This window comes from Ranitomeya variabilis, chromosome 5 (assembly GCF_051348905.1).
Source record: "Ranitomeya variabilis isolate aRanVar5 chromosome 5, aRanVar5.hap1, whole genome shotgun sequence".
Taxonomy (NCBI): domain Eukaryota; kingdom Metazoa; phylum Chordata; class Amphibia; order Anura; family Dendrobatidae; genus Ranitomeya; species Ranitomeya variabilis.
In genome coordinates this window covers 507,664,352-507,736,440 of record NC_135236.1, presented here as the reverse complement: position 1 = coordinate 507,736,440, position 72,089 = coordinate 507,664,352, and the positions used below count along the sequence as shown (strand labels likewise).

Here is a 72,089-nt window from a genome sequence, read left to right as displayed (position 1 = left end):
AACAATCGGAACTTCTCTGCGACAAAACTGCCCCAGCTCCGATTTCAGAAGCGTCGACCTCAACCTGAAAAGGAAGAGCAACATCAGGCTGACGCAACACAGGGGCGGAAGAAAAGCGGCGCTTAAGCTCCCGAAAGGCCTCCACAGCAGCAGGGGACCAATCAGCAACATCAGCACCATTCTTAGTCAAATCAGTCAATGGTTTAACAACATCAGAAAAACCAGCAATAAATCGACGATAAAAGTTAGCAAAGCCCAAAAATTTCTGAAGACTCTTAAGAGAAGAGGGTTGCGTCCAATCACAAATAGCTTGAACCTTGACAGGATCCATCTCGATGGAGGAGGGGGAAAAAATATATCCCAAAAAGGAAATCTTTTGAACCCCAAAAACGCACTTAGAACCCTTCACACACAAGGAATTAGACCGCAAAACCTGAAAAACCCTCCTGACCTGCTGGACATGAGAGTCCCAGTCATCCGAAAAAATCAAAATATCATCCAGATACACAATCATAAATTTATCCAAATAATCACGGAAAATGTCATGCATAAAGGACTGAAAGACTGAAGGGGCATTTGAAAGACCAAAAGGCATCACCAAATACTCAAAGTGGCCCTCGGGCGTATTAAATGCGGTCTTCCACTCATCCCCCTGCTTAATTCGCACCAAATTATACGCCCCACGGAGATCTATCTTAGAGAACCACTTGGCCCCCTTTATGCGAGCAAACAAATCAGTCAGCAGTGGCAACGGATATTGATATTTAACCGTGATTTTATTCAAAAGCCGATAATCAATACACGGTCTCAAAGAGCCATCTTTCTTAGCCACAAAGAAAAAACCGGCTCCTAAGGGAGATGACGAAGGACGAATATGTCCCTTTTCCAGGGACTCCTTTATATATTCTCGCATAGCAGCATGCTCAGGCACAGACAGATTAAATAAACGACCCTTAGGGTATTTACTACCCGGAATCAAATCTATGGCACAATCGCACTCCCGGTGCGGAGGTAATGAACCAAGCTTAGGTTCTTCAAAAACGTCACGATATTCAGTCAAGAATTCAGGAATCTCAGAGGGAATAGATGATGAAATGGAAACCACAGGTACGTCCCCATGCGTCCCCTTACATCCCCAGCTTAACACAGACATAGCTTTCCAGTCAAGGACTGGGTTATGAGATTGCAGCCATGGCAATCCAAGCACCAACACATCATGTAGGTTATACAGCACAAGAAAGCGAATAATCTCCTGATGATCCGGATTAATCCGCATAGTTACTTGTGTCCAGTATTGTGGTTTATTACTAGCCAATGGGGTGGAGTCAATCCCCTTCAGGGGTATAGGAGTTTCAAGAGGCTCCAAATCATACCCACAGCGTTTGGCAAAGGACCAATCCATAAGACTCAAAGCGGCGCCAGAGTCGACATAGGCATCCGCGGTAATAGATGATAAAGAACAAATCAGGGTCACAGATAGAATAAACTTAGACTGTAAAGTGCCAATTGAAACAGACTTATCAAGCTTCTTAGTACGCTTAGAGCATGCTGATATAACATGAGTTGAATCACCGCAATAGAAGCACAACCCATTTTTTCGTCTTAAATTCTGCCGTTCACTTCTGGACAGAATTCTATCACATTGCATATTCTCTGGCGTCTTCTCAGTAGACACCGCCAAATGGTGCACAGGTTTGCGCTCCCGCAGACGCCTATCGATCTGGATAGCCATTGTCATGGACTCATCCAGACCCGCAGGCACAGGGAACCCCACCATAACATCCTTAATGGCATCAGAGAGACCCTCTCTGAAATTCGCCGCCAGGGCGCACTCATTCCACTGAGTAAGCACAGCCCATTTACGGAATTTCTGGCAGTATATTTCAGCTTCGTCTTGCCCCTGAGATAGGGACATCAAGGCCTTTTCCGCCTGAAGCTCTAACTGAGGTTCCTCATAAAGCAACCCCAAGGCCAGAAAAAACGCATCCACATTGAGCAACGCAGGATCCCCTGGAGCCAATGCAAAAGCCCAATCCTGAGGGTCGCCCCGGAGCAAGGAAATCACAATCCTGACCTGCTGAGCAGGATCTCCAGCAGAGCGAGATTTCAGGGACAAAAACAACTTGCAATTATTTTTGAAATTTTGAAAGCAAGATCTATTCCCCGAGAAAAATTCAGGCAAAGGAATTCTAGGTTCAGATATAGGAACATGAACAACAAAATCTTGTAAATTTTGAACTTTCGTGGTGAGATTATTCAAACCTGCCGCTAAACTCTGAATATCCATTTTAAACAGGTGAACACAGAGCCATTCCAGGATTAGAAGGAGAGAGAGAGAGAGAAAGGCTGCAATATAGGCAGACTTGCAAGAGATTCAATTACAGGCACACTCAGAACTGAAGGGAAGGGAAAAAAAAAAAAAATCTTCAGCAGACTTCTCTTTTCTCTCCTTTCTCTGTCAATTAATTTAACCCTTTGTGGCCGGTCAAACTGTTATGGTTCTCAATGGCAAGAGAACATAGCCCAGCAAACATGAGTACTAGCTCTTGGAAGGATGGAAACTAAACTGACCATGAACTAAACCTGCCGCACAACTAACAGTAGCCGGGTAGCGTAGCCTACGTTTTTATCCCTAGACGCCCAGCGCCGGCCGGAGGACTAACTAATCCTGGCAGAGGAAAATATAGTCCTGGCTCACCTCTAGAGAAATTTCCCCGATAGGCTGACAGAGGCCCCCACATATATTGGCGGTGATTTAAGATGAAATGGCAAACATAGTATGAAAATAGGTTTAGCAAAATTGAGGTCCGCTTACTAGATAGCAGGAAGACAGAAAGGGCACTTTCATGGTCAGCTGAAAACCCTATCAAAATACCATCCTGAAATTACTTTAAGACTCTAGTATTAACTCATAACATCAGAGTGGCAATTTCAGATCACAAGAGCTTTCCAGACACAGAAACGAAACTACAGCTGTGAACTGGAACAAAATGCAAAAACAAACGAGGACAAAAGTCCAACTTAGCTGGGAGTTGTCTAGTAGCAGGAACATGCACAGAAAGGCTTCTGATTACAATGTTGACCGGCATGGAAGTGACAGAGGAGCAAGGTTAAATAGCGACTCCCACATCCTGATGGAAACAGGTGAACAGAGGGGATGATGAACACCAGTTTAATTCCACCAGTGGCCACCGGGGGAGCCCAAAATCCAATTTCACAACAGGAATGTATGCCTGAATTGACACAATTTGTAGGCAACAAATAGATAAGGCGTCTGACGGTGATACCGGACTGTTCAATACGTGGCCTGTATTTTTTTATTTTTTACACCAAACTAGTGTATAGACCTAGGGTAGCAGACAGCCCAAAAAGTGGAATATAGGCATGAAAAGCAACTATTTGTTTAGCACAGAAAGACCAGGAGTCTGACGGAGACAACAGACTGTTCAATACGTGGCCTATATTTTTTTATATTTTTTTCCCCACAATACTGTACAGACCTAGAGAAGCAGACACCCTGAAAAGTGGAATGTAGACCTGAATTGCCACAATTTGTAGGCCAGAAATAGACCAGGAATCTGACAGAGATAACAAACTGTTCAAAATATCGCCTGTATTTTTAATGTTTTACCCCCAAATAGTGTGTACACCTAGGGTAGCAGACAGCCCAAAAATTAGAATGTAGGCCTGAAAAACAACTATTTGGAGAGTACAGATAGACCAGGAGACTGACAGAGATAACAGAATGTTCAATATGTTGCCTGTATTTTTTTATTTTACACCCCAAAATAGTGTACAATACTAGGGTAATAGACAGCAAAGACAGTGGAATGTAGGCCTGAATTGGCACAATTTGTAGGCAACAAATAGATCAGGCATCTGACGGTGATAACGGACTGTTCAATACGTGGCCTGTATTTTTTTATTTTTTACACCAAACTAGTGTATAGACCTAGGGTATCAGACAGCCCAAAAAGTGGAATGTAGGCCTGAAAAGCAACTATTTGTATAGCACAGATAGACCAGGCATCTGACGGAGATAAAAGACTGTTCAAAACGTTGCCTGTATTTTTTTATTTTTTACCCCAAAATAGTGTATAGACCTTGGGTAACAGACAGCCCGGAAAGTGGAATGTAGGCCTAAAAAGCAACTATTTGTATAGCACAGATAGACCAGGAGTCTGACGGAGATAACAGACTGTTCAATAGCAAATCCAATAGAAAATAGATACTCCAGCTCCGATAAAATTGAAGTCTTTATTTATCCAAAATGGTTAAAACATAGTCCTTACATTTGGTGGACCAAACAGGTGTATAGATCACGGCTACGCGTTTCGGCCTAGATCGGTCTTAATCATGCCTGTATCACATCACAAATGAGAGCTATATATATATATCTCATGTTAAGAAAGGGAAAAAAAAAAAAAAAGGAATCCGCCCTCTTAACATCACATGATTTTTAAACAGAAGGTCCTACAAACATATATTTAAATACACTGTGCAATTTAAAATAATAACAATAAACAATTAGCAATAGTGATACAATATTTCGTTTCTTTTGTTTAAACCTTTGGGAAAGCGAGTATTTAAATTATAAATCCAAAACGCCTCCCTCGTAAGTAGGCGTCTTTTAATATCTCCTCCTCGATTAGGCGGATAGATTTTTTCAATGCCATGCACTTTAAATGATGAAATATCCCCATTGTGTATGGTAGAAAAATGTTTCGCAGCCATTGATATATTTCTATTCATAGTATTACACATATTAACATCTCTAAGATGCTCCGCTATGCGCGTTTTTAATTTACGTGACGTGCAACCTACATAGGAAATCTGACACGCAGTACAGTCTATTTTGTATACTACATTTTTTGTATGGCAGTTAATAAAGCTATTAATATTATAACTCTTATTTTTGTCAGAATTCCAGAATTCACTTCCCAATTGTGCATGAGCGCATGTACTGCACGCTGCGGTACTGCATCTATAGAAACCCTTACAATTTAACCAGGTATTAGACTTAGATCTAGTGTTGGACTGCGGTGAGTTTGGGGCAATTACATCACCTATCGTTTGTGCCCTCCTTGCAACTATATTTACACCATCCTGTAATAGATGGAACAATGTGTCATCTTCATAAAGGATAGGTAATCTTTTATTTATAATTTTTTTAATCAGATTAAATTGAGGGGAGAATTGTAAACAAAGGTGTAAACCCTGTGACACCCTGTGACACCTATGTCATCACGCTGCCCACACTCTGCATCCTGCTTCATTGGCTGAGAAATGATGCTGAAAGCGTCATAAGAAACGCGACTTTGGCGCAAAGATCGCCGACCTCATGGCCGATCCCACAGTGGGATCGGGTCGGGTTTCACGAAACACGACTTTGCCGTAAGTCGGCTATTTTTCAATTTGTCTGATACGTTTCGCTCAACTCTAGAATTAATGCAAAGTGACATGACAGAAATGACAATGTGCATTTTTACCACCTAAATGCCGCTAACTTCTGAACAGGTTACAACAGCCGTCAGACTCTAAGGCCACTATTTGGTCATGAATTGCCATCGCAAACATCAGGACCACACAATCATGATCTGAGGGCACCAATTGGGATAAAGATGAAGCCCCCACACTCTGTTAACCATTTATATGATGTAGTCACTATTGATAGCATCATCTAAGCGGTTAAACAGATTTGAACGGTGCAAACACTGATCGTGGCTGAAGCAGCAAGTTGTCAGCTATAGTGTACAGCCGACAGCTGCTGGATTATCACCTCTATGTTTAGGCTATTCTCTTATATCTCAGGTCAGTTAAAAGACGTATTGGCTGTCATGAAGTACAAGTCAATCAATAGTATCCACATTGAAATGTTTTTATTTTTGTAGAATTGATACTATTAACAATTTGTCTTACCAAAGCAGCAATTTACAGCTACAAGGAGAAAAGAATTTGTAGCCGTCATGTAAGGAAATTACCAATATGATTTATTATGAGGAAATGCTTGAAGATTTAAAATCCCTCTAAGTGCTTTTATATTTGTACTATAGAATAATGTTCATTGATATTAAACATGACCTTTTGATTGCTGGAGTATGATATGCTTTCTAGTGCCATAGTGAAATGTGTACTATTCTCACATTGCCTATAAATTTTGAACAACAATCCAAAATGGTATTTTATTTCATTTGTACAGTATGTAATGAAGACAATAAGAGGATAATGTTATGTATTGTTTGTAGATGTTCTTAAATACTTACATTTACCTTATCATAGAAGATATCATAAAATAGTTATTACACAACCATGCCAAGATTCTAAATTTTAAAAATAATAATAATTGCAAACCATAAGTAGAATGTAAGTCTGCAACTCTGTACGTAACCCCTTTCTCATGTACAGCACCATGGAATTTATGATGCTATATAAATAAATAATAAATAATAATAATAACTATACTTAAATTGCATATTTACCAAAAGAAATAAAGTATTGCAAGAATGAGGGGATAGAAAACACATTCAAAAATATTAGCACCCCATTCTGGACCATCATCATCTAGCCACAGCATGTATTTGTTACATATGGACCCTGGTTTACCCAGGCTAGTGGATTTGCTTAAAAAATTGTTACTTCAGTTGTATTCATGGTACTTTTGGCCAGAGTGGGCGGAGTTGGAAAGGAGCAGGGATGAGACGGCGTAGTAGCGTCCACCCAACCATCAAAAGTGCTGGTGTTCTTTACATGTCTGGCAAGGTACACGCCACTGATAAATTGCCCCAAATTCATTAAGTAGCGTGGTTCTCTTAATGAATTAATTGAATTTTATTCCAGCATGTCCCTCATAAAGACTGTTGAGCAAAATGAAATGCCATGTTTTAGGAATCAGGGCCTTGGTTTCAGGATTTTTGCTTAGCAGAAAAATTAGGGCAGAGGGGTAACATAATGGCCTCCTTGTTTGAAGTTTGTGAAGAATTTAAAAAAATGCTGTTATTAAGATTCTGTTATTATAGTTTATCATAGATATCACTAGGGTTGAGCGACCTTTACTTTTATAGGATCGGGTCGGGTTTCACGAAACCCGACTTTTTCAAAAGTCGGGTCGAGTGAAATCGGCCGAACCTATAAAAAAGTCGGGGTCGGGGTCAGCCGAAACTCGAAACCCAATGCAGTGCATTGGGTTTCCAATGGTTCCCAGGGTCTGAAGGAGCGGAAACTCTCCTTCAGGCCCTGGGATCCATATTTAAGTGTAAAATAAAGAATTAAAATAAAAAATATCGCTATACTTACCCTCTGACGGGCCCTGGTACTAACCGGGAACCTTCCTTCCTTAGAATCAGCCTTCCAGGACCTTGCGGTGATGTCGCGGTGACGTCGCGGCTTGTGATTGGTCGCGCGGCCGCCCATGTGACCGCTCGCGCGACCAATCACAAGCCGCGACGTCACCGTGACGTCACCGAAGGTCCTGGAAGGGCTGATTCTTAGGAAGGAAGGCTGCCGGAAAGAAGCAGGGCGTGTCCGAGGGTGAGTATATACCTAATATGAATATACTCACCCTCGGCTTCGTTCCGGCAGCCTTCCTTCCTAAGAATCAGCCCTTCCAGGACCTTCGGTGACTTCGCGGTGACGTCGCGGCTTGTGATTGGTCGCGCGAGCGGTCACATGGGCGGGCGGGCGACCAATCACAAGCCGCGACGTCACCGCGACGTCACCGCAAGGTCCTGGAAGGCTGATTCTAAGGAAGGAAGGTTCCCGGTTAGTACCAGGGCCCATCAGAGGGTAAGTATAGCGATATTTTTTATTTTAATTCTTTATTTTACACTTAAATCTGAATTCCGATGCCAATTCCCGATATCTTAAACATATCGGGAATCGGTATCGGAATTCCGATTCCAGATTCAGAAGATCGCCGACTTCATGGCCGACCCCACACAGGGGTCGGGTCGGGTTTCATGAAACCCGACTTTGCCAAAAGTCGGCGACTTCTGAAAATTGCCGACCCGTTTCGCTCAACCCTAGATATCACCTCCTATCCTTACATTGTAAAATCATAAAATGCTTCTTGACCAGTCCTCATCCTTTATGGTTGTTTTGATGTTACCCTGATTGACTGCAACAGACTATATGACGTGCTAGTTGCAAGGCATTATATTGATAAAAGGAAGTTTGCGTGGCTGCATCTGATGTTATAGGACTCCCTCTTCATCTTCACTAAATGGCAACAGGCTTTTTTTAATTTTGCATTCACTGCAAATCAAATTAAAAAGTGTTGAAATTTGTGGGGACCTGCAAATTTTAGATAAATCGACTCTAAGTCGATCCTCCGTTGATCAATCTGTTCATGTAGAATGCTAAGTACTGTATTTTTCAGACTATAACATGCACTGGACCATAAGACGCACCCCAAATTTTCAGAAGGAAAATTGGGAAAAAAATAATGTGTCAAATGGGGGTCCATCTTACAGTCCGAATTTAGCTTACCAAGGAAGGGATTGGCACAGGTGGAGGAGTGGTCACAGGGGTCATTCGGTGGTCTAGGTTGGTACGATGGCTCCTGGGAAAACTCATCCCAAGCAGGTGCGGCGGCAATGCTCTGTGTTGCGGCGGTGCTCTGTGTGATGGTGGTGCTCTGTGGAGTGGCAATGTTCTGAGGCGTGGCTGATCTCTGTGGGGTTGCTGAGCTCTGTGGGGTTACCGGGCTCTGTGGGGTGGTGGGGCCCTGTGGGTTGGCAGGGCGGCAGCACTCTGTGGTGTGGTGGTGGTGGCGGGGCTCTGTGGTGGTGATGGTGCTCTGCTGGCATTTCTTCAAAGCCCAGAAGCCCCCACAGCTCCGTTGCTGCAGTGCAGTGTGGTAGTCTCCGGGGGCGGCGCATGCTGAGATTCAGATGTCGGCAACACTGTGTCACAGATATTTGCTAGTTTTTCCTGATCACCCAGATAGCTCTCAAAAAGGGAGTATCTTCTAATTAATTACTCACCTGGACCCATTGAAGTGTGGAAACATGAAACAGCCGTTGTCCACTTCATCTTCTCTTCACACCCCTCCGAATGCCTATGCACCTGACCATCTGATATGAAAGTCACACAATAAAGGACTGAAACTTAACATGCCTTGGTGAGTGCTGCATACATTTTCTTTGTTTGATATATTTAATCACTATGTTTCTGTCCTTGCTTTTTGCTGTTAAGTGGCTAGTGTGAACATGCGGTTACATTACGCACTGCATGCACACCAATTTATGTCACAGTTCATACCTTTGGTTTTTTTTGTCTGTTTGCATCATGTGCATATAAAGGTGTGGCCTGCCATTCTCTTGAACTGAGCATTATTCATGTGGTCTCCCTCTGCTGTGTTTCCACTACTTGGGTTCAGTCTGTCTCAGCATTTATCTACATGCATATCACTTGATGGTAATTATGGTTGCCATGATGAGACGATATGGCTTATGCCTTTTTTCAACAAAAAACATGTTAACTAAATACCATATATTATATTCATGCACTATGCTATTTATTTATTTACTGCAGGGTAATTAATCATTATTTTTCTGTCCTTGTTTTTTTACCACAGGATTATGTATAACCAAACAAGAGAAGCTTAGTACAGTAAAAGAAGGGAGGTCTTCAAGAACTTAGCACAAAATCAGTTCCATGTCAAGGGCCCCTATCCACAGCTGTAGATCATGCACCATCAGCAGAGGCCCATCTGCAAAACTCCGAAGAAAACTCCTCTGCTTCTCGATCCCCCTGCTGCTGTAGCATACATAGCTTAAACTCAGCAAAGGAGACACTGTAAGGGTCATCATAGATGAGGCCTAGTGCCGCAATAGACCTCTATTGACCAGAAGGGAAAAGGTCCAGAAATGAGGATCCACTTATAGTAGGGAAATCACAATTCCTATGTGCTGTTCCTCATTCCCGGAGGGACAAGAGCGCAGCCTGAAATAAAGTAAACTTGTCCCTGCTCACAGATAACCAGTCCGGCAGGGCCATAATGGGTTCAGGCTCGGTCTGGTTGACAGCCAAGTCCACCATACCTGATGTTTGATGCTGCTGTTACACCATTAATGACCACAGATATGTCTCTTCTAGACATGTAGTCTGCATTTGCTTTGCAAGCACCGCAATTGCATCCATGTTGGGATCTTTCAAAAAATGGGGTCAGGTAAGTAAGGCACAGGATAGAGAAACCGATTGCTGGCATGCCAGAAGTGAGTTTAAATAGTGAAGGGGGAGCTTACCAATAAACAGCAGCTGAGACCAAAGCCAAATAAATTTTCGAAGACAAAAATAAAGAGCTCTTAACCCCTTCTGTACCAAAGGAAATAATAAACCTGTACCACTCATGTGAATAGTCACGTAGACTCCAAGAGGAATTGTGATCAGCTATTTTTCTGATCCCAGGTGCACCACAGGTTCCAGCAGGGTGTGGAACACTTGTGACACCAATAGAAGAGGGAAGAACTTATGCAGATATTTGACACTAAGTCATTTAGTCCCATGTGAAAGTCAACTCAGGGTTAAATGGTTAAATAGTAGAAAGAATGAGGGATCTTACCCGTGTCTCTCTTGCAATTTTTGCAAACTCCATTTCTTTGTAGATTGTAGGATCTTACGAGCAGAGACGTCACTATTTTTGATTTAGTGATTGGATTATCGTTCACTTTGTAACTTATAATTGTTTTATATGAACTGCTGACTTGTAAAGCACTGCGAATATGTTTGTGCTATATAAATAAAGATTATTAGTAGTAGTAAATTGGAGATGGTGAAGTTCAAGTGTTTAGCTTTGCCATGTGTAGGAGGAAACAATCTTTTACGTGACAACAACTGGGCGAACGAGGGCTGGCTGCTGTGCTGATAGAGGATGAAGTAGGTGCAGGAGGGTATGTTATGATGGATTGAGAAAGTTGTGATATGCTCAGTGTCTGAGATCAGTCAAAAACAGCAGTCATGTCCCCTTGTTTAACAGTTGACGGGCTGTCACTCACCACAATGTAGCAGGTATACAAGTGGAAGTTTTGCAGACAGAGACCTGTGCGAAAACACTTGCCATATTGATGGAGGAAAAAGAAGCAGCAGATGTGGTTGATGGGGCAGCAGGTGGTTAGCGAGGCCCGCTAGTTCGCATTTTAGGGCAGTGAGATTCCTAAACTAACACATATTGATTGCGCATGTGCAGGTTCATGCATGTAATAGTCAATTTATTGGATGTCTTGCCTCTACTCAGTCCTTTTTTCCAAAACTGTCAGCTAACCTGAGTTGGAACATTCTTTGCGGTCTCAAAAAAGGGCCAGGCTGGACAAACTTTGCCCCATTGCGAACTGTAGACCTGCTTGCTCTGCTTGCCACTGAGTTATCAACAATAAAAACAACATGCTACGTGATAGTGAATGGTACGTGGTAGTAATGGTATACATGGTAGTGGGTGAATCTAATAGGAAAGTAAAAATCTCTGCTACCAAGAAGCCGGACCTGTGTAAAAATGTGTGGACAGTTGGAAAATTACCAAACATGGGAGAAGAAAGCACAAAGACCGACCATACAGTCACATATAACAGTTTATTGTTATATAATTCTGGTAAGAGCAAATTCAGGTGGAAAATAAATTCAGGTAAAAAATAATAATACAGACCGCAGTGCAAAAAAGTTCAAAATTATACAAAAGGGACTTACACCCATGGGAAAATAGAAATAGAACTGGGTGGAAGATAACACAACAGTGTATATGGTATATGGGTCTATAGAATGTGTGGTTTAAGATTATTGTCTTTGCTTTTATGTATACACCTTTTTCACATGTAAAGCGCCATGGAATAAATTGCGCTATAACAATAAATAATAATAATGGGTCGAGTAGATCATACAGTATTAGAATTTTCCAAACAACTGCACAATTACACTATTTCTACTCTTGGGAAATTGATGACACTTTAGTGGTTGTGGCAATAATTTTGGGAAATGTTTGTACTTCAATATGGGTCTACTTCATATGTGTTGCCTGAATTTGCCAGGGCCCCCAGCACAGCAGGCCTACACCGGTGCCTCAACCACCTCTTAATTTAAACTTAGTTTCAAAGCTCTAAATGTTGGCCCAAACCCTGTCTCATGCTTTATCCATGCTTGACTGCTGCCCCATTATAAAATTTTTACTGTGAGTCAATTGATGCCACTAAACTCCAAGTTCTCCTTCATGTGTGTTGTTTGTAACAGTAGGGATCTCAGGCCAGTAGGCCTGCACTTACTTTTAGTCAACTACATGTGTCGCTATCTTTATATTTTTCTACCATTAGTGCTCTACGCAACTGATATTTTTGGTACCTCAGTGTGACTGGGAAAATAAATTGAGCTGTTGCATGAGGTATCTGGGCTCCCACCAAAGAAGGATTACATCACACCCTTAGCTTCTGTGCCATTGTAAAATGTTCTACTTTGGCTCAATTGCCAACTACCTGTGTTACTTTCCCTACATTTTTCTACCAATAGTAGTCTATGAAACTGATGTTTGTGCCACCTGACTGTGGCTGTGAAAAAATAATTGAGTTGTTGCATGAGGTATCAGGGCTCCCAGAAACAAGTTCTTTCAGCACTCGCTTACCCACCACATCCTAATTGAAACTTTTATTCAAAGCTCTAAATGCTGTCCTATGCATGGCTCATGGCTGATTGATGCTGTGTAAAGATGGGCATACCCGAGCGGTAAAGTTCTGTGTCTATACCAAACACCTACAGTTCGGGCATGGACACCAAACATGGAGTTCACCAGGAAGTTAGTGTTACCATTCGGGTTCAGCCTCCTGAACACAGGGTGTTTCTTTTGCTGTCATGTGTATGAGAGCGTGGAGGCAAAAATTGCTTCTGATAGTCGTTAAAATCATTACCGCCAGTTAGACAGCTGCGGTTCCCACACTGTCTAACGACAGCGTGAGCCTGCAGCTGTGATTGGAGGTAAAAGTTTACCTCCGGTCATTAGCGTCAGCCGATGCATGCGCTCTAAATAAATAATTAAATTAAATAAAGTGTGTGTTCCCCTATATTTTTAATAACCAGCCAGGCAAAACTGACAGCTGGGGGCTGCAACCCTCAGAGTATGTGCACACATTCAGCAATTGGCAGAACTTAGGACATAGCATGTCTGCTGCATCCAAATCGCTGCCAGCTATTAAACACAGGTGAATATGTGTGTGTTCATTGAACTGTGTGGATTCATCATGTCTAAAACATTATATGGGTGAAATTTATCTTGTGGAGGCTTGTGTCTCCGCAAAATAACTAAACAAGCCACACATCCATCACCGTGAGTTTTCCATGGGTGTCTGTGCATGCATAGCGGGCATGAGATTTCTTGAAATCCCATCCACTATGCTGTAACAGCTGCATGCTGCAGGTTGGACATTGCCCAAGCACGCAGCGTCCAACCCGGAGCGTTTACTTATCGTGTGCACATAACCAACCTTGCTAACCCTGACAGCTGAGGTTATCAGGAATAGAGGAGTCCCCATGCTGTTTTCTTAAATTTAAATAAGTAATTAAAAAAATGCTTAGGTCACCCACATTTTTGACAGCCAGCCAAACTAAAGCAGATAGCTGAGGGCTGGTATTCTCAGGCAAGTAAGAGGCCATGGACATTAATCCTCAGCATAAAAATAGCAGCCAGCAGCGGCCCCAAAAATGACCATTTATTAGATTTGTCAATTCTGGTGCTTTGCCCGGCTCTTTCAATTTGCCCTGTGGCAGTGGCAAGTGAGGTTCATATTTGTGGGGTTGATGTCTCCTTTGTATTTTCCGGTGATTTCAAGCCCATGGCTTAGTAATGGAGAGGCATATATAAGACACCTATTCATTACTAATCCTATTGTGTTTATAGTAAATAAACACACATCAAGTATAAAGTCTTTTATTTGAAATAAAAACAAAACACACTGTAAAACATGGGCTGTCAAATGACAGCGTGGGAACAGTGGCTGTCTGACAGGTGGTAATAATTTTACCGCCAATCAGAAGCAATGGCAAACACTGGATGTTCGGGGCCGTATTCAAGTGAATGGGGTCCAGGTACTGTTATGGCACTCGAACCTGAACTTTTTTTTTAAACTGTTCAATCAAACCTGCCAGACAGAAACTTCCAGGGGTCCACCAATCTTTACTGTTGTGCCATTCTAAAATTTGTACTGTGGGTCAAATGATCAGTCAACTACAGCCAGCAGCCAGAACACCACAAGAAAATGGCAGATAGTCACAAACTAAACAGATTCTAAGAATACCTCATGCATGGCCCATGTCTCACAGCTGCTGTGCCATTAATACATTTCTACTGTGGGTCAACTGATGCCACTGATCCTGGTGTCTGCCCCTAATTTGAGTTCTAGCTTTTTGGCCCCCCTGAAGGTGTTGTTTATGCGTCTGGTTTTGCATCACATTGGATGGCAGTCTTGGTACTCCTGGCTATCACATAGAGGGCTGTGCGGTCTTCCAAAGAAATGCCTCCCCACACCAATATTGACCCAGTGTCAAACAAGTCATGCTGGAGGATGTTGCAGGCAGCAGAACTTTCTCCATGGCGTCACCAGACTTGGTCACATCTGTCACATGTACTCAGTGTGAACCTGCTCTTATTCGTGAGAAATATAGGATGCCATTGTCGAATTTGCCAATCTTAGTGTTCTCTGGCAGTTTGCGCAGACACATGAATGTTAGTGATCTGTCTGAGGTCATTTTGCAGGGCTCTGACACTGCTCATCCTAATCCTCCTTGCATAAAGGAGGAGGTAGCTGTCCTGCTGCTGGGTTGTTGCCCACCTGCAGCCCTCTCCATGTCTGCTGGTGTACTGACCTATCTACTGTTCTCTGTTTCATGCTCTGGACACTGTGCTGACAGACACAGCTACCCTTCTTGCCACAGCTCGCATTGTTGTGCCATTCTGATTGAGCTGCACAACCTGAGCAACTTCTGTGGGTGACACAGCTTCATGTTACTCTACAGTTCTTCTATAGGGGAGAGCAAAGACAAAGTGCAAAATGACCAAAATGACAGCCAAAAAGTATTACCCCCAATCCAAATCTTGCACATGGTGCCATCAGTGTCTAGTTATATCACTGCCGAAGGATATTAGCAATGAAAACTAGCTAAATGATGAAATGCAATGTGTTATGATAATATGAGAAACTGCTTTCTGAACCTGTTCCATAATTAAATCTGCATTTATGATTTCTAAGTGTAAGAGATTCCATAAGCATTACATAGGTGCGAGAAGAAGAATCATTACAGCTATCTCTTCTGAATCCCCCCTCCACATACAAAGGAATGCTCAATCTCCTTTGGTAGAGAGATATCTTGGGGGAGAAAAAACGTTTTGGTCATTAGAAATCTAACGGGTTGGATCCTTCTAACCATTGAAATCATCTGTTGACAGGAAAGTTCAGAGGCTCCCATACAAATTAGACTGTTGAGCGTTCAACCAACTTTAGTCTATTAGTGTGAGGGCCTTATCTACTGTTTTTGGTGGGCTTGCAGAAGGTTGCTTATTTTACTAAAAACATAAACTTTTACTTTTTTTGCAAAATTAAATGTAAATCATGTAGAAATGCATACCTCAATAAAAAGAAGGAGACAGACATTATGTAATGCATACTAAATTTATTAAGATCACAATCAATTATTTTGTCAAAGGTAATTTCATTTGGTTTTTTATTGAACTTTCATTTTTCAGGTGAAATCTGGAATCTAAGAAAAAATAGTTTGGGAATTATTAGGAGTGTTAATATGAATATTATAATTAATTTAACAAACAAAAATTAAATGTGTATTCTATTTATTTACTAAATGTACATTTACAGAAATGTTAATGACATTACTATTACACTTAAATTAAATAAGCACTCCCATCAACATTTGTATCTTCTTAATATATAGTAATCATTATATTATACAGCACTGTTGTAATGCCAGTGTGTTTGTGCCTTGTTTCCCCAGCATTACTCTGCATGTCTGTACTCTTACCCTTTGCTCCTTTCCCCTAATCGGCTGGGATTCTGATGTCTGTTACCTGTATGGATGCTGCTCAGTTCTGTGCTCTGCCGCATAGCCGTACATGTGTTGTAGAGTCTTTGCTCCGCTGCATGACTTTCTGCATGTGTGGTCCCTGGCTGCTGCTGTAGAAGTAATCCGCAGGTTGCAAGGTCCTCTGCAGCTGGTGCATGACTTTCCACATGTGTCCAGGCTTGCAGCCACTGCCAGGTGCCCTAGGCCTCAGTTCCCATTCTGGCTATGCTGTACTGGTTTCTGTCTGTGCTTAGGGTGCGCACGGCCACACCTTCCTCACTTTTATTAGGGGCAGTGTGTGCGCTTGAATTGCTGTCCCCAGCCGATTGCTGAAGGGCAGCTCCTATTTAAAGTTCCACTTCCCTGTTGGGCATGGCCAGAGCTTCTCAGGTTTCTGAGCCTAGACGTGTGTGTATGGTCCTCCATGTTGCTTCTGGTCTGCCTGTCTTCAGCTCCTGTTCTACCTGCTATCAGTACTAGGAATGCTGATGTCTTTGTCCCTGGACCCGTCCTGTCTATGTGTTGATACCAAAGTCCTTGCCATAAATGTGGGTTCCTGCTGTGTGATATTCTCAAAGTCCTTCTGTGTCTTGAACTATGTACCCAGTGACTTTTTGGTCCAAACCTGTGGTGCTTGCACCATCCCACTTGAGTTCATTTCTAGGTCGTGTCAGATGTCCGGATCCTGGTGACTGCTGCCTGATGCCTGGAGCCTAACGACTGCTATCTGGTGCTTGGGGTCTGATGGCCGCTGCTCGATGTCCTGTAGGTGTCCCCGATGTCCTGCCTGTTCCCTAGGGTCCATCCTGTGATGCCATCTGTTTGAGGAAGGTGTCTGATATTCTCCTGCTGTGCCTGTGCTATGCCTGAGGACTGACAGAGAGGTTCTCCTGATATGCCCGTGCCAGATGTCCCTGGACTACATCAACCCATAATGACCTGTTGCCATCATCTGACATCTGCTGACCTGCGATGTTCACCCTTGCTAGATGTGCAGAATCGGGAGCCTGAGATTGTAATGTCTTGTTTTCTGTATGGTGACATTTGTAGAAAACTTCATGTTGCTTTATACCTGAACTTGTGCGGTGTCATCTAGTCCTGGAAGTCACCATCTTGCCCACATGCTCAGCTCCACAGACTCTGGTGGCTGCCCTTCCCTAGTGCAGGTAGGCCCGGGTTCCCCCCTGTGGTCCAGTGGGTCCACATTCTATTACCACGTTGGATGCATGCCACACGTCCTCGTGGCCTGGAGGTGTCGGAGTGTAAGCTAAGTAAGCTAAGCCACGTCCGTTTCGTGACAACTGTGTACTTAAATTGCTTATTTTACCTTTTTACCAAGTTAATTCTTCTGTTTTCCATTGGATTTATGATATAATGAGATTAAAAGCTGACTAGCTCAATCATTCTAAGCTCTATGTAGAAACAGGAGGTTAGTTTCCCTGTATGAGTCATGAGACACTGCAAAAGTCCCTGGCGAAGGGGAGGAGGGAGCAGCTGGGTAAAGAGTTGAAGAGGGAAATGATAAATGTAGGGAAAATAAACTTCCTGGTTTTACATAGTGCCATAAAATATGGTGATTACAATGTATTAAGAGGATAAAAAGTTTGATGAGAGTGCTTCTTTAATATTAACTCAGAAATTGTGGGGAGAAGTCATTGGATGGTAACTACCATAAGGGCATGTATTTTAGCTAGTAATAATGTAAATTATAAACTAATAGAATAAACAGTTTACACATCTAATAAATGACTTAGGATAAAAGCCAAATTTCAATTTGCAGACACGGTGTTCCAGCTATTGGCCCTCGTCAGTAATTTAGGACCAAACTTACTTTTATTTATTTTGTTGCCAAATTCAAAAACCTAGAACAGTTTCTCGTCTTGATATACTAGTATGATGGTATTGTTAATGCATGAAAGATTATAGCTTATATTGATACCATTTTATATTACATAAAATATGTTAATTACATTTTATAATTTTTTAAAGAAGAAAATGAAAAAAACTGTAGTTATTTTTGTTTTTCTATACAATTGACTGCGCAAAAACTTTAGAAACATGGCGTATACTATTATTTTAAGGAGTTCATTATCCAATACATTAACCTGAAAAAAATGCACAAGTACTGTTCTCATATTTTATCTGTACAATATAATTCAAGATAAAGTACTCACATGAAGATTTGTTTCCTTTATCCAAGTAGTGGTACTTTTTTCAAGACACCACCTCCCAAGGCACCACCTCCCAAGACACCACTTGCCACATTAAGATTAAGATCCAATCCAGCCTTAACAACATAAAATATTAAATAATAATGTAAAATGAGGCAGATAAGAGTTGAATAATAAATTATACTAATAGTCTATTTGTTAAGATTCCAGTCTCCATGATTCTCGTATCATTTTATAAAATATTAATTCCAGATTGAAATAACCTTAACCTCTTAGTTTAGGCCTTTGTAACCAAATCCGAAATATGATATGTCTTCTAAATAGCTTTGGAAAGTTTTCATTTATCTCAGGAATTCTGAGAATGTTTTTTCATGACACACTGTAATTTATGTTAATTGTAACTTTAGATCAATATATTTTCCATTTATGTATTAACATTTTTAAAATCATCATTTTTTTTACATTTTTTAACTCTTGAACTAGATAGCCATACAGCACCAAATAGTTAATAGATAACATTAACCAAATGTCTCCTTTAGACCAGAATAATTCTTTAATGTTGCCTTATTTTTTTTATGATAAAAGTCTTAAAAGTTAAGCAGCAAATTTAAGGGAAACATTCACAAATAAAGTGTAAAAAAGCAAACTAAATATTGGAAAATCCAAAAATGTGATAATATTTTAAAATTGTATCCCTCAAAGTATTCAAAACTGCTGTCAGGAAGATCACTTCAGTTGTTTCACAGGAATTAACATAAAAATATTAACGCTAAAATATTGTTTTAGCTCCAAATTTTTCATTTTTACGACAGATAATAGAAAAAAATGAACCCCAATTGTTACAAATATTCTTTTAAATGTGGCTTTAACCCATACTGTTTCAGCGCTATTTGACATTTGATTTGCAGGTTTGGGTGGAATAATTTGATTTCCAAAAATGAGCATGGAATAGATGGTGCAAAGTGAAAATGAAAATATGTCATATTTATGGCCAATATGTTGTGCCCAGCTCGTGGTTCTAGATTCATTCCTCTCCAACAACAAATTGTTAAGCGGGTTCTCCTCACTTAAATAATGGCATACATGTGGATGTTAACTATAGTTCAAGCAGGGCTGAGAAGGGTAGGAGACTTTTTTGGGGTTGCTGTTGTGAATTCCGTTTCCGGGCTCCCTCCTGTGGTCATGAGTGGTACTGTGTGAGTTCTGTTCTTGGGCTCCCTCTGGTGGCCTTTAGCGATACGGCTGGTCTGTAGCTGGGTTCCAGCTTCCTGGTTTTCTGCTATTCTGGCTGCCTATTTAACTCCACCTGGACCTTTACTTGTTGCCTGCTGTCGTTGTATTCAGTACTGGTTTGGTCTCTCTTGGACTTCCCTTGTGACCTGTCTCCTTCTGGAGAAGCTAAGTCTTGCTAGTTCATGTTTGCTCATTGTTTCCTTGAAAATGTTTCTCACTATATGATGAGTTCAGTCCAGCTTGCTTATATGTGATTTTCTCGCTTGCTGGAAGCTCTGGGGTGCAGAGTTGCACCCCTCACATCGTGAGTCGGTGTGGGGGTTCTTGTATTCTGTGCGTGGATAATTTTTGATAGCATTTTATACTGACCGCATAGATTCCTTGCTATCTTCTGACTATTTAGTGTTAGCGGGCCTCATTTGCTTAAACCTGTTTTCATTTCTACGTTTGTGTTTTCCCCTTCACTCACCGTTATTATTTGTGGGGGGCTGTCTAAACTTTGGGGTTTTCTCTGAGGCAAGTGAGGCTTTGCTTTCTCTCTTGGGGTAGCTAGTTTCTCAAGATGTGAAAAGGCGTCTAGGTTTTTAGGAACGCTCCACGGCTGCCTATAGTGTGTGTTGATAGGATCAGGGTTGCGGTCAGTAAAGTTCCCACATCCCCAGAGCTAGTCCAATATTCTGGTATACTTAACAGGTCAGTTCTGTGATCCTAACCACCAGGATCATAACAGGTTGCTATGTCACTTATACAGAGCCATTGCTCTACCAGTAACCCCATTTTTTCTATTTACAACTGATGGCCCTGATTGTGGACTATTTGATGGTTTGCTGGAACCATTTTCATTACATAACATTTTTTGATACCTTGAAAAGCTAGGTTCATATTTATTTTGTGCTCCAAGCTGCGCATTTTACCATGGTTTTCAGTCTAATTTCCCACAAAATAGGATTTAGACACTTTAGTATCTGTTTCCGCAGCATCTCATTTATGAAGACAAGAGCAAAAGTGTGGTCGATAACACTTTTGTGCCAACCCAAAAACAAAGTAATAGAGGCCAGACAGAGTTCTAATTAATAGTTAATGGTTCTGTCGATTGCTTTGTCGGAGTCACATTTTCTGTGGATTTAGATGGAAAATCAGACTTTAGTGCTTAGCATCCGACACGTGAAAATGTGAAACTAAACTTATTCTGTCTCCTAAAAATCACAATAAGTTTAATACAGTATCACTTTAGCTGGTAGTCCCTAAATCCACTGCTTGGGCTTGATTTATCATAGCAACAATAAGCATATCAGTGGGGCAAAAGAGTGAGACTCCTCCTTCTGTTAACCATCTAGATGCTTCTATTGTTAATGAAAGCAGCATCTAGTGGGTTAAAGGATCACGATTGGTGTTGTAATTAATTGTGGTCTTTGTGGCAGTGTGTCATTTGTAAAATTCAGCTGACAATCACTGCATCCTCAGATATCAGGTCCACTGTTGTATTATTTCTCTTTACAATACAAAAGTGGTGCTGAAGAATAGTGACTCCTAATGACCACTGTAAAAAGACGTATTGGCTGTCAATAAGAGGTTAAATTGTTTTGCCAGTTGTAGAACTGTTTTGCCATTTCTAGAATTTAATCTATATAAATGTATGGTATCTTCCTTGAGAGTATTAATTTCAAATATATATACCTTTCTATTGTCTCTTTTTGCCTTTTTTCAGCAACTATCATTTTGAAATGACCGAGTCGCAAACGTTGGCTTCAGTCAAAATAAGTCAAAATACTGAAGCTTCAGTGATGGCTCTGATTAATTACCCTTAGTGTAGTCAGCAGAGTATATGGCGGTTATGTGCTTGACCAAACACCTGCTATATTATGTGTCCTTACTGGGCTGGAATAGGGTAGAGCCCTAATTAGCAGACATTTTGTTAAGCGAGACATAACATGCAGTGTAAATAGCTTGAAAAAATTACAGGTCTGTAGACCAGAATCATGAATACTTATTTTGTAGTTTTCACTTTTTGTTAAGACTTAAATCAATGTCTTACTTACCAGAGCTTTGCTCAAGGTTTTAAGTGTTTCTCCCTAGAAATATATATATATACACACAATTAAAACGGACAATAATTAACCAGATTGCAAATAAAATGGTCATTTATGTTTACACTTTACAGATTTTCATGTTATTGATAAGAACTTACCAAAACCTCACATAAAACATTCAGCACAATATCGCTTAATCCTAGTTGCTCCTGGAAGCCAATGCAAACATTTTTTAGTTTTATAGCATGTGATTGAGACATTTATGTTACATACTATAGTGATGATAATAATATATTGTTTTTAGTATTATTAGCTTTATACAATAATAATATTTATATAGATAATAAAGGAACAGTGTGCTGTACTTTGTAAATCAGCGTCTTTATGAAGATTAATATAATATTAAATAGAATACAGTATAATACATCGTATAGGATTGAAGCCATTGGTCAAGAAATGAGCATTAGGGAATGCAGCCGCGGAGTTCTAACCCCCACTATTACTGTGGGTAAGACGTTTTCAGTGATATTTTCTATCACTATACTTGTGTGGTAACTGGATTGGATTTAAGGTAAGATAGGAGGATTAATTTGGAATTTTCCAGCTGTATGTGAAGCGCCATTAGGGTGGAGACAGACTGCCATATTTCTCATGCGAGAATCGCATTGTAAACCTCATACTGGCTGTCGGCTCTCCTGACCTGAGCTTGACAGCTGCATAGTAATCCATCATACTGCCATGCTTGGGTCAGGAGAGGTACCGGCCAGTCCGTACAGGGCGATGCGATTCTCGCACGAGAAATACGGCAGTGTGTCTCCACCCTTAACTTCATATCCTGATCTACTCTCTATTTCCTCTATTTTGATATAGGCTTATGGTGGAATAGTGATTTTTTTTTGTTGTGGTCTGTGAAATTCCTTTTTGAAAAGTATCCGATTAAGAGATCATGTTTTAATATTAATATTTAAGTGGATTATTTTATATTAAATTTACTAATTACTCATAGTTTGCAGAGTATCTATACTATGTAGCTACCACTATAACAAATATGGAAGGTTGGCAGCAAGTGGAAATATGTGACCCAAGGTGTAACGTGTATGGTAAGATGTTTGTTAGTTACATCACATAAGATTTGTCTGACTGTTCTATTCTATTTCACCATTTTATACATTTCTAACGACTACCAGTGTTTAAGCCCCGATGCTACCTCTATGTGAAAGGCTGCCGTAATATTGTACACATAGAAATCTATGGGGCTCCATCTTACCTCTGCGATCCTTTGCATATTAAGTAACAACAAAAGGTGACATGATTGGATGATGAATTAAACAGTGCAGATATTTTCCTCTAGAACATTTTTTTTGTATGGGAGGATATGGACTCGTGCACCAACCCTGCCACATCCCTTTATACAGCACCACACAATCGCAGTGTATTGCCGTGTAGGCTTTGTCAGGTGGTATGCGTGCACACATACTTTTCCTTAAAAGTATTTATTTAATGTTTTCATTTTTACTCATACAGGAAAAATGACGTACATCCATTTGTAATCAGTGTGAAATCTCAATTGTCACACTCTAAATCAGAGACAAAATATATCCATATGTATGAGCCCTATGTCCATAACATTATGTATACAGAGCATCATATGAATATTGAGTACAGGCCATCATGAGAATTCTGTTCCCACAGCTCAGTGATGTGCATTGTGACCTATGTAGGGATCGATGGTGATTTAATCCTATCATGCCACATTCAATTCAAGTTTTTTGCTCTTTTTTTTTCCTCTCTGTATTCTAAGACTTAGGGTATGTGTCCACTTTCAGGAAACGCTGTGTGTTTGACGCTGTGTAGAGCCGCAGCGTCAAACACGCAGCGTCCAGATGTTACAGCATAGTGGAGGGGATTTTATGAAATCCCGTCTCCACTATGCGTGGTAACACGCATCCGGCGGCCCTGCGATTCTGGACATGCTGCGCGTCTTTTAAGATCGCAGCATGTCCGTTTACCTTGCGGCGATGCTGCGCCGCCGCAAGGTAAATCACAGGGCCCTATGTGTGGGGTGCGATGATGCCGGATGTGTGCAATGAACACATCCGGCATCATCGCGTCTCCAGAAGGGGGCGGAGCTTAGGGCAGAGCGGGTTTGCCGCTCCGTCCAAACCACCGGCCATCCTGAACGTGGACACATACCCTTAGAGTACCACAATTTAATTTACCATGTAAAGCACTAAAAAAATGAGAAAATATTCTTTGTTTGGTGGAATGGAGAGAAAGCATAAATATTCTGTTGTTGCTCAGATATCACACATTACGGCTATGTGGCCGTTGTGTTTTTTCAGAATTTTTTTATTGGCAGGAAAAATCTGATCTCTTGGCAGAAAAGCAGCTGCTTTCATAAAGTAGGTTTTGCTGCATTTTGCAGTTTTTGGTATATTTTTTCTGTGCTTTTTGTTGAGAATTATTTATGTCACTAGACTGTGGCCCGATTCTAACTCATCGGGTATTCTAGAATATGCATGTCCCCGTAGTCTATGGACAATGATGATTCCAGAATTCGCGGCAGACTGTGCCCGTCGCTGATTGGTCGAGGCAACCTTTATGACATCATCGTCGCCATGGCAACCATTATGACATCTACGTCGATACTGTGCCCGTCGCTGATTGGTCGAGGCAAATTCGCGGCAGACTGTGCCCGTCGCTGATTGGTCGAGGCAACCTTTATGACATCATCGTCGCCATGCTGTGCCCTGGCGGCCTCGACCAATCAGAGATGCGGGATTTCCAGGACAGACAGACAGAAAGACAGACAGAAAAACCCTTAGATAATTATATATATAGATTTGTCTTCCTCACATATTTAGTAAGGTTCACCAAAAAATCAGCAAAAGTGCATGCCTGCATTTTTTTTCGCAACATTTTTCTACTTTTTCTTTGCTTTCTATGGATGAAAAAATGTTGCAAAATATGTCCAAAAATCAGCAAAACACGTGTGAACACAGCCTACATGTTATATTCAAAATTCATATAGCATTTTATGTTTTAAACAAAATTATATAAAAAATCTTCATTGAAGTATGATTTGTGTTGCCCTATTTTGAGTCCCATAACTTTTTCAGATAATGGAGCTTTTTTTTTTAGGGGGGTCCACTAATTTTTATTGGGATTATTTTGATATACTTTTGACTGCTTTTCATTCCATTTTTTGTGAGGCAAGGTGACCAAAAATAGGAGCACAACATTGACAGACACGTAGCCAATATGCCTCCATCTTCCTTGTCTCTTGACAAACAACAAGCATCAAGTGGTCTCATCTCAGATGAATAACAGAGGAAGCTCTGTCTGAGTCATTAGATACCAACGGTAACAGCCGTCATCAGCCGTGAATTTATCTCTCTCCATACACGAGCCACTGACAAGCGGCATACACAGATGCTTAATGTCAGGAAGGGCATAAGCACTGTATGTATTATGTTGGTAGCATATAGGTAAAATACTACCTTCAATAGTATGAAATCATACTATATAGATCACTATGATGAAAGAATCTACATTTAGTTGGTAAGTATAGTTGGTAAGTTGTTGGTAAGTAGTAGTAGTTGGTAAGTACCATATGCTTGCTTCCATATATAAATATTAATAAGTAAATCCTAAATAAAAGCTTACCAATAATTTCAAAATTTCACATCCAAGCTGTTCTGCTACTTGTCCGACTTGATCACCAACTTTTTCCTAAAAAACAGAAACAAAAAAAAAGCAATTAAACTAATATTGTGAAAGCGGTTGAGAGAGAAAGATTTAGTTCTACTTTCTACTGCTACGACTGAAATAAAAATAATAATCATAAAATACAATATTAACAATTATGATATTGCTTGTAACTGAAATACCAGGAATTGTGGAAGGCTCAGGATTTCATCAACGGTACAACCGGCATCAATCTGGAAAAGTATAATAAGAGTTGATACATCAATTTATGTCATGAAACTTATTGTGAAAAATAATATGTTAATATTATAAAATATCTGTTTAAAATAATTTATTAAACATCACCAGAGCTTGGTGCAGTTCACATAAGAATCTCTTGTATAGTTCTTCATTATGAGTTTTCTGCAAAAAAAGTGAAAATGTATATATTTTTAAAAACTTAATCATGATCATCGTCAGATAAAGATTATATAAATGAATATAAGAATATAGATTTTACTAAAACATATCAAAACATATTATGAAAAGTGTGGCTGTAATGGGGGTGTAATGGTGTGCCAATTCATGGTTGCACAGGAGAGAATCTCTGTTGATACACTACCTTTTCCGATTATATCTAAATCTTATTTCAATTGTAGGTCAAAAAATCTTGTGTATGTGATCCTTTGTGATTGCCCTAAGCTGTACGTGGGCCAAACAACCCAGGAGCTTAGGAGGAGAAGCCAACAGCACATTTCTAATATTACGACAGCAAGACAGGATTGGGAAAAAGGAAAGACAATAACTTCAGTGGCGGCACATTTTTTGGACATGCACAGAAGGAGCACCAGAGGCCTGAGAATTATGGAACTAGAGGGTATCAATGTGACTATTAGGGGGGGAAATATACTATTGAGATGTGAATCCAAATGGATATATAAGCTACGGAGTCTCACACCAGTTGGACTGAATGAAGAACTTTTATTTACTGGTTACTATAATCAACTCTAACGGTTTAATCCAGCTTTTTGGAAAATCTGCTTGAGGAGAGGACCTACCCCTTATTCTTATTGGTACCCAATATCAGGAGACAATGTTCCTTTCTTTTTCTTCCCATATATATGGGATAAAATTAAACAAAAAGGCATTCTATGATGGGTACGAATTATGTTTTTTTGGGTCACATAGACAGGTATATATGGCGGTGCCCTTCAATCCTAATAGCTGATGTTTTGATAGCCCCTTTTTTTTATTGGTACCTAATATAGAGGGTTTCATATCCTAGACCTCTAGTAGGGTGTTTTGGTTCTTAAAAATGGTTACATCTGTATACAGACAGAAGATTTTGGTCTGGAGGGTCTATAAATAAAGAAATAATAACATAAATAAGTACCACCAATGGTGGGGCCAGAAGCCAGTTGGGTCTAAACCATCATTGGTGGACCTACGGTTTATCTGTGACCCTTCGTATACTCTACCTCTACATGGCTAAATGGATTATTAATTAGCTATTATGTTCTGTGACTTCAGGGGCCATTGCTCGTTAGGTATGTAGGTGCGATCGTTGTAGTTTATCCATGTGGTCATTCATATGGATTCGAATTTGCATGTGTCTCATCGCGCGATATGAGTGCTATAGTATAGTGTGTGTCCATTAGGTCAGATGTTTTGTCATCCCTTTGTGTTGTGCAACCTCCTTCTCTACGTGTTATAAAGTTTTTTTAGACTAAGAAAGATACTAAAAGGTACCTGCACTTTCAAGCATGACGCAACAAATTCAGCATCTGGAAGATTGCTCGACTTCTAAGTACATATAATCGACTATCTTGCTCCCCCAGCAGCGATTTGTAGTCTTTTTTGATACTCAACTTGTCGCGCTCACGCTATAGAGTAGATACTGATTAATGTCTATGGTGATCTCTGTTCATGTGCTTTTTGCAACTGTCTGGCTGACTGTATAATGTCGCAATGTCTACTTCTGAGGCTATCCATATTGTTGCGCCTGAACATGTTATTATTCATGTGCTTTTTGTAATTGTTTGGCTGCTTGTGTAACGATTCATGGTTTATCTCTGGGGATGTCCGCTCTGTTGTGCCTTTACATGACATTAAGAGGCACTCGTGCACTTTAGTATGCTATGATAAGTCCAGCACTTTGAGGAGTGCGGAGATCCCTGCATCTACTGCTTGACAACTGCGTGCTCTCATTATCTGTAGGTATCCCAGCCTGTGCTTGTATACAAGTCGCTGCGCTTGCGCAATAAAGTTGATGCCGACGCTTTACCATGGAGACCTCTGCGCATGTGCACTAGGCAAATGCCTGGCCGCTTATGTAGTGATATGCAGCCTACTCAACTCTCGAAGTCGCTCAGGCTACTGCGCCTGTGTAATAGAGTTGATGTCATTCTATCTCCATGGAGATCCTTGATCATGCGCACAAACTGCTTCTGGGACTCAATGGAGAAAATGTATCAGTGTTGTTTGTTCCGGCGGTACTCATGCCGCAGCTGCATTTAATCATCCAATTTGTAAGTATATATATATTCCACTGTTCCGCTAGTTAACCACACTACTCTGCCCCTGATGAAGTCACTGAGGTGACGACACGCGTTGGGTGGGTTACATGGGAGCCATTCCTGATCGTCCCTTTTCTCCAGCGATATGCATGGTGTGAGCATGTTCATTAGGTGCCTATTCTAAAATCTCTCTGGAGAGTTACTTTGTACATTTAGCAATTGTGACTACTTTAGCTATGATGCTTCTATTGTTATGGCATTAATTGTTTTTTTGCGCGTTTAGGATACCTATTTTTTCCTCATAGGCTGTCACAGAGATTGCACTTTGCACTTTCTGTATCTATATTGGGTATCAATCTATTATAGGATATTTTATGTGTTATTGTATGTTATACTGCTGATGAGGTAATATGATAATGGACCGGACCTATGCTTTCTACTTTCTCATCCTATTTTGCTTTTGGGTATATTTTATGTTTTGTGGGTTTAAAATGTTTTTAAATTGTGATTTGTGTGGTAAAAAAAAAGTTTGGATAAATAAAATTTGTTAATCTTTTCTTGTTGATCCCTGCATATATGCATGTCTTTTTCGCCTTTTTATATTATGAAAAGTGACTTTTATTAGCATAACTATTGTTATTATTATAATTATTAAACATACAATAATATATGCTTAATATATAATATTATATGTCATGTGCCCTGTTGTGAATTCTGTTTGTGGGCTCCCCCGGTGGTGTTTTATGGTAGTGCCACTTATTTGCCTTCTTCTATCCTTGATCACCTGTTGACACCCATTAGGGGAGTTTCCTATTTAAGGCTGCTTGGCTGCTGGTCTGATGCCGGCCAACAATGTATCAGTAGCATTCTGTTGCATTCTCCTGCCTCAAGATCCTGTTCAGCTAAGTTGAATTTTGTTTCTAGTTTATTCTATTTTTGTCCAGCTATTTGCAATGTGACTCTCTGTAGCTGGAAGCTCTCGTGGACTGGAATTGCCACTCCAGTGGCATGAGTTGTCACTGGAGTTTTAAAGTAATTTCAGGATGGTGTTTTTGAGTAGTGTTTTGAAGTTGACCGTGAAGTGACTCTTTCCTGTACTTCTGCTATCTAGTAAGCGGACCTCACTGTGCTAAATCTGCTGTTCATCCTACGTATGTCTTTTCCTCTTGACTCACCGTCAATATCTGTGGGGGGCTGCTATCTCCTTTTGGGGTTCATCTCTGGAGGTAAGGCAGGCCTGTATATTCCTCTGATAGGGGTAGTTAGATCTCCGGCTGGCGCGTGGTGTCTAGGGCATCGTAGGAAACACTCCCCGGCTACTTCCAGTGTCGTGTCAGGTTCAGGTCACGGTCACTTTAGTTCCCATCACCCGAGAGCTAGTCCGTTGTTATTTTGATTTCCCTGCCATTGGGAAAATCATAACAGTTTGACCGGCCCCCATGTGTTAAAACTATGCACTAAAGCAGGAAAGGATATGAAAAGGTTTTTTTTCCTTCTGTGTTTGGAAAGTGCACCTTAGTGCTTATTTGTACTCCTTGCTTAAACTGCAGTCTTCAGCCTTTTTTTTTTCCTCTCCTCTTAATCTCTGAATGGCTTTGGTTACACCTGTTTGAATCATGGATCCACAGAGTTTGGTTGCAGGTCTGAATAACCTGGCTACAAAGGTCCAGAACTTACAAGATTTTGTTATACGTGCTCCAATGTCTGAACCTAAGATCCCTATGCCTGAATTTTTTACCGGAGACAGATCCCGTTTTTTGAATTTCAGAGAGAATTGTAAATTGTTTTTGTCTCTGAAATCTCACTCTGCTGGTGATCCTGCGCAACAGGTTAAAATTGTTATTTCTCTATTGCGGGGTGACCCACAAAGTTGGGCATTTGCATTGTCGCCAGGGGATCCTGCGTTATTAAATGTAGATGCGTTTTTTCTGGCTTTGGGGTTGCTTTATGAAGAACCTAATTTAGAGATTTTGGCTGAGAAAGCCTTGATAGCTCTTTCTCAAGGGCAAGATGAAGCTGAGATATACTGCCAAAAATTTTGTAAATGGTCGGTGCTTACTAAATGGAATGAGTGCGCTCTAGCAGCTAATTTCAGAGAAGGTCTCTCTGATGCCGTGAAGGATGTCATGGTGGGGTTCCCTGTGCCTACAGGTCTGAATGATGCCATGAAATTGGCTATCCAGATTGATCGGCGTTTACGGGAGCGCAAATCTGTGCACCATATGGCGGTATCTTCTGAGCAAAAATCTGTGCACCATATGGCGGTATCTTTTGAGCAAAAACCTGTGCACCATATGGCGGTATCTTCTGAGCAAAAACCTGTGCACCATATGGCGGTATCTTCTGAGCAAAGACCTGTGCATCATTTGGCGGTGACCTCTGAAAAGGCACCAGAGCATATGCAATGCGATAGTGTATTGTCTAGAGGCGAACGACAGAATTACAGGCGCAAAAATGGGTTGTGCTTCTATTGTGGAGATCCAGCTCATGTTATATCAGCATGCTCTAAACGCATAAAGAAGGTTGATAAAAAGGTTGATAAATCTTTTTTTATGGGTACCTTGCAGTCTAAATTTCTTTTGTCCGTGACATTGATTTGTACTTTATCATCTGTTACTGTGGATGCTTATGTGGATTCTGGCGCCGCTCTGAGTCTCATGGATTGGTCCTTTGCCAAGCGTTGTGGGTTTGATTTAGAGCCTCTGGAGGTTTCTATTCCCTTAAAGGGTATTGATTCTACACCTTTGGCTAGCAATAAACCACAATATTGGACACAAGTGACTATGCATCTGTCCCCAGACCATCAGGAGATTATTCGTTTCCTTGTGTTATATAATCTACATGACGTATTAGTACTTGGATTACCATGGTTACAAATTCATAATCCAGTCTTGGACTGGAGATCAATGTCTGTGCTGAGCTGGGGATGTCAGGGGATTCATGGGGATGCACCTTTGGTTCCCATTTCTTCATCTACTCCCTCTGAGATCCCAGCATTTCTGTCAGATTTTTATGATGTCTTTCAGGAGCCTAAAACTGATTCTCTCCCTCCTCACAGAGAGTGTGACTGCGCTATTGAGTTGATTCCCGGTAGTAAATTTCCTAAGGGTCGCTTGTTTAATTTGTCTGTACCTGAACATACTGCTATGCGGGAGTATATCAGAGAATCTTTGGAAAAGGGTCATATTCGCCCCTCTTTGTCTCCACTGGGGGCAGGGTTTTTCTTTGTGGGTAAAAAGGATGGTTCATTGAGACCTTGTATCGACTATCGACTTCTGAATAAGATTACAGTTAAATACCAGTATCCGTTACCTTTACTGACTGATCTTTTTGCTCGCATAAAGGGGGCGAAGTGGTTCACTAAGATCGATCTACGTGGTGCGTATAATTTGGTGCGGATTAAGCAGGGGGATGAGTGGAAGACCGCATTTAATACGCCTGAAGGCCATTTTGAGTATTTGGTAATGCCTTTCGGTCTCGCGAATGCCCCTTCTGTTTTTCAGTCCTTTATGCACGATATTTTCCGTGAATATCTGGATAAATTTATGATTGTGTATTTGGATGATATTTTGATTTTTTCGGAGGACTGGGAATCTCATGTTCAACAGGTCAGGAGAGTTTTTCAGGTTTTACGAGCTAATTCTCTATTTGTGAAGGGCTCAAAGTGTATTTTTGGGGTTCAGAGAATTTCCTTTTTGGGATATATTTTTTCCCCTTCATCTATGGAGATGGACCCTGTTAAGGTTCAGGCTATTTGTGATTGGGTACAACCTACTTCTCTAAAGAGTCTTCAGAAATTCTTGGGATTTGCTAATTTCTATCGCCGATTCATAGCGGGTTTTTCTGCCATTGCTAAACCTTTGACTGATTTGACCAAGAAGGGTGCTGATGTTGCTAATTGGTCCTCTGCGGCTGTGGAGGCCTTTCGGGAGCTTAAGCGCCGCTTTTCTTCTGCTCCTGTGTTGCGCCAGCCTGATGTTTCGCTCCCGTTCCAGGTTGAAGTAGATGCTTCCGAGATCGGAGCAGGTGCAGTTTTGTCGCAGAAAGGTCCTGACTGCTCAGTGATGAGACCATGTGCGTTTTTCTCTCGAAAGTTTTCGCCCGCTGAGCGAAATTATGATGTTGGAAATCGGGAGCTCTTGGCCATGAAGTGGGCATTTGAGGAGTGGCGTCATTGGCTTGAGGGTGCTAGACACCAGGTGGTGGTCTTGACTGACCACAAAAATCTAATTTATCTTGAGTCAGCCAGGCGTCTGAATCCTAGACAGGCGCGCTGGTCGTTGTTTTTCTCTCGATTTAACTTTGTGGTTTCATATCTGCCTGGGTCTAAGAATGTGAGGGCGGATGCCCTCTCTAGGAGTTTTGAGCCTGACTCGCCTGGTGATTCCGAACCTACTGGCATCCTGAAGGATGGGGTGATATTGTCAGCTGTCTCCCCAGACCTGCGGCGCTCTTTGCAGGAGTTTCAGGTGGATAGGCCTGATCGCTGTCCGCCTGGTAGATTGTTTGTCCCTGATGACTGGACCAGTAGAGTTATTTCGGAGGTTCACTCTTCCGCGTTGGCAGGTCATCCTGGGATTTTTGGCACCAGGGATCTGGTGTCTAGGTCCTTCTGGTGGCCTTCCTTGTCTCGAGATGTACGTATTTTTGTGCAGTCTTGTGATGTTTGTGCTCGGGCTAAGCCCTGCTGTTCCCGAGCCAGCGGGTTGTTGTTGCCCTTGCCTATTCCTAAGAGGCCTTGGACGCACATCTCTATGGACTTTATTTCTGACCTTCCTGTTTCTCGTAGGATGTCCGTCATCTGGGTGGTGTGTGACCGTTTTTCCAAGATGGTTCACTTGGTACCTTTGCCCAAATTGCCCTCCTCCTCTGAGCTGGTCCCTCTATTTTTTCAGAATGTTGTGCGTTTGCATGGTATTCCTGAGAATATAGTGTCTGACAGGGGGACTCAGTTTGTGTCTAGATTTTGGCGGGCGTTCTGTGCCAGGATGGGCATCGACTTGTCTTTTTCGTCTGCATTCCATCCTCAGACTAATGGCCAGACTGAGCGTACTAATCAGACCTTGGAGACTTACTTGAGGTGTTTTGTGTCCGCTGATCAGGACGATTGGCTTGATTTTTTGCCATTGGCAGAGTTTGCCCTTAACAATCGGGCCAGTTCTGCCACTTTGGTTTCTCCATTTTTTTGTAATTCAGGGTTTCACCCTCGCTTTTCGTCCGGTCAATTGGAGTCTTCGGATTGTCCTGGAGTAGATGCTGTGGTTGATAGAATGCATCAGATTTGGGGACAGGTTGTGGACAATCTGAAGTTGTCCCAGGAGAAGACTCAACAGTTCACTAATTGTCATCGGCGTGTCGGTCCTCGTCTTTGTGTTGGGGACCTGGTTTGGTTGTCTTCTCGATTTGTTCCTATGAAGGTCTCGTCTCCTAAGTTTAAGCCTCGGTTTATCGGCCCTTATAGGATTCTGGAGGTTCTCAATCCTGTGTCCTTTCGTTTGGACCTCCCAGCATCTTTTACTATTCATAATGTTTTTCATCGGTCATTGTTGCGGAGGTATGAGGTGCCGGTTGTTCCGTCTGCTGATCCTCCTGCTCCTGTGCTGGTTGAGGGTGAGTTGGAGTATGTGGTGGAAAGGATCTTGGACTCCCGTGTTTCCAGACGGAAACTTCAGTATCTGGTTAAGTGGAAAGGCTATGGTCAGGAGGATAATTCTTGGGTGACAGCATCTGATGTTCATGCTCCTGATTTGGTTCGTGCATTTCATAGTGCTCGTCCGGGTCGCCCTGGTGGTTCTGGTGAGGGTTCGGTGCCCCCTCCTTAAGGGGGGGGTACTGTTGTGAATTCTGTTTGTGGGCTCCCCCGGTGGTGTTTTATGGTAGTGCCACTTATTTGCCTTCTTCTATCCTTGATCACCTGTTGACACCCATTAGGGGAGTTTCCTATTTAAGGCTGCTTGGCTGCTGGTCTGATGCCGGCCAACAATGTATCAGTAGCATTCTGTTGCATTCTCCTGCCTCAAGATCCTGTTCAGCTAAGTTGAATTTTGTTTCTAGTTTATTCTATTTTTGTCCAGCTATTTGCAATGTGACTCTCTGTAGCTGGAAGCTCTCGTGGACTGGAATTGCCACTCCAGTGGCATGAGTTGTCACTGGAGTTTTAAAGTAATTTCAGGATGGTGTTTTTGAGTAGTGTTTTGAAGTTGACCATGAAGTGACTCTTTCCTGTACTTCTGCTATCTAGTAAGCGGACCTCACTGTGCTAAATCTGCTGTTCATCCTACGTATGTCTTTTCCTCTTGACTCACCGTCAATATCTGTGGGGGGCTGCTATCTCCTTTTGGGGTTCATCTCTGGAGGTAAGGCAGGCCTGTATATTCCTCTGATAGGGGTAGTTAGATCTCCAGCTGGCGCGTGGTGTCTAGGGCATCGTAGGAAACACTCCCCGGCTACTTCCAGTGTCGTGTCAGGTTCAGGTCACGGTCACTTTAGTTCCCATCACCCGAGAGCTAGTCCGTTGTTATTTTGATTTCCCTGCCATTGGGAAAATCATAACAGTGCCCCTAACAACCACAGGTGGAATCGCAATCCACCTGCCACTGTTAGCATGTTAAATGCTGCTCTCAATCTCTGACAGCGGCATTTAACATGATCAAGCCGGAAGTGCATTACTAACCCCCCCATCAGCGCCCATATCACATGATAGTGTGGCTCCGATGGGTTGGCATGACAAATGGAGGTCTGCAGAATAACCACGTGCCTATTATTGCCATCTGATATGAGCGATGCCAAGTGGCCGGCGTTCATAGCATATACATATTTTGGCTACACATAGCAGGGCTGAAGCTCTGCTAGGTGTAGCACAAGCAAAGAGAAGATCACAGCTTCAAGTCTCTTAAAAAAACTATGGAGGCAAGAAAAAAGTAGAAAAAAGATTTTTTTTTTTTTTAAAAAAATATATATATAAGTTCAAATCTCCCCCCTTTACGAATTCAAAATAAAAAACAAAAAACAAAAAATACAAAGAATTAGCTCAATCGGTAATTGGCGTAAACGGAAAAAAAATCAAAATGCCATTTATGTTTTTTGGTTGCCGCAACACTGCAGTAAAATGCAATAACAGGTGATCAACACATCATATCTACCCCAAGATAGTGTCAATAAACGCACAAGTTAATTGTGCAAAAAATAAGCCCTCACTCAGCCCCAGATCCTGAAAAATGGAGACAATACAAGTCTCAGAAAATGATGCCATATTTTTTATAGTTTTTTTTCACCACTTAAATAAAAAAGAACCTATATATGTTTGGTATCTACAAAAACTCAATGACCTGGAGAATCATAATGGTAGGTCAGTTTTAGCATTTGTTGAACATGGTGAAAAAAAAACAATTGTGGAATTGCACTTTTTTTGCAATTTCAATACACTTGAAATTTGTCTTCCCGTTTTCCAGTACATTATATGGTAAAATGAATGGTATCATTCAAAATTACAACTCGTCTCGCATAAAACAAGCCATCACATGGCCATGTTATCAAAAAATAAAAATGTTATGGCTCTGGGAAGAAGGGGAGCAAAAATGAAATAAAATGAAAACAGTTCAAGGGTGAAGTTATTAAATCATGATAGGATAAACATTAAGTCTTCTGGGATCAACTCTGTATTGCTGGACTATTTCTGAGTTTCACTTTGATACATTCTACCCATTGTCTTTCATTGGTTTTTGGATAGTGACAACATGTGAATGTTCCCGAATTAATGGGATTTCCCCAAAGAAGAAGGTGTGAGAGTAAGAGTTTATAGAAATATACTAACACGTTCTTTATTAGACCTGTAGTTTGTCTATTCTCTAGCATTTCTGTTCCAAGCTCCCATTATTTACCTATTTAAAGCTGATGTAATGACATAATAAATCCTCATAATGTATAAATCACATACCCTCCCACACATGAACAGGCAAAGTAAATCTTGGAGCTTGTCAAGGGCCCCGGGTAGAGAAACCTATTAAAAATAGTGGTAATTATTATCAACAGAATAACATTGCAAAACATATTGCATAAAAGGGCAGTTGTGTCTATAGTTGTGGCTTCCCTCCTAAAAGAAAATCATCAACTTAAATAATAAAAAATAGTAAAGTGCCAACAAACTATCACGGAATAGTAGGAGGTTCAGTATAATAATAATAATCAGTTTATATATATAGCGCCAACATATTCCGCAGCGCTTTATGGTGAAAATTACATTATATAAAATATGTGTACACAAGAACCAATGACTAAAAATGTAGAAATTTTATAAATGTGAAAAAATATGACAAAGGTCACTAAAAAGTGGGAAACCACAATGTGGCACCATACACCCACAGGATAGCTATACAGAGGCTGCACCAATAACGTGTAATGTAAACATCCCAAGTGCTACAACAGTGTCCTGAGTAGTGTTGAGCATTCCGATACCGCAAGTATCGGGTATCGGCCGATACTTGCGGGTATCGGAATTCCGATACCGAGATCCGATACTTTTGTGGTATCGGGTATCGGTATCGAAACAACATTAATGTGTAAAATTAAGAATTAAAATAAAAAATATTGCTATACTCACCTCTCCGACGCAGCCTGTACCTCAGCGAGGGAACCGGCAGCGTTGTTTGCTTAAAATTCGCGCGTTTACTTCCTTACTTGAAGTCCCGGCTTGTGATTGGTCGCGTGCCGCCCATGTGGCCGCGACGCGACCAATCACAGCAAGCCGTGACGTAATTTCAGGTCCTTCAGGATTTTAAAATTACGTTCCGGCTTTGTGATTGGTCGCGTCGCGGTCACATGGGCGATGCGACCAATCACAAGCCGTGACGTCACGGGAGGCTGGACACGCGCGCATTTTAAAATGCGCGCTTGTCCTGCCTCCCGTGACGTCCCGGCTTGTGATTGGTCGCGTCGCCCATGTGGCCGCGACGCGACCAATCACAGCAAGCCGTGATGTAATTTTAGGTCCTTCAGGATTTTAAAATTACGTTCTGGCTTGTGATTGGTCGCGACGCGATGCGACCAATCACAAGCCGTGACGTCACGGGAGGCAGGACAAGCGCGCATTTTAAAATGCGCGCGTGTCCAGCCTCCCGTGATGTCACGGCTTGTGATTGGTCGCGTCGCCCATGTGACCGCGACGCGACCAATCACAAAGCCGGAACGTAATTTTAAAATCCTGAAGGACCTGAAATTACGTCACGGCTTGCTGTGATTGGTCGCGTCGCGGCCACATGGGCGGCGCGCGACCAATCACAAGCCGGGACTTCAAGTAAGGAAGTAAACGCGCAAATTTTAAGCAAACAACGCTGCCGGTTCCCTCGCTGAGGTCCAGGCTGCGTCGGAGAGGTGAGTATAGCAATATTTTTTATTTTAATTCTTTATTTTACACATTAATATGGTTCCCAGGGCCTGAAGGAGAGTTTCCTCTCCTTCAGACCCTGGGAACCATCAGGAATACCGTCCGATACATGAGTCCCATTGACTTGTATTGGCATCGGGTATCGGTATCGGATTAGATCCGATACTTTGCCGGTATCGGCCGATACTTTCCGATACCGATACTTTCAAGTATTGGACGGTATCGCTCAACACTAGTCCTGAGTCAAAAAAGAGACTCTAAATTGGACATCACCCACAAGAGGTGATGTTTCTATTGTACTGAATGTATTATGTTACTTGATGTTCTCCATCCCATTTAGAGTCTCCTTTTAGACTCATGACACTGCTTGAAGCACTTGGGATGTTTACATTACACGTCATTGGTACAGCCTCTGTATTGCTATCCTGTGGCTGTATGGCGCAACATTGTGGTTTCCCACTTTTTAGCAACCTTTTATACATTTTTAATCATTGGTTCTTGTGTACACATTAAACATATTGCAGTGTACAAAGTACTTGACATGAAGCTGGTTAATTGTAGAAAAACTAGTATAATTTTATCATTAAAATAAGATCTCCACCATTAGAAGTCAGGAGGTATCGCTAAGGTAAACCATCAATTCCTGATTAATGGGCCCCAACTGTATGGACCTGTGAAGGTAAAAAGTCATAGCGGCTTCTGCCCCTTCAATGGAAATGGTAATTGGCATTGGACGTTCACGGATTGTATCTATATTACTAGCTATGATGTGATTAACCCTTTAGGCTTTTGAAATTGATACATTTTTCAGCATAATCCTACATTTACATTCGGAAGATCCTGGAGAAGCTGATTGGTGCAGGTGGCAGGTGGCAGAACCCCACTGATCTAATACCTATTATAGGGTCATCAATATCTATATTTATCTATATCTATAAATATGTCATCAATATCAATATCACATGCCCAGACAACCCGTTTACATTTTTAATTACCTTAATTAATTTTTCAAGACAATTCTTTGGTATCATGGTCCCTTTTGATGAAACTACTAAATAAAATGCAAGAAAGAAAAGAGTAGAATTCATATATGCAAATTGTTCCATTGTCCATCTTATGACCTTGCTGTATTTATTCTTAGATAAGGAAAAAGGAATCGCTGCGGTAAGGGTACTGTCACACTCTGCAACTTTCCAACGATCACGACCAGCCATACGACCTGGCCGTGATCGTTGGAAAGTCGTTGTGTGGTCGCTGGAGAGCTGTCACACAGACCGCTCTCCAGCGACCAACAATGCCGAGGTCCCGGGTAACCAGGGTAAACAACGCACAAGATACATACCTTCTGATGTCAGATCACGTCCAACGAGGTAATCCATCTGAAGGGGTTAACTAATATTACAGGCAGAGCTGCGATAAACCACTCGCTCGTGCCTGTAATCCCCGGGTGCTGAAAGGAAAGCAGGATCTGTACTTACATTGAGTCGCGGTGAGGCGCCCTCTGGTGGATATTCTCATGAACTGCAGCCTGGGAACTTTTTCCCACGCTCCAGGTCATATGAGGACATCCACCAGGGGGCGCATCACCGCGACTGAAGGAAATGTAGGTCATTGACCTACATTTCATTCATTCGCCGGGGATTACAGGCACGGAGCACAGCTGCATTTAGCAGGGCTCCTGCCTGTAATATTAGTTAACCCCTTCAGATGGATTACCTCGTGGGACGAGACGGTTCACCAGAAGGTATGTATCTTGTGCGTTTATTATTTTTCCAAGCGAGGGTGTTCCTGATGGATTGAGAGAACAATAAATTATTACAACAACCGCTGTGTTTATTTCATTAAACTACTTTTAAATCATGTGTGTGTGTGTTTTTTAACCCTTTCCAACAATTGGATTAATAATGGATAGGTGTCATAATTGACGCCTCTCCATTATTAATCTGGCTTAATGTCACCTTCCAATAGCAAGGTGGCATTAACCCTTCATTACCCCATATCCCACCGCTACAGGGAGTGGGAAGAGAGTGGCCAAGTGCCAGAATAGGCGCATCTTCCAGATGTGCCTTTTCTGGGGTGGCTGGGGGCAGATGTTTTTAGCCACGGGGGGGCAATAACCATGGACCCTCTCCTGGCTATTAATATCTGCCCTCAGTCACTGGCTTTACCACTCTGGCGGAGAAAATTGCGCGGGAGCCCACGCCAATTTTTTCCGCAATTTAACCCTTTATTTCAGCAGCTACAGCGCTGAAATTTTGCACATACACACTACTAACATTAGTAGTGTGGAATATGCAAAAAAAATGGGGATATGAGATGGTTTACTGTATGTAAACCATGTCTCATATCATGTCGGGTTTGTGCAGGAGAAATGAGAAGCCGGCAATTGAATTACCGGCTTTTAACACATATCGCGCTGAATGAAATCTAAATACAGAATATATATGTGTCTCAATGACATATATATATATATATAAATGCTATGTGCAAAAAGAAAAAAAAGAGCATGAACCGCACATCCCAAAATCATACGTTGATCTAAAGCCGCCAGGCAAAAATTTAAATACTGAACATGAGGTTTTCAGTTTAACATTCTGATCAGACTGTATGAAGCCCACTGCCCCTTCACGGCAAACCTCGTAGTGGGTCCTAACGCCCTAACGGAGCGGAGTCGTGCAGCGACCACCGCCGCAGCGGCCATGCACCAGCAGGGCGGACGGCCTGTTGCCCCACAGCACCCATGCTGCGAGACTGAGTCCCCAAGACTCCAGACCGCGCCGCCCCACCAGCACAAAGCCACAGCAACAATGGCCGCCACACAGCACCAGCACCAAAATGAAGGGAGCATTTAAACTCACCTTCCTCCAGCTCTTCAGTGAGAGCCAAAATGGGCTAGACCCCTTACTTTGCAGTCTCCTGCTAATTAAAATCACCTGAGCCAAATGGGAGGAGTGCTGGTCCAAAAAAAGAGACAAGTACATGCTATGTGCAAAAAGAAAAAAAAGAGCATGAACCGCACATCCCAAAATCATACGTTGATCTAAAGCCGCTAGGCAAAAATTTAAATACTGAACATGAGGTTTTCAGTTTAACATTCTGATCAGACTGTATGAAGCCCACTGCCCCTTCACGGCAAACCTCGTAGTGGGTCCTAACGCCCTAACGGAGCGGAGTCGTGCAGCGACCACCGCCGCAGCGGCCATGCACCAGCAGGGCGGACGGCCTGTTGCCCCACAGCACCCATGCTGCGAGACTGAGTCCCCAAGACTCCAGACCGCGCCGCCCCACCAGCACAAAGCCACAGCAACAATGGCCGCCACACAGCACCAGCACCAAAATGAAGGGAGCATTTAAACTCACCTTCCTCCAGCTCTTCAGTGAGAGCCAAAATGGGCTAGACCCCTTACTTTGCAGTCTCCTGCTAATTAAAATCACCTGAGCCAAATGGGAGGAGTGCTGGTCCAAAAAAAGAGACAAGTACATGCTATGTGCAAAAAGAAAAAAAAGAGCATGAACCGCACATCCCAAAATCATACGTTGATCTAAAGCCGCTAGGCAAAAATTTAAATACTGAACATGAGGTTTTCAGTTTAACATTCTGATCAGACTGTATGAAGCCCACTGCCCCTTCACGGCAAACCTCGTAGTGGGTCCTAACGCCCTAACGGAGCGGAGTCGTGCAGCGACCACCGCCGCAGCGGCCATGCACCAGCAGGGCGGACGGCCTGTTGCCCCACAGCACCCATGCTGCGAGACTGAGTCCCCAAGACTCCAGACCGCGCCGCCCCACCAGCACAAAGCCACAGCAACAATGGCCGCCACACAGCACCAGCACCAAAATGAAGGGAGCATTTAAACTCACCTTCCTCCAGCTCTTCAGTGAGAGCCAAAATGGGCTAGACCCCTTACTTTGCAGTCTCCTGCTAATTAAAATCACCTGAGCCAAATGGGAGGAGTGCTGGTCCAAAAAAAGAGACAAGTACATGCTATGTGCAAAAAGAAAAAAAAAGAGCATGAACCGCACATCCCAAAATCATACGTTGATCTAAAGCCGCCAGGCAAAAATTTAAATACTGAACATGAGGTTTTCAGTTTAACATTCTGATCAGACTGTATGAAGCCCACTGCCCCTTCACGGCAAACCTCGTAGTGGGTCCTAACGCCCTAACGGAGCGGAGTCGTGCAGCGACCACCGCCGCAGCGGCCATGCACCAGCAGGGCGGACGGCCTGTTGCCCCACAGCACCCATGCTGCGAGACTGAGTCCCCAAGACTCCAGACCGCGCCGCCCCACCAGCACAAAGCCACAGCAACAATGGCCGCCACACAGCACCAGCACCAAAATGAAGGGAGCATTTAAACTCACCTTCCTCCAGCTCTTCAGTGAGAGCCAAAATGGGCTAGACCCCTTACTTTGCAGTCTCCTGCTAATTAAAATCACCTGAGCCAAATGGGAGGAGTGCTGGTCCAAAAAAAGAGACAAGTACATGCTATGTGCAAAAAGAAAAAAAGAGCATGAACCGCACATCCCAAAATCATACGTTGATCTAAAGCCGCTAGGCAAAAATTTAAATACTGAACATGAGGTTTTCAGTTTAACATTCTGATCAGACTGTATGAAGCCCACTGCCCCTTCACGGCAAACCTCGTAGTGGGTCCTAACGCCCTAACGGAGCGGAGTCGTGCAGCGACCACCGCCGCAGCGGCCATGCACCAGCAGGGCGGACGGCCTGTTGCCCCACAGCACCCATGCTGCGAGACTGAGTCCCCAAGACTCCAGACCGCGCCGCCCCACCAGCACAAAGCCACAGCAACAATGGCCGCCACACAGCACCAGCACCAAAATGAAGGGAGCATTTAAACTCACCTTCCTCCAGCTCTTCAGTGAGAGCCAAAATGGGCTAGACCCCTTACTTTGCAGTCTCCTGCTAATTAAAATCACCTGAGCCAAATGGGAGGAGTGCTGGTCCAAAAAAAGAGACAAGTACATGCTATGTGCAAAAAGAAAAAAAAGAGCATGAACCGCACATCCCAAAATCATACGTTGATCTAAAGCCGCTAGGCAAAAATTTAAATACTGAACATGAGGTTTTCAGTTTAACATTCTGATCAGACTGTATGAAGCCCACTGCCCCTTCACGGCAAACCTCGTAGTGGGTCCTAACGCCCTAACGGAGCGGAGTCGTGCAGCGACCACCGCCGCAGCGGCCATGCACCAGCAGGGCGGACGGCCTGTTGCCCCACAGCACCCATGCTGCGAGACTGAGTCCCCAAGACTCCAGACCGCGCCGCCCCACCAGCACAAAGCCACAGCAACAATGGCCGCCACACAGCACCAGCACCAAAATGAAGGGAGCATTTAAACTCACCTTCCTCCAGCTCTTCAGTGAGAGCCAAAATGGGCTAGACCCCTTACTTTGCAGTCTCCTGCTAATTAAAATCACCTGAGCCAAATGGGAGGAGTGCTGGTCCAAAAAAAGAGACAAGTACATGCTATGTGCAAAAAGAAAAAAAAAAAAGAGCATGAACCGCACATCCCAAAATCATACGTTGATCTAAAGCCGCTAGGCAAAAATTTAAATACTGAACATGAGGTTTTCAGTTTAACATTCTGATCAGACTGTATGAAGCCCACTGCCCCTTCACGGCAAACCTCGTAGTGGGTCCTAACGCCCTAACGGAGCGGAGTCGTGCAGCGACCACCGCCGCAGCGGCCATGCACCAGCAGGGCGGACGGCCTGTTGCCCCACAGCACCCATGCTGCGAGACTGAGTCCCCAAGACTCCAGACCGCGCCGCCCCACCAGCACAAAGCCACAGCAACAATGGCCGCCACACAGCACCAACACCAAAATGAAGGGAGCATTTAAACTCACCTTCCTCCAGCTCTTCAGTGAGAGCCAAAATGGGCTAGACCCCTTACTTTGCAGTCTCCTGCTAATTAAAATCACCTGAGCCAAATGGGAGGAGTGCTGGTCCAAAAAAAGAGACAAGTACATGCTAAGTGCAAAAAGAAAAAAAAGAGCATGAACCGCACATCCCAAAATCATACGTTTCAGAATGTTAAACTGAAAACCTCATGTTCAGTATTTAAATTTTTGCCAAGCGGCTTTAGATCAACGTATGATTTTGGGATGTGCGGTTCATGCTCTTTTTTTTCCTTTTGCACATAGCATGCACTTGTCTCTTTTTTTGGACCAGCACTCCTCCCATTTGGCTCAGGTGATTTTAATTAGCAGGAGACTGCAAAGTAAGGGGTCTAGCCCATTTTGGCTCTCACTGAAGAGCTGGAGGAAGGTGAGTTTAAATACTCCTTTTCATTTTGGTGCTGGTGCTGTGTGGCGGCCATTGTTGCTGTGGCTTTGTGCTGGTGGGGCGGCGCGGTCTGGAGTCTTGGGGGCTCAGTCTCGCAGCATGGGTGCTGTGGGGCAACAGGCCGTCCGCCCTGCTGGTGCATGGCCGCTGCGGCGGTGGTCGCCGCACGGCTCCGCTCCGTTAGGGCGTTAGGACCCACTACGAGGTTTGCCGTGAAGGGGCAGTGGGCTTCATACAGTCTGATCAGAATGTTAAACTGAAAACCTCATGTTCAGTATTTAAATTTTTGCCAAGCGGCTTTAGATCAACGTATGATTTTGGGATGTGCGGTTCATGCTCTTTTTTTTCCTTTTGCACATAGCATGTACTTGTCTCTTTTTTTGGACCAGCACTCCTCCCATTTGGCTCAGGTGATTTTAATTAGCAGGAGACTGCAAAGTAAGGGGTCTAGCCCATTTTGGCTCTCACTGAAGAGCTGGAGGAAGGTGAGTTTAAATACTCCTTTTCATTTTGGTGCTGGTGCTGTGTGGTGGCCATTGTTGCTGTGGCTTTGTGCTGGTGGGGCGGCGCGGTCTGGAGTCTTGGGGGCTCAGTCTCGCAGCATGGGTGCTGTGGGGCAACAGGCCGTCCGCCCTGCTGGTGCATGGCCGCTGCGGCGGTGGTCGCCGCACGGCTCCGCTCCGTTAGGGCGTTAGGACCCACTACGAGGTTTGCCGTGAAGGGGCAGTGGGCTTCATACAGTCTGATCAGAATGTTAAACTGAAAACCTCATGTTCAGTATTTAAATTTTTGCCAAGCGGCTTTAGATCAACGTATGATTTTGGGATGTGCGGTTCATGCTCTTTTTTTTCCTTTTGCACATAGCATGTACTTGTCTCTTTTTTTGGACCAGCACTCCTCCCATTTGGCTCAGGTGATTTTAATTAGCAGGAGACTGCAAAGTAAGGGGTCTAGCCCATTTTGGCTCTCACTGAAGAGCTGGAGGAAGGTGAGTTTAAATACTCCTTTTCATTTTGGTGCTGGTGCTGTGTGGCGGCCATTGTTGCTGTGGCTTTGTGCTGGTGGGGCGGCGCGGTCTGGAGTCTTGGGGGCTCAGTCTCGCAGCATGGGTGCTGTGGGGCAACAGGCCGTCCGCCCTGCTGGTGCATGGCCGCTGCGGCGGTGGTCGCCGCACGGCTCCGCTCCGTTAGGGCGTTAGGACCCACTACGAGGTTTGCCGTGAAGGGGCAGTGGGCTTCATACAGTCTGATCAGAATGTTAAACTGAAAACCTCGTGTTCAGTATTTAAATTTTTGCCAAGCGGCTTTAGATCAACGTATGATTTTGGGATGTGCGGTTCATGCTCTTTTTTTTCCTTTTGCACATAGCATGTACTTGTCTCTTTTTTTGGACCAGCACTCCTCCCATTTGGCTCAGGTGATTTTAATTAGCAGGAGACTGCAAAGTAAGGGGTCTAGCCCATTTTGGCTCTCACTGAAGAGCTGGAGGAAGGTGAGTTTAAATACTCCTTTTCATTTTGGTGCTGGTGCTGTGTGGCGGCCATTGTTGCTGTGGCTTTGTGCTGGTGGGGCGGCGCGGTCTGGAGTCTTGGGGGCTCAGTCTCGCAGCATGGGTGCTGTGGGGCAACAGGCCGTCCGCCCTGCTGGTGCATGGCCGCTGCGGCGGTGGTCGCCGTACGGCTCCGCTCCGTTAGGGCGTTAGGACCCACTACGAGGTTTGCCGTGAAGGGGCAGTGGGCTTCATACAGTCTGATCAGAATGTTAAACTGAAAACCTCATGTTCAGTATTTAAATTTTTGCCAAGCGGCTTTAGATCAACGTATGATTTTGGGATGTGCGGTTCATGCTCTTTTTTTTCCTTTTGCACATAGCATGTACTTGTCTCTTTTTTTGGACCAGCACTCCTCCCATTTGGCTCAGGTGATTTTAATTAGCAGGAGACTGCAAAGTAAGGGGTCTAGCCCATTTTGGCTCTCACTGAAGAGCTGGAGGAAGGTGAGTTTAAATACTCCTTTTCATTTTGGTGCTGGTGCTGTGTGGCGGCCATTGTTGCTGTGGCTTTGTGCTGGTGGGGCGGCGCGGTCTGGAGTCTTGGGGGCTCAGTCTCGCAGCATGGGTGCTGTGGGGCAACAGGCCGTCCGCCCTGCTGGTGCATGGCCGCTGCGGCGGTGGTCGCCGCACGGCTCCGCTCCGTTAGGGCGTTAGGACCCACTACGAGGTTTGCCGTGAAGGGGCAGTGGGCTTCATACAGTCTGATCAGAATGTTAAACTGAAAACCTCATGTTCAGTATTTAAATTTTTGCCAAGCGGCTTTAGATCAACGTATGATTTTGGGATGTGCGGTTCATGCTCTTTTTTTTCCTTTTGCATATATATATAAATACTGTATATATGTTTTCCCGAACATTTGAGCACATAAATCCATTAGATGTCGGTTTTGCAAGCCTGCGCGAAAATCTCGCAGTACGGATGCCATACGGATTACATACGGAGGATGCCATGCGCAAAATACGCTGACACACCCTGACTACGGATCAATATTTTGGGAACATTTCTCCGTATTACGGCCGTAGTACGGACGTATAATACGTGGCGTATTGTCTTACGCCCAGTGTGAGGCCGGCCTGAAAAGTGGACCCTATATGACCAGCCAAACTAAATAGAACCATTTAGTGCCTATATACTAGTAGACCATAGGCTGGCTTGTCCAGCACTCAGTACAATCAGTAAGGGACTATTTGAGAAACAGGTATATAACACTTATGTGTGGCCATTAGATACATAGCATAAATGAACAAGCCCCTCAATTTAAGTAGATGAAACAATGCACCCAATGTGGCACTCAATACACTCAGTAAGGGAATATTTAACAAACAGGTATATAACACTTGCGTGTGGCCACTGGGTATATAGCATATATGAACAAGCCCCTCACTTTAAGTAGATGGAACAATGCACCCAATGTAATAATTATGTCCAACCGGTATAGAAGACAGGTAGATGTACCCACCGTAACCATTCATAAGAAAGGTTACTACTGTCTACATAGAACAATAGCCAAAAATGCAGCTAGAATCTACAACGCCAATAGAAGGAGGGGAGAGGGTGGATACATGACCTGTGAGAGCATGGCGGAGCAGTCCAAAATAGAAGGTATCACCGCCGACCTATATCGCCGCGCTGCAAATCCCATTACTCATGTCCATGGAGGAGGTGTGCACAGCCCCAAAGAAGGTCCAGGGGGGAGAATTAAGAACCCGACGCGTGTCGCCACCGCTGTGGCTTCATCAGGGGTAAGAAATGGTATGCACCATTGGACTCAAACATTATACTTTAAATAGTTACCCGATAGTGAAAGATCCCGAACAGCTGTAGGAGGAAGCGCCGTGTGTGACCGGAAATGACCTTGTACCGGATGCAGGGGGGAGGTGTATACCTCGCAGGTTTTAGGTGTGCCAAGATGGTGGCTTAAAGAATATACAGCGCATGCGCATGGTACAATGTAGAGAATCTCTATCCATATTCATTAAGAACGCCTGCCTGCATTAGTGCGATCTATACAAGAATATGACTAAGAGGTCACAACGCTGCTGCAACTGCACTCCCCATATTATATCAATCATGGTTTACGTCGCACACCAGAGACTATCTATTGTAAATATCCAAATACATAAACAAATATAGAGCTGAATGCCATATTAGACTTGGTATAGATGTCATACTTATACTGACAGCTTCAAGTAAGAAATCGGAGTTCTCATTAGAATTTCTCTCTCCGTAGGAGAGTATAAGTACACATACGAATACTGCTGTGCATGCTTGAATGAAATGGAAAATACCAATAATAACAGAACAGTGGTAAACCTACTGTTGTGACAGGCAAATAACCATGATGTACATACCCCCAGCACCACATGTCTGGGGATAGAGCAGAACGGGAGAGTATATCATGTCTCTATTGATATGTGCTGCTCTATATAACATAAAGCTAAAGCCAAAGATCATGGATACCTGAAAATTTATTGAGTAGTCAACAAGCCTGTTTTTAAAGAGAATAAAGGGACAACAAACACCCAAGGGACAGGATACGCAACTGGACAAAGTAAGTATATGTATTTTTTCATATCACAATACATCAGGATACTGTTGACTCAGTTGAAGCTAAATCCCTGATTGGTCTAAACATGCTATGGTGAGTGTGCCTATACCAGCACCTCTACTGCATGGCACACACCCATAGTAATGATGCTCTCTGGTCACTGGAAACCTTACCTCATCGTAAATAGATGGAGACCAAGAACAAGTCTTGCAGTTATTTAGGGATTACTAAAGGAGGTACCACCCCCATAGGTTCCCATAATGGGGGACGCAAAATCAAATCAAAAACCTAATAAATGATGTTTTTACTCACAGATACTGTACTGGGCAGCGGACATGACCACATGTAAACATGTAGACATAGCCCACTGTGCGGAAGTTTGGCTGGTCATATATATTACTAGGAAAAAAAAAAAAAAATGGATTATTAAATTGTCCCCCCCAGTATATGTTTAGATGATCAAATATTGATAACCGCCATGGTAAATAAACACATGCCATCATTATAGGGTATATTGCATACCACATTATACCAGAGACATATAAAAGCAATATTCAAAATTGGGATATAAATGAAATGACATCCACAGTCTATAGTTGTTTGTAGAATCCTGTGAACAAAAATTCTTCGTTCAGGCCCTTGGGTGAGAGGCTTTGAAGTGCATGTGTTTATTTACCATGGCGGTTATCAATATTTGATCATCTAAACATATACTGGGGGGGACAATTTAATAATCCTTTTTTTTTTTCCTAGTAATATATATGACCAGCCAAACTTCCGCACAGTGGGCTATGTCTACATGTTTACATGTGGTCATGTCCGCTGCCCAGTACAGTATCTGTGAGTAAAAACATAATTTATTAGGTTTTTGATTTGATTTTGCGTCCCCCATTATGGGAACCTATGGGGGTGGTACCTCCTTTAGTAATCCCTAAATAACTGCAAGACTTGTTCTTGGTCTCCATCTATTTACGATGAGGTAAGGTTTCCAGTGACCAGAGAGCATCATTACTATGGGTGTGTGCCATGCAGTAGAGGTGCTGGTATAGGCACACTCACCATAGCATGTTTAGACCAATCAGGGATTTAGCTTCAACTGAGTCAACAGTATCCTGATGTATTGTGATATGAAAAAATACATATACTTACTTTGTCCAGTTGCGTATCCTGTCCCTTGGGTGTTTGTTGTCCCTTTATTCTCTTTAAAAACAGGCTTGTTGACTACTCAATAAATTTTCAGGTATCCATGATCTTTGGCTTTAGCTTTATGTTATATAGAGCAGCACATATCAATAGAGACATGATATAGTCTCCCGTTCTGCTCTATCCCCAGACATGTGGTGCTGGGGGTATGTACATCATGGTTATTTGCCTGTCACAACAGTAGGTTTACCACTGTTCTGTTATTATTGGTATTTTCCATTTCATTCAAGCATGCACAGCAGTATTCGTATGTGTGCTTATACTCTCCTACGGAGAGAGAAATTCTAATGAGAACTCCGATTTCTTACTTGAAGCTGTCAGTATAAGTATGACATCTATACCAAGTCTAATATGGCATTCAGCTCTATATTTGTTTATGTATTTGGATATTTACAATAGATAGTCTCTGGTGTGCGACGTAAACCATGATTGATATAATATGGGGAGTGCAGTTGCAGCAGCGTTGTGACCTCTTAGTCATATTCTTGTATAGATCGCACTAATGCAGGCAGGCGTTCTTAATGAATATGGATAGAGATTCTCTACATTGTACCATGCGCATGCGCTGTATATTCTTTAAGCCACCATCTTGGCACACCTAAAACCTGCGAGGTATACACTTCCCCCCTGCATCCGGTACAAGGTCATTTCCGGTCACACACGGCGCTTCCTCCTACAGCTGTTCGGGATCTTTCACTATCGGGTAACTATTTAAAGTATAATGTTTGAGACCAATGGCGCATACCATTTCTTACCCCTGATGAACCCACAGCGGTGGCGACACGCGTCGGGTTCTTAATTCTCCCCCCTGGACCTTCTTTGGGGCTGTGCACACCTCCTCCATGGACATGAGTAATGGGACTTGCAGCGCGGCGATATAGGTCAGCGGTGATACCTTCTATTTTGGACTGCTCCGCCATGCTCTCACAGGTCATGTATCCACCCTCTCCCCTCCTTCTATTGGCGTTGTAGATTCTAGCTGCATTTTTGGCTATTGTTCTATGTAGACAGTAGTAACCTTTCTTATGAATGGTTACGGTGGGTACATCTACCTGTCTTCTATACCGGTTGGACATAATTATTACATTGGGTGCATTGTTCCATCTACTTAAAGTGAGGGGCTTGTTCATATATGCTATATACCCAGTGGCCACACGCAAGTGTTATATACCTGTTTGTTAAATATTCCCTTACTGAGTGTATTGAGTGCCACATTGGGTGCATTGTTTCATCTACTTAAATTGAGGGGCTTGTTCATTTATGCTATGTATCTAATGGCCACACATAAGTGTTATATACCTGTTTCTCAAATAGTCCATTACTGAGTGTACTGAGTGCTGGACAAGCCAGCCTATGGTCTACTAGTATATAGGCACTAAATGGTTCTATTTAGTTTGGCTGGTCATATAGGGTCCACTTTTCATAGTGGATTTCTCAAATAAATATAGACATATTGTGATATCACATTCTTGGTCACAATTAGCGAACTGGGGTACTGATTCCTATTTATCCTATAGGTACAGCATGTTTACCTTGTTTGCCAGCTATTTCAGCACATTCTGTCATGTCCTGTAACAATATGGTTATTGAATTATATGGAGTTATTGTGTGCACTTGACCCTTGGTCTGGGGGTTTTTCACTCTTTTTTCTTTGAGGTGGTCTTTACCATGGATGTTTTTAATGCTCATGTTTTTATGCTACTATTATTCATGTGGTATGTGTTGTTTGGATTGCAATAAATAAACCTTTTTTCATATATTATCATATTCAGGGTGTTCCCCATATTTTGGTATGTCTCTTTCTCTTCTTGGTTCACCGATGTTTACCCTGGTTACAAGCGAACGCATCGCTGGATCGCTGTCACACACAACGATCCAGCGATGACAGCGGGAGATCCAGCGACGAAATAAAGTTCCAAACGATCTGCTACGATGTACGATACTCAGCAGGGTCCCTGATCGCTGCTGCGTGTCAGACACAGCGATATCGTATTGATATCGCTGGAACGTCACGGATCGTACCGTCATAGCGATCAAAGTGCCACTGTGTGACAGTACCCTTACTGGACAAAAAGATATTTTCTGTTTTGATATATGAAATATGCACCTTCTCTACTTTTACTAGCCACAGCACAGTAAAGGCAGGGAAGGCTTGGCTTAGACTAAACAAAATCCCCATGCCATTGTGATGGCCATCTTGGAAACAGAAGTAAAGAATAGGAGGAACTTTGGAAATGGTATTAAAAGATTAACCCCTTAGTGACAGAGGCAATTTGGTACTTAACGACCAAGCCAATTTTAAAAATTCTGACCACTGGCACTTTATGATATATTTTTATGACATAATGTCCTTCATATTACTGATAAAATTTATTTTATATGACTTCTGTTTATTTATAAGAAAAACAAAATTTACAAAACCATTGTTTTTAGGGATCACCTCACATTTGTAGTGAGTTTTGGGGGTCAATATGACAGAAAATTCCCAAAAGTTACATAATTCTAAAAAATGCACCCCTCAATGTGCTCAAACCACAATCAAGAAGTTTATTAACAATTCAGGTGCTTCTCGAGAACTAAAGCAATGTGGAAGGAAAAAAATGAACATTTTACTTTTTTCACAAAAAAAATTTACTTTGGAGCCTAACTTTTTATTTTCACAAAGGTATCAGGAGAAAATTGACCACGAGCTTTTTTTGTGAAATTTCTACTGAGTATGCCAATACACCGCATGTGGGGGAAAGCCACTGTTTGGGCGCATGGCAGCGCTCAGAAGAGAGAGAGCACCGATTGACTTTTTTAACTCAAAATTGGCTGGAATCAATGGCGGGCACCATGCCATGTTTGGAAACCCCCTGATGTGCCTAAACAGTGGAAACCCCCAATTCTAAGTCAAACCCTAACACAGCCCTAACCCCAACACACCCCTAACCCTGATCTCAACTCTAACCATAACCCTAACCACAACTCTAACCCCAACAACATATCCCCCAACCCTAGCCCCAACCTTAACCCTAGCTCTAACCCTAGTCCAACTCTAACCTAGCCCAACCCTAACCCTAGCCCCAACTCTAACCCAACTATAACCCCAACCACAACCCTAACCCAAGCTATAACCCCAACCATAGCCCTAACCCTAGCCCCAACACTAAACCTGGCTATAACCCCAACTATAATCCCAACCCTAAACCTAGCCCTAAACCTAATGGAAAAATATATTTTTTTATTTTATTATTTTTACTTAACTAAGGGGGTGATAATGAGGGACTGATTTACTATTTTTTTATTTTGGTCACTGTGATAAGGTCTATCACAGTGATCAAAATGAACCAATAGGAGAATACTTCTATTGTTGCCGGGTGCCGGTGGGTAGATCTCGGCGGGCGCACTGCGCATGTGCCCATCGTTATCTTCTCGGAAGAAGATGCCGGGGGCCAGGGGACAGGCCCAGGGGTAATACAGGAGGGTCCAAGGACACCAGAGGTGCCGGGGCAAGGGGGATCCCATTTCTCTCTCCTCTGATGTGCTAGATCATATCAGAGGAGAGAGAAATTCAATGGAAAATCAGACTTTTTTTGCAGTCGCCGAATCATGTTCTCCTAACCCTTGTAGCCGAGACCCCGGAGATTATCTGACGCAGGGGGCACTATAACCTTATTTTTCAGTGTCATTAAAAAACGGCGCTGAGGAATAAGTACTTTTAATTGCCGCAGTTAAAAGGCGTATTGGCGGTCATTAAGGGGTTAAAGAGCTCAGCCTTCCAAACAAGCATTAGTTTCTTATGTACATTGTCTATTTTTAATGATTTTTCCTTTCCAAATAAGCGCTTAGGTTGCCAAAGAAGTCTTTTTAAAGTAATTGATATAATTAGTACAATGAGATTAGGGAAACAAATGATAAATTAAAATGTATGACAAAGTTATATTTTTTTGTCCGTCGATGCATTTGTAGTAAAAACTGAAAATTGATTTTTAATCTGGAGCTTTAAACTATCGTTCTCCTCCCACTAAATGAGTATATCTCATTGTAGTCATTACTCACCTTTCCTTCCACCAGCAGGGAGCATTGCATTTCCTGAATCTATACAACAGATAGTAAACATATTTTGTTTAGTTCTACATTTACATAAAATATTAACATATAAACTATAATATTTGCCATTATTTACTATAAAAAATAAGTTCACATCAGTGTCATATCTTGGCTCAATTTCCACTAAGAATGCCTGACATGGATTCATGCGCTCTATGAAAAGAACTTACCGAGGAGGCAGCTCAGAGCTACCAATACAAAGACAATTGCAATCTTCATTATGGAGGATGGTCAATGTAGATTATTCAGAAGGAATATCTAAAGATTTCTTGGGAATGATTTGAACAACGTTCAAGACTTTTTATATTTATACCTTTGAATGAGGCCTTTTTGTCCACCCACTGACATTAAACATGACCTTTACATCAGTAAAGGTTGTGAAATGTTCCCATTTGTCCTAAATTTGCCATTTTGATGCCTCTCAAATTGCCGATCATAAGAACATATGACGCAGTGGTATTCTTTTTCATGCATGTGTCTTGATGCCAAAAGATTAAAATTTCCTACATCATTTATAAATTTAATTCCAATCAAATATTTATTCATCACAATCGCCTCTTATGTACAGTAGTATCATAGACGTTTTACTTCCAAGACTTCCAAATGGATTATCACTTAAAAGCCTAACTTCAATTTATGCTGCACTATTTATTTCCAAGTTTTGGCCTTTATGCCTATGCAATTTTTTTCACTTGTTTATTGTCTACTTCCATGAGCCACAACATTTTTTTTAGACAATGTAGTTGTAAGAGGTCTTGTTTTTTTAGGGATGAGTTATATTTCTCAGTGGCATCATTTTGGGGTATCTATTTTATTAAGAAAGTTTTAGTAATTGATGATAATTGTACAAACAAAAAAAATGAGTTTAAAATTTTTCACTATTATTTCCAATGCTTTTTTTTGTATGAGAAGGTACCCAAAAGAAACAGATATCATCTTTTGTAGGGCAGTGCAATTGCAGTAAAAGCTTCTGCCGCTAGGTTACTGTTTGTGGAACCGTTCTGAGCCAGTGTGCCAGCCAAGGTTGCACTTGATTCCAGTGATCATTTTTTATTCTCTTGCCTATATTGTAATGCCTAATTCATATGAACAACCTTAGAGTATAACATTTTATTTGGCAGAAAAGCATCGGAAACATCTATTATCCTACAAAAAGCTACAAAAACACAGCCAAAAGTAAAATACAATTTTAAGAATAGTTCTCCCATTTTAACCCTTTCGCAACATTTAACGTACTTGTCCATCAAAATTACTGTCCTTACCTTTCTCAGCACATGACAGCTGATTTAATCAGCCATCTCTGACGGCGGCATTTAACACTCGCTGGCAGAGGGGACGCATCTTTCTACACTCCCAATAGCGCCCTCGTGACATAATTTCATGGTGCCTATAGGTTGCCATGACAGCTGTGGGTCTGCTGATGACACCCTTGCCTGTCATTGCAATATTCCTGTGAACACCGGCTTGTGCACTGTTATGTAGAGCACAAGCAATCAGATGATTGCAGCTGCAACTCCCCTAAGGGAACAATTAAATTCAGTAAACATGAGAAAAAAGTTTTTGCCCCATGAAATGTAAAAATAAAAAAATACACATATTTGGTATCGCTTGGCTTGTAAAAGTCTGGTCTATCACATTTTAAAATAAATGAATCTAAATGGTAAATACCGTAACAAGAAAAAAATCTAAATATCTGAATTATGTGTTTGGCTACCGTAACATTCGAATAAAATGCAACAAGAGATAATTACAATATCATGTCTACCCCAAGATGGTATCAGTAAAAACATCTGCTCAGTGTGCAAAAAATAAGCCATCATTCAGCCCTGTATCCCAAAAAATGACAACTCATGGAAAATGGAAAAAAAATTGTAACAAATTTTATTCACCACTTAAATAAAAGAAAAAAACATACATGTTTAGTATCTGCTGTGGTAGTTCAACTCCCTTGGCGGTACACAGAGGTAGAAAACATGAACATTTTTCGTCTCTTTAAGTCTTCAGTTGATTTATTATATGGCAGCATAAACCAACAATAAGGGGAAGTAAACACAGCCCTTTGGTCAAAAACAGGAAAACAACAAAGAAAACAAAATGCTGTAACAGAGTCGATATTTTGCGGGTAACGTCCCGCTTTGAGCAACACAGGTTCAGTCTTTCCTCCACGACTCAAACCACTGGAGAATCCCCTCTCTAGACTTGCTGATGAAAAACTGCCTCGAGAGCCCAGCCATTTAAGCCCCAAACCATTTGACTCTTCCCCATGTGACTGAAAACATGACTGTGACATTACACAGGTCCTGTCAGCACACGGCAGAGCCTCCTCTGCAGGTGGAGATAAGTGAACACTCTCCCACCCACCTAAACTGTCTCAGTCGTGCCGACCGATTGTAGACCCTTGCCTGGACCTCTTGTGCTTGGAGGAGACTGTCTTTCACAATCGACATCACATTCGCAGTCCTGTCCTGCATCTGGGCCATATATTCAATAACGCTTCAGTGGGGTGTTACTTCCGCTTCCCAGGTCTCCTTTGCAATGTCCAGAAGTCCTCAAGGATGGCGTCTGTGTGGGAGCTCAAATGGCAAGGCCTGTGGTACTTCTCTGATGAAGAACAGTAGGTATGGCAGGAGGCAATCCCAATATTGGCCATCCTTCTCCACAACCTTCTTTAACATGGAATTCAAGGTCTTATTCATCTGCCGATGGTATACTGATATCCTAAGTTGGTAATCTGAAGGGCCTTACACAACTCTCTCACCTTGTATATGAACAGTGTCCCTTGGTCTGTCAGGATCTCCTTTGGCAGGCCTGTCGGGGAGAAAATATGCACTAGCTCCTGTTCTCTACTCTGGGCGGAGGAGTTTTTCAGTGGCACCACCTCCGGGTACTTCATAGCATAGTGCATTACTAACAGAATGTATTAATGACCCCTTGTGAACTTAACTAAGGGTACAACAAGACCCATGGAAATCTAGTCAAATGGGACTTCAATTATGGGCAACGGAACTAGGGTACTGCAGAAGTGGGATACGGGGGCAGTTAGCTGAAAGGTAGGGCAGGACCAGCAGAAATTAATAATGTTCCTGTGACACCCGGACTAGTAGAACCTCTGAATGACTCACTCTTGGGTCTTATCTACGCCTAGATGTCCTCTCAAGACATGAGCATGGGCCAGATCCAGTATGCTACATCTTTAGGGTCCCAGGACTAGTAGCTGCTCTATTACATCCCCTCTCTGTTTAGTGACCCAGTAGAGCCTCATTGACTGCAAAGTACGGGAGTCTGGTGTCAGCCCCCAGCTCTTGGTCAACCTCATTTATCGCAGTCACATTTTCCGTTATATCTTTTGAAGTCAAATCTTGCATTTGGGCAGTCTCAAAATTCCCTCCAGAATCCCCATCCCCCAGTTCAGGAATTTGGGCCTCACTGGTCCCCATCTCATCCTCTTCACCAGCCAGGACACACAAGAGGAACTAAATCATTTCTGACTGTGATGGAGTTTTGACAGGGCTGAGCTGGCTCTTGTCTGCATCCTTTGGTATCTCCGCCCTTCTCCACAAATCCTAGAACAGGCTAAAACTCCACCCTATTATCACCAGGTATAGCAAGTCCTTAAACACCCCAAACTCATGGGTCTAAGTTGCACAATTTGTTTTTATAGATACTCTGGCAGCAAGATAGTCTTTGGATTCAGCAGATGCCCATGTGTTTTCCTGGGAAAAACTGGTGGAGGAGTGTGGCCCCTATCAGGGTCATCAAGCTCCCTGAGTCTAAAAGACCTGACACCAGCACTCTGTTTATGGTCACAGGACAGGACTGAGGTCTATCTCCAGGCTGAAAGGCCACACTGCAGGTGGGATATGCATGGTAAAAGCAGCGCCTCCATAAGCTACAGTCCATCTGTTCAGAGGAAAAGAGACAATGGGGGCTATATGTTCCAGACCGTGACATCTTGAGCAAATCAAGTCTCTCCCCATGGCCTTTGACAACCCCTCTGTGACCCCTTGAGATCTAGGTATCCCCCAGTGGTGGCTATACTACTCCTTAGGATCCTGCTGGGTACCCCAGTATGAGGATGCACCACCCCCTGGTTTTCTTAGGGACCTCTTGACCATCAGATACCGTTCCACTAGGCCCAAAAGTTCGTCCACATTTTGGGGATCTCACTGGGAAACCCAGGTCTGCACTGGCCTAGGAAGCGAGTGCACAAATCTGTTCATAACAATGCGTTCGACCATCTGGAAGATTCTGGGTGCAACCATTTTTGCACAAGATGCAATAAATAAAACATTTGGGATTGAGGCTGTTTGTCCCCAAAATATACCCAATGGTGAACCCTTTGTGCTCCGACAGACATCATCACTTATGCACATGCCAAAATTTAGATTTTTAATTTGACACACTCCTGCGTGTCATGCAATGCCAAATCATACTAGGTCTTCTGTGGCTCACCAGTCAGATAGGGGGCCAGTATCTCTGCCCACTGCTCTGGCGGTATCTTCTCATGATCCTCCACCCTCTCAAACACAGTCAAAAATGCCTCCACATCATCACCCAGGGTCATTTTTGGCATGGCTCTTCTTACCGTATTCCAGACATTCTTACCATCACCTGGACTTGGTGGAGGGTCTGCCAGCATTCCTCAAACTGCCTCTGCAAGCAATTCAATCTGTTTCTGATACTGCTGGTCCATCTGCTGTATAAGCAGCTTACTTGTCTCTTGTTGCGCCATCGGTTGCTGCTGTAGTTGTTGCTAGTGTTGTAGTTGCTGTTGCTGCTCTGCATGTAGAAGATGTTTGAACAGGTCCTCCATCTTGCCTGACATAGTATGTTGGCTTGTGGCCGTTACATGTGTTTTATGGGAAAGATGCAAGCGCGTCTTATACCACCCATGGTAGATCGGCTCACTCTTCTGCACTTGTAGACATGGAAACACTGCGGTTTGCTAGATGCAGTTGGTTTATTTAGTATGGCATAAACCAAGGGTTAGCACAAAATAAACACGGCCCTCTGGGCAAAAACAGCAAAGTAAAACAAAATGGTAGCTCAAGGTACATTGCTTCCTCCTCAGAACACAAACCACTGGAGAATCCTCTCTCCAGACACTCAACGCCCTTGCTTCCCTTGAAAACCAGCTATGTAAACCCTAGACCATGTGACTCCTGTGACTCCTCCCTCATGTGACTGATCACGTGACTGCGACATCACACAGGTCCTGTCCGGCTCTGCAAGTGTAGATAAGGTGGATGTTCTCCCACCAACTCTATGAATGTCCACATAAAATCAGCCCATTTATACAATTTTTAGTTTAAGCCTCATAACACATAGTGTGTTGGAGGAAAGTACTCAGGCATTACTGTATATCACTGATGTCATTCAATGTAGTGACACATGTCCCCCTGCATTACTTTAACAATCAAAGAAAACAAAATGCTGTAGCAGAGTACATACATTGCAGGTAACATTCCGCTCTGGAGCACCACAGGTTCGGTCTTTCCTCCACAATACACAAACCACTGGATAATCCTTCCCCAAACATCAGCTGTTATACTGATTTAAAGGGAATCTGTCATGTCATTTGTATGTAGCATACTAATAGTATGCTAAAATAGGGCTTGGGCAGCCCTGTCAGGATATGTAACTTTTATTTCTGTACATGGTCAAAATATGCTGCTGTAAGCCCCAAACAAGTGTATTGTCTCATCAAGCATGCATTTCTGTGCAGCTGTCACTCTAGAGTCAGAAGAGCAGACAGCCAGTCCAAGGATTGCGATACATGTCTCGGGCGAGTAACACAGTAGTCTGAATGAAACAATGACACAATGCAGAAGGGTGGATAGGATTATAGGTGAGGAAGGAGTAAATATTGTTTAAACATATATATATGCTTGGCATATCAGTGTGACATTTTCCATAGTCTGATCTAAAGCAGTACACACCCTTTAGTAAATCACGCTTGCAGAGTGGGCACAGATGAAGGACTTTGTCACCCTTCTCAACAGTTTCAAAATGGCTACTAAGATAGTTAGCCCTGACAGTGACATCATCAGCATTACTATTCCGGACATCTACATGCTAGAGCACACTTTAAATAGTCTGCGTGAGGCGGCAGTGGTCCCAGAGGAAGAAGAGGAAGAACAGGAGGATAAGAAAGCGATAATGTGGGGTGGCACGGTGGCTCAGTGGTTACCACTGCAGCCTTGCAGCACTGGAGTCCTTGGTTCAAATCCCACCAAGGACAACATCTGCAAGGAGTTTGTATGTTCTCCCCGTGTTTGTGTGGGTTTCCTCTGGGTACTGCGGTTTCCTCCCACATTCCAAAGACATACTGATAGGGAATTAAGATTGTGAGCCCCATTGGGGACAGTAATGATAATGTGTGCAAACTGTAATGAGCTGCATAATATGTTAGCGCTATATAAAAATAAAAAAAAGAATAAAAAAGAACAATATCTCTAAGTTCTGGACTGCTTTGGAACAGGCGGGTGCTATGGGAGAGTGGACTACAGCGATCAAGGGGGGCTCATGGTACCAGACAAACTGTTGTGAAGGTGCAGGAGCCAATGATCAAATTGAGGAGGACGAGAAGGAAGAGGTCATGGGCACGCAATAGTAAAGAGTAGGGTTGAGCGAAACGGGTCGTTCATTTTCAAAAGTCGCCAACTTGTGGCAAAGTCGGCGTCCCATGAAACCGAGCCGATCCCAGCGTTGCATCGGCCATGCGGTACGCGACTTTCACGCCAAAGTCGCGTTTCAATGACGTGAAAAGCACCATTTCTCAGCCAATGAAGGTGAACGCAGAGTGTGGGCAGCGTGATGACATAGGTCCTGGTCCCCACCATCTTAGAGAAGGGCATTGCAGTGATTGGCTTGCTGTCTGCGGCGTCACAGGGGCTATAAAGGGGCGTTCCCGCTGACCGCCATCTCACTGCTGCTGATCTGAGCTTAGGGAGAGGTTGCTGCCGCTTCGTCAGAAGCAGGGATAGGGTTAGGCAGGGTCCATTAACCACCAAACCGCTTGTGCTGTAGCGATTTCCACTGTCCAACACCACCTTCGGTGTGCAGGGACAGTGGAAGCTACATTTTTTTTTTTTCTCAGCGCTGTAGCTCATTGGGCTGCCCTAGAAGGCTCCCTGATAGCTGCATTGCTGTGTGTACGCCACTGTGCAAACCAACTGCTTTTTTCAAAGCACAAATCCTCTTGTTCCTTCCTTTCTGCACAGCTATCTTTTTTGTTTGTCCACACTTTTTATTTAATTTGTGCATCAGTCCACTCCTTATTGCTGCCTGCCATACCTGGCTGAGATTACTGCAGGGAGATAGTAATTGTAGGACAGTCCCTCTTTTTTTTTTTTTTTTTGTGGGAGATTAAGATTGGTATTTCTGCTAGAGTGCCATCCCTGTGTGTGCCATCTCTCACTCAGTGGGCCATAGAAAGCCTATTTATTTTTTTGCTTGATTTGGGTTCTAAAATCTACCTGAAAAAAAATCACTACATCAATCAGTGGGAGAAAAATATTGGCCTCAGGGCTTGTGTGCCACTCCTGACTCCTGTGTGTGCCATCTCTCACTCAGTGGGCCATAGAAAGCCTATTTATTTTTTTGCTTGATTTGGGTTCTAAAATCTACCTGAAAAAAAATCACTACATCAATCAGTGGGAGAAAAATATTAGCCTCGGGCTTGTGTGCCACTCCTGACTCCTGTGTGTGCCATCTCTCACTCAGTGGGCCATAGAAAGCCTATTTATTTTTTTGCTTGATTTGGGTTCTAAAATCTACCTGAAAAAAAATCACTACATCAATCAGTGGGAGAAAAATATTGGCCTCAGGGCTTGTGTGCCACTCCTGACTCCTGTGTGTGCCATCTCTCACTCAGTGGGCCATAGAAAGCCTTTTTTTTTAAATTATTTGGTTTCTAAATTGTCCCTGAAAAAATCATTTTATCTTATTTGGTTTCTAAAGTCTCCCTGATAAAAAAAAAAAAAATAGGTGGGAGATTAATATTGACATTTGTGCTTGAGTGACAGTCCTGCGTGTGTGGCATCTCTGTGATTTGGTGCCACAGAAAACAGAGTGTGTAACATTGTGCCTGATTTTCCTTGTGGTCTCACCAACCTGTTAAGGGATATTGAAATCATACTGAAGTTATAGCTCACCGTGTAAGTTGTTTCACAGCAACAAATAAAGTTAATTTGGTTAAGTTTTTAAAACAATGAGGAAGTCTGGTGCAAGAGGTCGTGGCCGTGGGCGTTCATTGTCAGCTGGTAATGATGGTAGTGGTAGTGGAGCATCAGGTGTTCGTGGGGATAAAAATATTCCACCTAAGTTTGTAGCTGTGGAGCCAGTTTCGTCGTCTCGCTACACAAGGCCTCGAACGCTCTCTTTTCTGGGAGTAGGAAAACCGCTTTTAAAGCCGGAGCAGCAACAGCAAGTTTTGGCTTACCTTGCAGACTCAGCCTCTAGCTCTTTTGCCTCCTCTTCTGAAACTGGTAAATGTAAAAGCAGCGCGTCGCTTGTGGATGTTCACGGTCAGGGACAAGTCGCTTCCTTGTCCTCTTCAGCAAAAACTACAACAAGAGAGAAGGATGCAGCAGGCGACACAACGGGTTACTCCATGGAGCTCTTTACACATACCGTCCCTGGATTAGAAAGTGAAACACTTAACAGGCCATGCCCATTACAAGTAGATTCTGACATGGAGTGCACTGATGCACAGCCACAGCCAGAGTACTATGCTGCTCCTTTGACTCAGACCACAACATTGCCCTCTCAGGGTACTGATCCACAATCAGACCCTGATGAGACTATGTTGCCCCGCCACGAACGCTATACCACCGACCGACACGGTGACAGAGACGAAGTTGCACACGAGCTCGAAGAGGAGGTAATAGATGACCCAGTTGTTGACCCCGATTGGCAGCCATTGGGGGAACAGGGTGCAGGCGGCAGTAGTTCAGAAGCGGAGGTGGAGGAGGGGCCGCAGCAGGCATCAACATCGCAACAGGTTCCATCTGCCGGGCCCGTATCTGGCCCAAAATGCGTGTCAAAGCCAAAACCTGTTGGAGGACAGCGTGGCCATCCGGTTAAAGCTCAGTCTGCAATCCCTGAAAAGGGATCCGATGCTAGGAAGAGTGCAGTCTGGCATTTTTTTTAAACAACATCCAATTGATCAGCGCAAAGTCATCTGTCAAAAATGTTCAACTAGCTTAAGCAGAGGTCAGAATCTGAAAAGTCTCAATACTAGTTGCATGCATAGACACTTAACCACCATGCATTTTCAAGCCTGGACTAACTACCAAACGTCCCTTAAGGTTGTAGCACCCTCGGCCAATGAAGCTAGTCAGCAACGCAACATCCCTTCCGTCACTGTAAGGCCACCATTTTCCGCACCACCGGCAGTATCTGTGCAGGTTTCTTTGCCAGCCAAAAGCAGTCAGGGTCAGGGAATCACCAGTTTTGTAGGAGGAAATATTGCATCTAGGGCACCGGCGGAAACAATACCGTCTCCAACCGTCTCTCAGTCTGCCATGTCCACCGGCACACCCGAAAGTTCCACGATCTCCAGCTCTCCAGTCCAGCTCACCCTACTTGAGACTCTGGTTAGAAAAAGGAAGTACTTATCCTCGCATCCGCGTACACAGGGTTTTAACGCCCACATAGACTAATCTCGTTAGAGATGATGCCCTACCGGTTAGTTGAAAGCGAAGCTTTCAAAGCCCTGATGGAGTACGCTGAACCACGATACGAGCTACCCAGTCGACACTTTTTTTCAAGAAAAGCCATCCCAGCCCTGCACCAGCATGTTAAACAGCGCATCGTCCATGCACTCAGGCAATCTGTGAGTACAAAGGTGCACCTGACTACAGATGCATGGACCAGTAGGCATGGCCAGGGACGTTATGTGTCCATCACGGCACACTGGGTGAATGTGGTGGATGCAGGGTCCACAGGCGACATCAATTTAGGGACAGTTGTGCCTAGCCCACGGTCTAGGAAACAGTTGGCTGTAGGCGTTCGCACTCCCTCCTCCTCGTCCTCCTGCAGAAGCTACAGCTCTTCCACAGACCGTAGTCGGCCAACCACTCCATCGGCAGATGACACTGTTGCACACCAGTTGTCCCATTATGGGCCAGCTACTGGCAAGCGTCAGCAGGCTGTATTGGCTATGAAGTGTTTGGGTGACAACAGACACACCGCGGAAGTTCTGTCCGAGTTCTTGCAACAAGAAACGCAGTCATGGCTGGGCACAGTAGATCTTGAGGCAGGCAAGGTAGTGAGTGATAACGGAAGGAATTTCATGGCTGCCATCTCCCTTTCCCAACTGAAACACATTCCTTGCCTGGCTCACACCTTAAACCTGGTGGTGCAGTGCTTATTGAAAACTTATCCTGGGTTCTCCGACCTGCTCCTCAAAGTGCGTGGACTTTGCTCACATATCCGACGTTCGCCTGTACACTCCAGCCGTATGCAGACCTATCAGCGGTCTTTGAACCTTCCCCAGCATCGCCTAATCATAGACATTGCGACAAGGTGGAACTCAACACTGCACATGCTTCAGAGACTGTGCCAACAGAGGCGGGCTGTTATGTTTTTGTGGGAGGATACACATACACGGGCAGGCAGTAGGATGGCAGACATGGAGTTGTCAGGTGTGGAGTGGTCAAAGATACAAGACATGTGTCAAGTCTTTCAGTGTTTTGAGGAATGCACACGGCTGGTTAGTGCAGACAACGCCATAATAAGCATGAGCATCCCCCTAATGTGTCTGCTGATGCAAAGTTTGACGCACATAAAGGATCAGGCGTCTGCACCAGAGGAAGAGGAAAGCCTTGATGACAGTCAGCCATTGTCTGGTCAGGGCAGTGTACAGGACGAGGTAGCGGGCGAAGAGGAGGTGGAGGACGAGAAGGATGATGGGGATGAGTATATTTTTAATGCGGAAGCTTTCCCGGGAGCACTGGAAATTGGTTGCGTGGCAAGGCCGGGTTCTGGTTTTTTGAGGGACACAAGTGGCGTAGATTTGCCTGAAACTGCCCCTCAACCAATCACAACCGGAGATTTGACAACTGGAACTTTGGCCCACATGGCGGATTATGCCTTACGTATCCTAAAAAGGGACACACGCATTACGAAAATGATGAACGATGACGATTACTGGTTGGCCTGCCTCCTTGATCCACGCTATAAAGGCAAATTGCAAAATATTATGCCACATGAGAACTTGGAACTAGGGTTGAGCGACTTTCATTTTTTTAAGATCGAGTCTGGTTTTGTGAAACCCGATTTAGTCCAGAGTCGAGTCGAGTGAAGTCGGCCGATTATCGCTAAAAGTCGGGGATCGAACGAAACACGAAACCCAATGCAAGTCAATGGGGAAGCATAGCCGGCAGTGAGTGGAGGCCAGGAAAACACCTACAGTGCACATTTTACTGCCAAAAACATCCATTCTTGTTTTCTGAAGCTTGTCAATCTTAATTAACTTTATAATAATAGTTGGGCACTGGAAATTGGGGGTCATTTGGCAAAAGTTGTGGGGGTAGGGCTGGTTCAAGGTTTTAGTGGGCCCAGGAAACATGGACTACGTCATGGCGGTGGAGCAGGGAGAGGTAAGTATTTCAACGTTGCAAGTGCTGTGATCCTGAGCAAGCAGGGGGGGCCCACTCGTTCGCATTGGCACTGGCACAGGGCCCCTCAAAGTACGGCGGTGTGTTTGCATGGCGGGGGCGACACTTTTGCGTACTCTGAGTGGCCCTGTGCCAGTGACGTCGCCAACGAGTATGCCCCCCCACCTGATGAAGGAACCTGCACTTTCATCTGCACCTTCCTCTTTGTCCCTGTGTAAGGTGGTATAATATGCGGGAAGGGGAACCTTACTTTCAGCAGGGTCAGATTCTGGCTGTGTAGAGTACAAGGGGAATGTAGTGGTCTAGGTCAATGTACCAGCAGACTCATCTAGCAGTGGCTGGGCAATGGGCAGGATGATGAGGAAACAGATATAGGGCCAAAGAATAAAGTAGGCTAAATGCAGATCAAAATTGGTAACAGGACTAAACAGGCGGCATTGCTTTGTTCAGTGGAGTAGCAAACCCAAGAGCAGCAGACACTGTTTCAAGGGCATAACCACACTAGTAGGCCAAATGCAGTTTAATATCTGATAGTATAGGCCGAAAGCCAGAATGTGGAAGCTCAGCTTTGTTCAGTTGAGGACAACACCAGGGAGGGGCAGACACCGTTAGTAGGCCCTAAACACCATTTTGTTTTTTAAAAAACACTTAATGAGAGCCAGAAGGTTGAAGCTCAGCTTTATTCAGTTGAGGGCAACACCAGGGAGGGGCAGACACCGTTAGTAGGCCCTAAACACCATTTTGTTTTTTAAAAAACACTTAATGAGAGCCAGAAGGTTGAAGCTCAGCTTTATTCAGTTGAGGGCAACACCAGGCAGGGGCAGACACCGTTAGTAGGCCGGAACCACCATTTTGTTTTTTAAAAAACACTTAATGAGAGCCAGAAGGTTGAAGCTCAGCTTTATTCAGTTGAGGGCAACACCAGGCAGGGGCAGACACCGTTAGTAGGCCGGAACCAGCAATGTGTTTAAAAACAGCAGTTAATCAGAGCCGGAAGGTAGAAGCTCAGCTTTATTCAGTTGAGGGCAACACCAGGGAGGGGCAGAAGCCGTTAGTAGGCCCTAACCACCATTTTGTTTTTTAAAAAACACTTAATGAGAGCCAGAAGGTTGAAGCTCAGCTTTATTCAGTTGAGGGCAACACCAGGCAGGGGCAGACACCGTTAGTAGGCCGGAACCAGCAATGTGTTTAAAAACAGCAGTTAATCAGAGCCGGAAGGTAGAAGCTCAGCTTTATTCAGTTGAGGGCAACACCAGGGAGGGGCAGAAGCCGTTAGTAGGCCCTAACCACCATTTTGTTTTTTAAAAAACACTTAATGAGAGCCAGAAGGTTGAATCTCAGCTTTATTCAGTTGAGGGCAACACCAGGCAGGGGCAGACACCGTTAGTAGGCCGGAACCACCATTTTGTTTTTTAAAAAACACTTAATGAGAGCCAGAAGGTTGAAGCTCAGCTTTATTCAGTTGAGGGCAACACCAGGCAGGGGCAGACACCGTTAGTAGGCCGGAACCAGCAATGTGTTTAAAAACAGCAGTTAATCAGAGCCGGAAGGTAGAAGCTCAGCTTTATTCAGTTGAGGGCAACACCAGGGAGGGGCAGAAGCCGTTAGTAGGCCCTAACCACCATTTTGTTTTTTAAAAAACACTTAATGAGAGCCAGAAGGTTGAAGCTCAGCTTTATTCAGTTGAGGGCAACACCAGGCAGGGGCAGACACCGTTAGTAGGCCGGAACCACCATTTTGTTTTTTAAAAAACACTTAATGAGAGCCAGAAGGTTGAAGCTCAGCTTTATTCAGTTGAGGGCAACACCAGGCAGGGGCAGACACCGTTAGTAGGCCGGAACCAGCAATGTGTTTAAAAACAGCAGTTAATCAGAGCCGGAAGGTAGAAGCTCAGCTTTATTCAGTTGAGGGCAACACCAGGGAGGGGCAGAAGCCGTTAGTAGGCCCTAACCACCATTTTGTTTTTTAAAAAACACTTAATGAGAGCCAGAAGGTTGAAGCTCAGCTTTATTCAGTTGAGGGCAACACCAGGCAGGGGCAGACACCGTTAGTAGGCCGGAACCAGCAATGTGTTTAAAAACAGCAGTTAATCAGAGCCGGAAGGTAGAAGCTCAGCTTTATTCAGTTGAGGGCAACACCAGGGAGGGGCAGAAGCCGTTAGTAGGCCCTAACCACCATTTTGTTTTTTAAAAAACACTTAATGAGAGCCAGAAGGTTGAAGCTCAGCTTTATTCAGTTGAGGGCAACACCAGGCAGGGGCAGACACCGTTAGTAGGCCGGAACCAGCAATGTGTTTAAAAACAGCAGTTAATCAGAGCCGGAAGGTAGAAGCTCAGCTTTATTCAGTTGAGGGCAACACCAGGGAGGGGCAGAAGCCGTTAGTAGGCCCTAACCACCATTTTGTTTTTTAAAAAACACTTAATGAGAGCCAGAAGGTTGAAGCTCAGCTTTATTCAGTTGAGGGCAACACCAGGGAGGGGCAGAAGCCGTTAGTAGGCCCTAACCACCATTTTGTTTTTTAAAAAACACTTAATGAGAGCCAGAAGGTTGAAGCTCAGCTTTATTCAGTTGAGGGCAACACCAGGCAGGGGCAGACACCGTTAGTAGGCCGGAACCACCATTTTGTTTTTTAAAAAACACTTAATGAGAGCCAGAAGGTTGAAGCTCAGCTTTATTCAGTTGAGGGCAACACCAGGCAGGGGCAGACACCGTTAGTAGGCCGGAAACAGCAATGTGTTTAAAAACAGCAGTTAATCAGAGCCGGAAGGTAGAAGCTCAGCTTTATTCAGTTGAGGGCAACACCAGGGAGGGGCAGAAGCCGTTAGTAGGCCCTAACCACCATTTTGTTTTTTAAAAAACACTTAATGAGAGCCAGAAGGTTGAAGCTCAGCTTTATTCAGTTGAGGGCAACACCAGGCAGGGGCAGACACCGTTAGTAGGCCGGAACCAGCAATGTGTTTAAAAACAGCAGTTAATCAGAGCCGGAAGGTAGAAGCTCAGCTTTATTCAGTTGAGGGCAACACCAGGGAGGGGCAGAAGCCGTTAGTAGGCCCTAACCACCATTTTGTTTTTTAAAAAACACTTAATGAGAGCCAGAAGGTAGAAGCTCAGCTTTATTCAGTTGAGGACAACTTGAATTAGGGACTGCATACAGACTTAGCAGGCTGTCCCCTGTGTGGACCATGCATCCAATACATTAACCCATTGAGCCACAAAGGACACGTAACCTTCCGTGGCCATGCCTACAGGTCCATGTGTCTGTTGTCAGGTGTACCTTTGTCAGTGTAGGCCTATTGGAAGGAGGGACCGCAGACAGGCTTCGAAGGCCTAACACAATAAAATGGGCTGGCTGTTGGCACTTTAAAATTGGTTCCAGGGGTACACGGGCAGCAGTGGTCTGGTCAGTGGAGGCCTAGTGGAAGGAGGGACCGCAGACAGGCTTCGAAGGCCTAAAATAACAAACAATAGGCTCATGGCAGTTTTACAGCGGTTACATGGATACACGGGCAGGCAGCTTGGTGGTGAGTGGAGGAGTATTTAAAGTAGGGACCGCAGACAGGCTATCAAAGGCCTAAAATAACAAACAATAGGCTCATGGCAGTTTTACAGCGGTTACATGGATACACGGGCAGGCAGCTGGTGATGAGTGGAGGAGTATTTAAAGTAGGGACCGCAGACAGGCTATCAAAGGCCTAAAATAACAAACAATAGGCTCATGGCAGTTTTACAGCGGTTACATGGATACACAGGCAGCTTGGTGGTGAGTGGAGGAGTATTTAAAGTAGGGACCGCAGACAGGCTATCAAAGGCCTAAAATAACAAACAATAGGCTCATGGCAGTTTTACAGCGGTTACATGGATACACGGGCAGGCAGCTGGTGATGAGTGGAGGAGTATTTAAAGTAGGGACCGCAGACAGGCTATCAAAGGCCTAAAATAACAAACAATAGGCTCATGGCAGTTTTACAGCGGTTACATGGATACACGGGCAGGCAGCTGGTGATGAGTGGAGGAGTATTTAAAGTAGGGACCGCAGACAGGCTATCAAAGGCCTAAAATAACAAACAATAGGCTCATGGCAGTTTTACAGCGGTTACATGGATACACAGGCAGCTTGGTGATGAGTGGAGGAGTATTTAAAGTAGGGACCGCAGACAGGCTATCAAAGGCCTAAAATAACAAACAATAGGCTCATGGCAGTTTTACAGCGGTTACATGGATACACGGGCAGGCAGCTGGTGATGAGTGGAGGAGTATTTAAAGTAGGGACCGCAGACAGGCTATCAAAGGCCTAAAATAACAAACAATAGGCTCATGGCAGTTTTACAGCGGTTACATGGATACACAGGCAGCTTGGTGGTGAGTGGAGGAGTATTTAAAGTAGGGACCGCAGACAGGCTATCAAAGGCCTAAAATAACAAGCAATAGGCTCATGGCAGTTTTACAGCGGTTACATGGATACACGGGCAGGCAGCTTGGTGGTGAGTGGAGGAGTATTTAAAGTAGGGACCGCAGACAGGCTATCAAAGGCCTAAAATAACAAACAATAGGCTCATGGCAGTTTTACAGCGGTTACATGGATACACAGGCAGCTTGGTGGTGAGTGGAGGAGTATTTAAAGTAGGGACCGCAGACAGGCTATCAAAGGCCTAAAATAACAAACAATAGGCTCATGGCAGTTTTACAGCGGTTACATGGATACACGGGCAGGCAGCTGGTGATGAGTGGAGGAGTATTTAAAGTAGGGACCGCAGACAGGCTATCAAAGGCCTAAAATAACAAACAATAGGCTCATGGCAGTTTTACAGCGGTTACATGGATACACGGGCAGGCAGCTGGTGATGAGTGGAGGAGTATTTAAAGTAGGGACCGCAGACAGGCTATCAAAGGCCTAAAATAACAAACAATAGGCTCATGGCAGCTTTACAGCGGTTACATGGATACACAGGCAGCTTGGTGGTGAGTGGAGGAGTAGTGCAAGGAGTGTCTGTCCCAGTACTCCCAAAATATAAATAGATGTTAATGTCTCGCAAAACAACCAAAACAAAAAAAAATGTGGCATACTTAGGTACAGGGGTGGGCTCATCTACTGAGTTTCTGACATAGTAATTTGGCAGTAACTATTTAATGGTGCCAATATAGGACACAGACACAGACTACTTTAAGTTGCATCATAGATGTCTACAAATTTGTATTGTCAGTGCCAGACATTGAATGATGTCAGCGAATAGACTAAAGATTGGTGGAGCTGTGCGACATAATTTTGCACGTGGTAGAGCACATTTTGAGCTGGGGTAGGGGGGAACTCTCTTGAGGCCGGCGGGACTGCCCCAGGGCCCCTCATGTTACAACGGTGTGTCTGACGTTGGGTGCGCACCACCACCGCCAGAGACACTACATTGTACTATGAGGGACCCAGTAGCAATGCCGTCAACCAAAAGCGAGCACACCCACCTCTTCAGACAAACAGCAGTCTCACGGGTGCTTGCGCCAAGTCGCGATACCACGGCCCCGTGTGGGGAGTTTTGCCATTTAGGGAGGTGTAAACATGTCGTATGCTGTACAATCAGCTGCAGCAAATTAGACATTAGAAAAGTAATTCACAGGCAAGAGCTTTTCATAGGAAAGCTAGGTGTCGGCCGGGCAAGGTGGGGCAAAAGATTTCGAAATCCAGTTGTGGTTCATTTTAATGAATGTTAGATCGTCAACATTTTGGGTAGCCAGACGAGTCCTTTTTTCGGTTAATATTGAACCTGCAGCACTGAATACTAGGGTTGAGCGAAACGGGTCGATCATTTTCAAAAGTCGCCGACTTTTGGCTAAGTCGGCGTCTCATGAAACCCGATCCGACCCCTGTGCTTGTCGGCCATGCGGTACGCGACTTTCGCGCCAAAGTCGCGTTTCAATGACGCGAAAAGCGCCATTTCTCAGCCAATGAAGGTGAACGCAGAGTGTGGGCAGCGTGATGACATAGATCCTGGTCCCCACCATCTTAGAGAAGGGCATTGCAGTGATTGGCTTGCTGTCTGCGGCGTCACAGGGGCTATAAAGGGGCGTTCCCGCCGACCGCCATCTTACTGCTGCTGATCTGAGCTTAGGGAGAGGTTGCTGCCGCTTCGTCAGAAGCAGGGAGAGCGTTAGGCAGGGTCCACTAACCACCAAACCGCTTGTGCTGCAGCGATTTCCACTGTCCAACACCACCTTCGGTGTGCAGGGACTGTGGAAGCTATTTTTTTTTTTTTTTCCCCTCAGCGCTGTAGCTCATTGGGCTGCCCTAGAAGGCTCCGTGATAGCTGTATTGCTGTGTGTACGCCACTGTGGAAACCAACTGCTTTTTTCAAAGCACATATCCTCTTGTTCCTTCCTTTCTGCACAGCTATCTTTTTTGTTTGTCCACACTTTTTATTTAATTTGTGCATCAGTCCACTCCTATTGCTGCCTGCCATACCTGGCTTACATTACTGCAGGGAGATAGTAATTGTAGGACAGTTTTTTTTTTTTTTTTTTTTTTTTTTGTGGGAGATTAAGATTGGCATTTCTGCTACAGTGCCATCCCTGTGTGTGCCATCTCTCACTGAGTGGGCCATAGAAAGCCTATTTATTTTTTCCGTGATTTGTGTTCTAAAATCTACCTCAACACAAAAACACTACATCAATCAGTGGGAGAAAAATATTGGCCTCAGTCAGGGCTTGTGTGCCACTGCTGTGTGTGCTATCTCTCATTCAGTGGGCTATAGCAAGCCTATTTTTTTTTTTTTTTTTTAATATTATTTGGTTTCTAAAGTCTCCCTGAAAAAAAAAAAAAACCTAAAAAAACAGTGGGAGAGTAATATTGCCCTTTCAGCTTGTGTGCCAGTCTTGACTCCTGGGTGTGCCACCTCTCTCCCTCTCATTCAGTGGGCCATAGAAAGCCTATTTATTTTTTTTAAAAAATATTATTGGGTTTCTAAAGTCTCCCTGAAAAAACAAAAAATACATAAAAAAACAGTGGGAGAGTAATATTGCCCTTTCAGCTTGTGTGCCAGTCTTGACTCCTGGGTGTGCCACCTCTCTCCCTTTCATTCAGTGGGCCATAGAAAGCCTATTTATTTTTTCCGTGATTTGTGTTCTAAATTCTACCTCAACACAAAAACACTACATCAATCAGTGGGAGAAAAATATTGGCCTCAGTCAGGGCTTGTGTGCCACTGCTGTGTGTGCTATCTCTCATTCAGTGGGCTATAGCAAGCCTATTTTTTTTTTTTTTTTTTTTTTTTTTAATATTATTTGGTTTCTAAAGTCTCCCTGAAAAAAAAAAAAAAACCTAAAAAAACAGTGGGAGAGTAATATTGCCCTTTCAGCTTGTGTGCCAGTCTTGACTCCTGGGTGTGCCACCTCTCTCCCTCTCATTCAGTGGGCCATAGAAAGCCTATTTATTTTTTTTTTTTAATATTATTTGGTTTCTAATTCTCCCTGAAAAAAAAAAAAAAACCTAAAAAAACAGTGGGAGAATAATATTGCCCTTTCAGCTTGTGTGCCAGTCTTGACTCCTGGGTGTGCCACCTCTCTCCCTCTCATTCAGCGGGCCATAGAAAGCCTATTTATTTTTTTTTAAAAATATTATTGGGTTTCTAAAGTCTCCCTGAAAAAACAAAAAATACATAAAAAAACAGTGGGAGAGTAATATTGCCCTTTCAGCTTGTGTGCCAGTCTTGAC

The 72,089-nt window shown here is 43.4% G+C and overlaps 1 protein-coding gene across 1 annotated transcript; it reads right to left on the bottom strand.

The window, feature by feature from the left end:
• Positions 1-15,621: 15,621 nt before the first annotated feature.
• Positions 15,622-53,038, bottom strand: LOC143773777 (uncharacterized). The gene is made up of 11 exons (XM_077261130.1): positions 52,940-53,038; positions 52,719-52,757; positions 38,059-38,114; positions 35,618-35,680; positions 25,532-25,588; positions 25,369-25,419; positions 25,145-25,210; positions 21,637-21,687; positions 21,488-21,520; positions 18,219-18,331; positions 15,622-15,726 (listed from the first exon to the last, which is right to left on the bottom strand). Exons 1-10 carry the CDS (start codon positions 52,986-52,988, stop codon positions 18,236-18,238), a joined length of 561 nt encoding a protein of 186 aa, XP_077117245.1. The 5' UTR covers positions 52,989-53,038; the 3' UTR covers positions 15,622-15,726; positions 18,219-18,235.
• Positions 53,039-72,089: the final 19,051 nt, after the last annotated feature.

Excerpts from the sequence above, each read along its gene's own strand:
- LOC143773777 (XM_077261130.1), bottom strand. The coding sequence starts at position 52,988 with ATGAAGATTGCAATTGTCTTTGTATTGGTAGCTCTGAGCTGCCTCCTC. Across the intron at positions 38,115-52,718 it reads CCCTGCTGGTGGAAGGAAAG|TAGTTTCATCAAAAGGGACC; the intron begins GTGAGTAATGAC and ends CATTTTATTTAG. Across the intron at positions 18,332-21,487 it reads AAACCTTGAGCAAAGCTCTG|GCTGGATTGGATCTTAATCT; the intron begins GTAAGTAAGACA and ends TATGTTGTTAAG.